The following is a 72,089-nucleotide window of genomic DNA, read 5'->3' on the forward strand; positions in this document are numbered from 1 at the left end:
GTTGAAGTAGTGTGATTAGTTTCCTTTATGCAATTTAATTTCCTGCAATTTAGATATCATATTGCTTAACTTGTTCATGATTGCTTCCCATAAGGTAGATTGAGCTGAAGGGTAAAGGATCAGAAGAGTTGAAGTAGTGTGAATTAGTTGCTTTGCTTTCAGTCTTTGAGTTGCTTTAAGTTCAGTTTTTACTTTCTTTTTCATACAACAGTAAGGATACTGGGCCATTTTCATTAGTTCATTGTTTGATACATTTACTTCCTCTTAAGAATTGATTTCATTACAGTTATTTTAGAGCTTTATTTTTGAACAATTTTAAGTTTTGAAAATCACTGTAGAAATCACCATTACCATCCATACTTAACTTTCATTTTCGCCATCACACACTAGGGAATCCATAAAAGATAAATCCAAAAACAAACTAAAAAAAACTCAAACACGACAAAAGACTAAGAAAATGGTTATCTTGTACATATAGTACACTTCACTTCGTCAGTTTACGAATCCCGGATTGACATTTTAATCAGCAATTTAGAACACACTAAATTGACCAAACATTTTGGCGCCGTTGCCGGGGAAGTGAAATTAGGTAGCCAATTTCTTTAAAAAAAAAAACAAGAAAATTTCAAGGAAGGTAAAAATTGATAATTTCTCAAAGTATGCTCTCCTCTTGCACCTAGTGTGATCTGGAGGATCAGAAAAGAGAAAGTTATTGGTTTAATAGTTTCTTGAGTATGCTCTCTTCTTGCACCTAGAGTGACCTGGAAGATCAGAAAGAGAATTATTAGCCCGACTTGAAAAAAATAAAAAAAAAATGACATGCATAGAGCAAGAGATTCTAGGGGAAGGTTTTTAGCTAGAGCCAAGAGTTTAATTTTTACAACTCCTTCTACCTCAAGGAATAGACAAGAGACACCTCCATCATCTCCAACCTACACTCCTAGCCCTAGGATTCCTGGTATTCAAGAGACAGTAGTTAAGTTAGGATACTCTTCCTCACCATCCATCGAATCTGAATTAGGAAAAGATCCTTTCTTTTCTTCTACAGGGAGACACATTGTAATTGAAGAAGTAGAATCATCTGAGGAAGAAGAGGGAGAAATTCTTCCTCGTTCGCCATTAGTAGAGGAACTAGAGGACTCTGAAATCTCTGAGAAAACTACCATGATAGAAGAGGGAGGTAACGGATTTGGTAGAGGTAGAGGAGGGGGAGGAGGAAATAATGGAGGAGGTAGAGGTAACAATGGGGGAAATAGGGATGGAGATAACTCATTTGGATTTCCTATAGTCGATGAGGATTCTCGAGCAACAATGAAAAATATTTCACCATCTGTCCTCCCAAACTTTCATGGGTTAAGAAATGAAGATCCTGAAACATTTCTATTTGAGTTTGAGGTCATGTGTCGAACCTATGATTATCTGTAAGACTCTCAAAAACTCAAATTGTTTCCTTCAACACTGAAAGGAGTTGCTTTGAAATGGTTCATGGGATTACTCACTCAATCCATTAGGACTTGGAATGATATGAAACAAACATTTCTGGATAGATACATGGATTATTGTATGCCAACCAACCAAAAGGATGAAGTATTTTAAATGGTACAAAGAGAAGATGAAAACTTGGAGGATTTACTTGAAAGATTCCAATACAAACTGAAAAGAGCAAAAATGAGTAACTTAGATGAGGAGACCTTGAAAGCCCTTCTATTAAAGGCCATTAGAGATGAATGGATAGATATTTTGAACATGATGGGAAAAGGAGACATATATCAACTTCCACTTCATGATATAGCAGAACTGTGTGTCCATCTCTCAAGAGGAAAATCTAAAACTGGAAAAGGGCCTAGAGATCCTTCTCTCATCAGAGCAAACAAATCTGCAACTGGATTAGTAAGTAGGGCTGAGATTGGCAATATGCTTGATGAATTCAAAATTGATATCTTAGGGAGTCTTAGTGAGCAACTAGACACTCTTAAGATCCACAATAAGCAGAAAGCAGAAGCTGAATCTTTAGCCATCTTTTGCCCAAAATGTAGAAAAAAACATGCTCTCAGGGAATGTCCCTTGGATGCAAAAGTTGTAGAAACATGTGCGATTTTTTCAGAGAACCATGAGACCAAGGATTGTCCTTCAATTCCTGGGCTCAAAGCTGTCTTTCAAGAAGATCCAAATACAATTGAGTCTCTCTGTTTTGTTGCAAGGAGACCTTGGCAGGGGCAACAAAATCAAGGGTTTAACAACTCTATGAACTTTCAAGCCCCACCAAATTGGAATCCTTGGAAACAACCTTGGTCCCAACCTCAAAATCATTTTCAATCATGGGTCCAAGGTATGCAAAATCCTTATGGGAGATTTGTTCAATTTTATCAATATCCTCCATCTTTTCAAAACCAACAAGCTCCACAACTTCGAAATCAAAACCCACAACTATCATTGCCATGTCAACAAAACCCAAATTCTCAACTCTTTCTTCCATTCCAATAGAAGTCAAATCAACTTCCTTCTTAGCCATTGCCAAACCCCAATAATAGAAACCCTCAAAATGCTTACATGGTAGAAGGTCAACAATTTCCTGCCTATATGATTGTTCCTCTCAATGGTGTACAACTCAGATCTGGTAGAGTTCTAGATAAACCTTCTATAGATGCCCAAAATCAAAGCATTTCTGAGGAAGAATCTCTTGAAGCCAATAAGGGTTCTGAAGCATCTCTTCAAAACCCAAACACTCAGAAAGAAAAAGAAAAAGAGCTAACCCCCACAACTCCTATAGTTGAGCAACCTGCATCTTCATCCACACCTCCTTTTTGTGAAAGATTACAAATTGACAAAGGGGTGGAAAAACAAATCTTGTTGCCTGAATATGATTTTCTAGATGAATTGAAGAATGTCTGTATCAAGATTCCCTTGTTACAAGCCATTAGAGAGATTCCTATTCTAGCAAAAACAATAAATGAGTTGAGTCTTAAAAGGCCAGGAAGGAAACCTAGAGACACAAGAAGAATCCACCTGGTAGGGAAAATTGCAGACATCATGATGGGAAAAATTACTATACAGAAATATGTAGATCCCGCTAGTCCAATTGTCAAAACACATATCAATGGGATTGAAAATCCAAATACTTTGATAGATTTAGGGGCTGCTATCAACATTATGAGTAGACAGACTATGGAACAACTGAAACTTCCTAATCTTCTCTTTACACCTACATTACTGCAACTTGCAGATCGATCAATTATTAAACCAGATGGTGTATTAGAAGACATTTCAGTCTCCTTAGACTCTTGGGAATATCCAGTAGATTTTATGATTTTAACCCCCAAGAGTAATTTATGAGGACACCCTCTCATCTTAGGAAGACCTTGGCTAGCCACAGCCGATGCTTTCATCAGTTGTATGTCTGGGGATATGTATATTTATGATGGTCATTCGACAAAGAAATTCAATCTGTATCCTCCAGCAAAAGCAATTACAGAAATAGGATATAATGAGTGGATTGATTATGAAGATACTATACAACCTATCTTTACCATTTCTGAAGTTAGTGAAGATAGTCAAATTCTGAACACATTAGAAAACTTTGAAATATCTTTAGAATATGACCACACACAATTTCGGTTAGATTCTGACATTGAGTATCTATCATCTAGACAAATGTCTCTTTTCTCTATGGAAGAATTTGGTAGTTCCGCCATTGAGATATTTCCAGGAAAAACATTGAATATCAACAAAAATTTGGAAAGATCTCAACAGGAAGAACTAATCAAAATCTTGCAAAAACATTCTACTGCATTTTCATGGGAGTGTACCGATATGAAAGGTATTGACCCTAAGACTTGCATTCATCACATCTACATTGAGGAAAACAGTAGACCAATCAGACAACCTCAGATAAGGATGAATCCAAACCTTAGGGAGATAGTGAAATAAGAGCTCCAAAAGTTACTTAATGTAAACTTCATTTATCCAATTTCAGATAGCCGATGGGTTTCTCCTTTGGTTATAGTACCTAAAAAGAATGGTAAATGGAGGGTATGCATTGATTACAGGGAATTGAACAAAGCAAATTTGAAGGATCACTTTGCTTTACCCTTTATCGATCAGGTATTAGATACTTTGGCAGGCAAAAAATATTTTTCATTTTTGGATGGTTTTAGTGGTCACAATCAGATTCAGGTAGCACCTGAAGATCAGGACAAGACCACATTTACCTGTCCATGGGGAACTTTTGCTTACCGAGTACTTCCTTTTGGATTATGTAATGCACCCGCAACATTTCAAAGGGCAGTACTAGGAATCTTTTCCGATCTAATCCTCGATTGTGTAGAGGTTTATATGGATGATTTTACAGTTTATGGTAATTCATTTGAAGACGCATTAGAGAATTTGGAAAAAGTCCTTATAAGATGTAAAGAAACAAACCTATCATTAAGTCATGAAAAATGCTTTGTGATGTTTACTGAAGGGATTGTTTTAGGACATCATATTTCAGGGGATGGGATTAAAGTTGATAGATCAAAAGTTGAAGTCATCTCCAAGTTGCCTATTCCAAATTGTTAAAAAGATGTTAGAAGTTTTCTTGGATTTACTGGATACTATAGAAGATTTATTGAAAACTTCACCAAAATAGCATCTCCACTCTTCAAATTACTTACAAAAGACTGTGAATTCAAATGGGATCCTGATTGTCAATCTTCATTTGAAACTTTGAAAACAAGAATATCTGAAGCACCCATTTTGAGAGGGCCGAATTGGAAACTTCCTTTCCATATTTCCACAGATGCTTCAGATACAGCTCTAGGAGCTGTGTTGGGACAAAAGGATTTAGTTCCTTATGCCATTTACTATACCAGTAAAATTTCACTCCCACTGAGTTAAACTATACTGTGACTGAGAAAGAGTTCTTAGCTGTTGTTCATGCAATCAATAAGTTTAGACACTATATAAATGGCTATGAAACTTTTGTCCATACTGATGATTCTGCAATTAGATATCTCATGAATAAACCTGTTACTAGCGGCAGAGTTACAAGATGGCTGTTACTTTTACAAGAATTCAATATTACTGTGTTGGATAGACCAGGGAAACAAAATACAGTAGCTGATTTCTTGTCTAGAATCCAAAATACTAACGAAGATTCTCCTGTAGAGGATAAGTTTCCAGATGAATATTTGTTTGCAGTAACTACTAATACTCCTTGGTATGCAGATATTGCTAACTATTTGGTTACAGGGAAGCTACCTCCACATTTATTTCCTAATGAAAAGAAAAGAATTATTCAGGAGAGTTCGAATTATTCATGGATTTCTAATGAATTGTTTAAAACAGGGCTAGATTGTGTGATCAGAAGATGTGTTCGGGAAGATGAAATGCCTGACATCCTCAAGGCATGTCATGATGAACCTGTGTTGGACACTTTGCTGACAAAAGGACGGCCTATAAAATCCTTTCTTTAGGATATTATCGGCCTTCCCTTTTCAAAGATGCAAAACAATATGTCAAAAGGTGTGACAGCTGCCAAAGAGTTGGGAGACCAACTCTTTCAAATGAAATGCCATTACAACCACAGGTACTCATCGAACCCTTTGAAAAATGGGCTTTAGATTTCATTGGACCCATTAATCCACCATCTAGACAAAAGAAGTATATATTGGTATGCACTGATTATGTCACTAAATGGGTAGAAGCCAAAGCGTTGCCTTCTGCCACTGAAAATTCAGTTGTTCAATTTCTTTTTGAGGATATTTTTACTCGTTTTGGTGTCCTAAGAGAAATTGTGACAGATCAGGGAAGTCAATTTACATCTAACTTGATGGAGAAGTTGATGGAAGAATACAAAATCAAGCACAGAAAATCTACTCCTTACCATCTGCAAGCAAATGGCCAAGTGAAATCTACAAACAAAGATCTTGAGAACATCATCACCAAAACTGTTCATCTACACATAAGAGATTGGGCAGAAAGGCTTTCTGAAGCCTTATGGGCCTACAGAACTACATGGAGGAACACAACAAGACATTCTCCCTATGAACTTGTTTATGGGAAAGAGGTCCTGCTCCCCATTGAGTTTCAAGTCAATACTTTCAAGATGGCAGTCTAATTGGGGATGAATCTATCAGAAGCCCAAAAGCACAGAATGGAGCAGCTGAATGAGCTAGATGAGATCAGACAAGAAGCAATTTTAAGGACTGATCTAGTTCAACATCAAAGAGCTAAGTGGCATGACAGATACATCAAAGAGAATAAGTTTCAAGAGAGAGATTGGGCGTTACTGTTTGATTCCAAGTTTAAATACTTCAAAGGAAAATTTCAGACTCATTGGCTTGGGCCATATGAGATTGACAAAGTCTTTAACAATGAAGCGGTAAGAATCAAGACCATTGATGAATTTCGAACTCTTCTCATTGTGAATGGCCACCGATTGAAAATTTATCATAAGCCACTCTCAAAAGAGGAATTTGTCAAAATGTTCCAAGAGAATTCTGCAATAAGGCTGGTGGAGAAGGATCCTTCTCCCCCACCAGCCTAGCCTTTTATTCTTTCAGTTAAAAAAAAAAATAAAAAATGTATAAGCCTGAAAACCAATCATAGATTGGCAGTCTTATACAGAAAATATGGAGTGAAAATCAAGGACACTTGACACTCTATATTTTCTATAAAAAAAAATCCCCTCTCCTTCTCTTTCCATCTTCACTCCATCTCATTTGCCATTTCACTTCACCTCCATCTCATTCTCATTTCCATTTCACTTCACTCCACTTCATTTTCATTTCATTCCACTCATTCCATTTCATTTCATCAATAAAAGTCCCTTTCAGGACTATTTTCATTCAGTTAGTTCTTCTCTGTCTATCTTTGTTCAGTTAAGTGGGTGCTGTCTCAGCTTCCACAGCTAGAAGCCGTTTCCGCAGCTAGAAGCAATTTCCACAACCAGAAACGATTTCCACAGCCAGCATCACTCTGTTTTCAAATTTACAGTCAACTGTTAGTGCAATAATCTTGAAATGTAGGTGTAATTGAGCTGAAGACATGGGGCATCTCCAAGACATCAAGGAAGAGCAATTGGTTAGAAACCTTGAGCAAGAAATGACAAAGTTTCCAAAGGTATGAGCAAAATTTTTTATCAAATAAAAATTCAAGTCATAATTACGCATAGTTATCAAACCATAAAAAGTTCTACTATATGCAATGGTTTGATACGATAGCTCCATTACCACTCCTATTCCACGATATCACTCCACACAACTTGCATTCATTTCTCCAACGGTCTCATGATTATTTCGAGTTTAAACTCAAGATTGACTGCACTTTCATTTATTACCCGTACTCTTGAGACGTGACCTATTTTGTTACGGTTCTTCTTAGCCATATTTTCCGCAGCCGTCCATTGAGACGTGTAACATTTCATACACAGTCATCCGATTCAAAAGAATCCCGACGTTACTCCATTCGTTTACCACTCCATTAATACCATACTCCTCGCATGCATCCGCATTTTATTTTATGAACTTGTTTACTGCTGCTCACCCTCTGTTCCTCCTGTAATTCAGATATTCCCATTCCCTGTTCTCCATTTTCGATTGCAGCCACTACAGTTATCCTAAACCCCGATTGCAGCCACTACAGTTTATTCTAAACCCCGATTGCAGCCACTACAGTCTATCCTAAACCCTGTAACCGAGCCATATTTTTCTCTGAACCCTCACACGCAGAAGAGCTCTCAGTTGAAATTCAAAGCAGAGGATAGCAAAATTACTGAGAGCAGAGCCAGAAGGACCGAAATACTTGGAAGGTTATCCTCAAACTAAAGAATTGCTGAAGAAAGCCAGATGGTTACGATTTATCCAAAAGTTTAAAGGCCATAACATGGAGCTGACCAAAGCTTTTGCACGGTCTTTTGATGGACAAACAGTGGAGATTGGAGACTTGAAGCTCACAGTGACTGAAGCCATAGTAGCAGCTGCCACAGGCCTACCTCAAGAAGGTGAGAGGTGGTTTAAAAATAGAAGTGTGGATGATCAGATATGGAGAATTATGCTACAAAACCAAGGTATGGATACCACCGTGTTTACAAGAGGCATCCATGTTCATGCACTAAAAGAGGAATGGTCTAGTCTGCTATTAGTTATCCAAAAATTTATCACGTGTGAAGGACATTTTGGTTCTATGTATATGTATCATGCTAGACTGATGATGAATTTCTTAGAGGGTCACACTCTTAATTTGCCTCATTTTTTGCTGTTAAGTTTGAAAAAGATGAGTATTACAGTTTAAAAACACATAGGCAACATTGAGCCTCATCTATATCATCATGGACTCATAAAAATTCTTATTGAGGTCCAGCTAAAGAAAACTAAAGATACTTGGGAGCAATTCTTGATAAGAAACTACTTCCAAGAGCCATCTGAGGCCTCTGGAAGTAGTCCACCAAAGATTCCAAGAAAAAGTAGGAGGAAATAAAAGAACACTACAGTCCAAGACTCCCCTACTATAGAAACTCAAGAAACTAACCAAAAATAAGAAGAAGATAGAGCTAAAGACAAGAAACAGAAGAAAGAAAAAGGAAAGATAACCATCCAAGAAGTCTATCCATCCCCTGAGCAATCCATAGAGGAGGATTATCAACCACTGTCAAAAACATTAGTACATCTTCAGGCTGCTGCTATAGCAAAGAAAAATCAAAAAGGAAAACGGAGTACACAAGAAAAGAGTACTAGTCCATACTTAAGGAGGAGCACTAGGCTAAGAGGAAAAGGGAGTAAAACCCAAGAAAAATAGCCTCACTTTATCGATTTAGGTGAAGAGACACTTGAGAAATCTCCAGCTCAGCCAAGCATTAAACCAAGTCCTCCACATGATGAAAGCCCTTTTCGGCCAGAAATAGAGAGCAATCCTCCTCCTCCACCAGATTTTGAGCTTAGTCCGAGAAAGACACCTGAGGTAGATCCCAATCAGTAAGAGGTATATAACTACCTGGAATTCTTAGAACAATCAGCTGCAGGTCCGAGTACCACTCTGCCACTAGATTCACAAGTTCAGTCCTTGAAACAGGAGGTATTTGAATTAGAAGTCCTAAATAGGCATATCAAGCAGGAAAATGAAGCACTTAAAGAGCAGATCAAGGTAGATAAGATTATCCATGATAACACTATGCTCCATTTAGGACTGTGGCAAAAGAAGAATAAGAAACTGAAGAAAAAGTGCAAAAAGTTAAGCAGAGCATTGATTAATCTCAGGTTCAAATGTCTAGTGAGGAAACCCAGGATGATGTTAGCACCAGAGAAGAAGAAAAGAGGGCTAGATGTCCTAGCAGAAGCCTTAGAACATATGGATTAGAGGGAAATGACTAAATTTTAGTTGCATGAGGACATGCAACACCTTCACAGTGGGGGTATGTTGAGCCTCAAACCTGCACCTTCCTATACACCCTCTCAGCCTTTTTTTTCCACTTACTTCATCCACCAAGCTGTTAAATCATTGCATTATAGTCTAAAAAGAGCTTCTGACATGGTTTTCTAACTATGCTTATGACTGTTGTTTGGTTTAGATTTTTGTTCAGGCAGCTGCGGAAACTTGTCAGTTTCTGCAGCCAGCACAGGTTTCCGCAGCCAACACAGGTTTCCGCAGCCATTTTGTTAAAGGCTATGCTACAGGTGTCCTATGAAGAAGCGAGCCACATGGGCAAGCTACAGGTGACGTGTACATGGAACGTGTCCCTTCAGATCAGCCAAATCATCCATGAAAGGTCACAGTCAACAAGGGTCAAAGGCAAAGCCAACCAAGGAATTTAGCGGTGGCACATCTCTGTTTTGAGCACATGAAGGTTTACGTGGCACAGTCCTCAGCTCACGGACATATCGACACACCTGGAGATCAACCCCGTAACCTGAATCCAGCAGCTACCACTCCGAGGATTTAATGGACATGATGACCATTACGCTAGATCTCGGGCTGAGGAGATCTACGTGTCTCTAGCAACGCAGTTAACAGCATAGGATTTAGGAGTTAGTTACAGCACTTTTTCATTATAAATAACCCATTGATAAATGCTGTGTAGAAGCTTTGGAGATGTAATTTTTGAACTGTTGTTATTATCACCCCACTGCACTCTGTTTTACGTGTTTTGTTGTTGCTTTAATACATGAGAAGACTACTTTCCTGAGCTCGTTTTTGTGACTGTTCGTTGACTGGCTGAGGTGGCAGAGGGCCCCTGCGCACTAAAGCTTTGTATAGTTATCATTTGATTTTATTATGTTTTTGCTTTCATAATTATTAGCTTGTATATAACATGATGTTTTGATGTTTTTAATTCACTGTTGTTTACATTTTCATTTATGTTTTCTTATAGCTGTCAGCTGATCAGTGCTTTTCTACAGGTTTTCTTAGGCAGCCCGGGCAAATTTTCATCTTTTTGACAACTACTGACATATGAGATCATCTTGTCCTTCCTACTAATTTTCATTTTCTGAAGTTTAATTCCAGCACTGTCATTTTTCAAATTGTGTTTTGATTATTTATTTTTCTGCTACTTAGACATCATACTACTCATTTGTTTATGGTTTCTTTCTATAGTCAAGTGACTCTATTAGTAAGGAATCAGAATATTACTTATTGTAGTGTGATTTAGTTTGCTTTCTTGCAATTTAGATATCATATTGCTTAACTTGTTCATGATTGCTTCCCATAAGGTAGATTGAGCTGAAGGGTAAAGGATCAGAAGAGTTGAAGTAGTGTGAATTAGTTGCTTTGCTTTCAGTCTTTGAGTTGCTTTAAGTTCAGTTTTTACTTTCTTTTTCATACAACAGTAAGAATACTGGGCCATTGTCATTAGTTCACTGTTTGATACATTTACTTCCTCTTAAGAATTGATTTAGTTACAGTTATTTTAGAGCTTTCTTTTTGAACACTTTTAAGTTTGGAAAATCACTGTAGAAATCACCATTACCATCCATACTTAACTTTCATTTTCGCCATCACACACTAGGGAATCCATAAAAGATAAATCCAAAAACAAACTAAAAAAAACTTAAAGACGACAAAAGACTAAGAAAATGGTTATCTTGTACATATAGTACACTTCACTTCGTCAGTTTACGAATCCCGGATTGACATTTTAATCAGCAATTTAGAACACACTAAATTGACCAAACACTTCTGTGAAAGAGCTAGAGTATGAATATTTATGCAACAAGAAAAAAATTTACAAAATTCTGGAAAAAAATTCGAGTATGGTATAAATAGTGAAAACTTGCTAATTTTTAGAAGGAGAAGTATGTTCTTAATCAATTATAAATTAATAAAAAAAAAAATTGAGGAATTCCGTCGAATCCCTTACAGCACTCACCTTGAATACCAAAAACTATTTTATGCAATCAAGAAGAATTATTTCTAGCCCACAATGAGGAGAGACATTGCTAAATATTTAGCAATATGCCTATAGTGTGAGCAAGTCAAAGTTTAACATGAGAATACTACTGGTCTGCTCCAAGAACTACCCATTCATGAATGGAAGTTGGATACTATTACACTAGATTTTATAACCATTTTACCCAGATCCAAGAAGTAGAATGATTCCATCATGGCAGTGGTGGATAAGTTGAGAAAAATAGTTGGTTTAATCCTTGCCAAGTGCATTTACCAAACCATTCAATTTGCGATAAATTTATGAGGGATATATTTTGGCTACATGGCATGCCGAGGGTGATAATTTCAGATCAGGATGTGAGGTTTACCTCTGCATTTGCAAAATATCTCTTTAACGGGTTAGGTACTCAAATCCAATTTAACACTTCATACCATACAAAAATAGATGGGCAGACTGAATGGGTGAATCAAGTGTTAAAGGATATGTTGAGAATGTACGTAATCAAACATCCAAGTAAATGGGAAGCATACCTTCATGTAGTGGATTTTTCTTATAACAAGAGTTACCATGTATCACTAAAAATGAGCGATTTCGAGGTACTCTATGGTAACATATGTAAGACACCTCATAATCAGAATAGTCCTAAGAATAGGTTGATTATAGGACCTGATATGCTAGAGGAAATGTAAAGTACAATGAAAAAGGTTTGACAAATATTGAACGTTTCCCAGGGTAGATAGAAGGCATACACTAATAAGAGAAGAACTTACCGAGAATTCCAGGTGGTTAACCATGTTTATGTTCAAGTTAAACCCAAAAGAAGCACCCTTATATGGGGAAGCTGTGCAAAATTAGCACCTGAAGACTATGGACACTTTCCCAATTATGGAAAGGGCAGGACCGGTAACATACCAACATTCACTATGTAGTGATATATGACCTCATAATGTGTTTCATGTTTCTCTTTTAAAGAAATATATATATGATTACAAACACATGATAAATTGGAAAGATGTGCAGGTAATGTATACGTTGTGAATTTATGAATACAAGTTTTAATGCAATGGATAAATATAACTAATGAATAATTCATGATTGTTTGGCAGTTCGAACTAGATGGATGTTTTATGGTATAACCTCTACACATACTCGACTAGAGAGAAACAACATTACAAAGGCAAGATATCACCTAGGTTAAAGTGTAGTGAAGACACTTTAGCCCAAAGAAAGCCACCTGGGAAAATAAATATTTTATGTACAGGCATATCCCAAAGTGTTCTAAGAAGGCGAAAAGGAAATGAACACCGAGCATGGTGTTTCGTTCAAGTGGGGAGAGATGTGACACCCTAAAGTGTTGTAAATATTTACTATTTACTTTTACTATGTTGAACCTGGTAATTTATAAACTAGAGTAAGGTCTTAAGTGTTAAAAAACTTGTAATGCCCCTATTGGTTTTGGCAATATAAATGCATGTACCTTTTCTATTAGGCTAGTGAGTCGAAAGTACTTTATTGGTCTCGATTCCCATCTAGTTGCAAAGATATTGATATGCCTATTTATTCCAAGTGGATAGAGGAGACATGATGTAAATACTATAAATATTGTAAACGTACATATCCTTAAATATTAATAAAATAAGGCTAGCTATGGAGCCCGATCCATAGAAAGAGTATGGAGGACACAACTCCAAATAAAAATGAAACGATTAAATCTTTTAGGGAAAAGTGCACCTTGAACCCATGAGGGTTCTATAGGGTTCCACATATAAAGTTAATCCATGCATATATACAAGAATTTTAGTTTGGATTATGGGGAATTTCTTTGGTGAGTGAGTCCTAGCGAAGGACTCTAAGACTCACTGATTGTCAGTGAGTTGTGGGGAAGGAAACTGATACTGACTTATGGCTAGTGAGTACTGGGGTTGGTCTCTCGACTGGCTGGGGTGAAATTATTAAGTTAATTATGTTGTATAAATGCATCTTGTTTAGGCTGTGAGCCCCAATATTGGCTTCGGGAGCTTCGTGTTTCAAGGGTTTGTTCACAATGTTTATGGCTTGAAAAGCATGGAGGTATGGTGGGAAATTAGTGTGGGTATATGGACAGGATGGTGCCTAGAGCCCTGGAGTAGCACAATTTTTGGGTTGGAACCTTGGAAATTATCCTGGAAGGTGCCTGGAGCGCTAGAGTAGCATGATTGTTGGGTTTTCCCCTTGGTCATGGAGGTACAGAGATTTTCCATTATTGTTTCCTCTGGAGTTGTTGTCACAGCTCAAGGGTGACCCGGTGGTTGAGTTTATGAACCACTATGTCTACGGCTTGGAGGAACATGGAGAGCCTACAACTAGTCAGATAGTTAATGCAGATAAGTACCATGTTCCCTCATGTCATCGTGTGTATTACTTTTACGTATATTTACGTATTTCAGTGAAAAACCCTGATTTGGGTAATTTTTGTGTTATATATTGTGCATTTGTGTTGTACCCTTTAATTTGTGTATTAATGGGTTGAATTAATCTGAGTTGGAGTTCCATATAATTACATGAATGCTTCCACTATGGTGTTTAACTGTTGTAATTTCCGATGTGGAGAAATATGGTAAATTGTGCTACATAATTAATCATAATTGCATGGGAGAGGCTAATTATGTTGTAAATGTTTTCTACATTTTCATGTATTTATTGCATGATATTGTTGGCTAGTGTTTCCGAGTCAGAATCGGGGATGCTACAAAAGTAGATTATTTATAAAGATCATTTTTTTAAAATAAATTCAATGAAGTCTCAAAATTTATGGATGAGACCCTAGTAAATTCGTAATTACCACACAATTAATAGTTAAGTGTAATTATCATTTTCTCCTTTCCCTAGATGTGAAAAACATGTCAGTGGGAGAGAGGATTCCAAGGAAAGGATTTGAAAATACTAGAAACATTTAATAGAAAAAGAGGAAAATACTGAAGAGGAAACTGCGAATGTCGGCAGGATGTTGCCTGCGGAGTAATTCTTGAGCTTGGCTAGGACCACTGGAACCTAGGAATGTCGGCAGGATGTTGCCTGTGGAGTAATTCTTGAGCTTGGCTAGGACTAGTAGAACCTCCAAATTCCAGACTGAGTCTGAGAAAAGTTATAGGCTGGACTGAGTAGTCACGTTGTCAGTGAATTAAATCTGAAAGATATTATCTACCATGACTCTTCTGGAACTGAGGATCATAGGGGGATAAATTGGGCGTAATAGCGAATTCTCATTGGTAGGGTGGAGTGTTATCGCCTATAAATTCTTGAATTACAGGACAACATATAAGTATTTGTATGATTTATCTCTCTTTTTAAAAGAGAAAAAGATATCAATGATGTAGACATTTCTTATATAATTACTACTTCATATTTTTAAAAAATATTACTATGTATATAAATTTATTATAAATAAAAAAATAATTCATTCTTATTCTAAGAAAAGCTCAATGGAAAGAATGTACTGTTAGTCATATTGTAAAAGAGACACAAAGGAAATGGTAGCATATTTGTGTAAATGAGTTCGACTATGGTTTGAAAGAACTCGGTAGAAAAACCTAGTATTAGAATGTTTTAAGCTAATGAAACATGATAAGGAATTCTCATTCCCAACAAAGGAAAAGGACCATGAAATATTTTTAGTGTAACCCTCAAGGATTAGTGTTTAATTTAAATGGAAATATACTTGTTGTGAGGAATGTTGAAAACAATAAAAAACAGTCTGTATCCTTCAATAAAGGGTAAGAGATTTTGTGAGAAACACCAAATAAACATTGAATCCTTACATAAAGGACTGACTGAGGAAATGATGATACAATTAGGGGATAAGAGCCTATTTGTAGGAAATTCCTTCGGATTTATTCCCTAGCATAGTCAGAACTCCGACAACTAGGGAAATGGTTATGGAAGATTGTTGTTCTATAACTATGGTAGGGTAAGCAGTGTAGTCACGGGCTAACACTTTACCGACTTACGAAAAATCCTCGGAGTGGTGACCATTGAATGGGCGCATTATGTTTCAAAATAAAATATCACTATTAATCTTAGTTCTTTGTAAACTAATCATGAATTATATAAACACCTAATTTAATTACTAACAAAATATGAGAATATGTGAAATTCTTATGGAAAATACAATCAAAGCGACTAAATAAACATTATTACACCAAGAAATATACATATTATATAACTCCAATGACTTCCATCTCTAGTAGTAGATAATACATCAAAACATGCGAAATTTTTCCAATATTTTGAGCATAATCCTGCTGAAAGAAGAAAAGAACTTATCAACTCGGCAACAAGGTTGACAACCCTGAGATAGATAATACAATCCAATGAAACCTCTTTATGAGATATAAATCCCATTAAGTAGAAAAATTGTCCATAGCGAGGATGGTAACCAGTACAATAAGCATAATAGAACAAGCCCTCAGACTAAATCGTAAAGGAGCAAAGGGAGTATTAAAAACCTCTAACAGATCAATATCCAATGTGAAAATACAAATGAAAGAGGGTAGACTTTGATTAAGTGCTACAACCAGGTGGAGGATTTCAAGCTTCAACTTGGGAATACATACATCTAAAGAGGAGAACTCAAGTTAGGTAGTCCACCTAGAAATTTCAGAGTAAGAAAAAGGAAAACTACTAGAGGGGACTCCTATTAGTATCTTGAGATGTTATGACTCTAAGAAAACAAATAACTTGAGATGAAACCACGATAAACTCGAGTGTGAGTCGCGAAGAATGTAGGAAAAAGAAAGAAAAAATTGGTATGACAAAGAAAATAAAACATACTTGTGCCTCTACATGCATTTCTTAGATTTGATTTAGGTGCGAAGCTCCAGAAGTTTACTTGCTCACTTTCTTCAACATGGGTCAGGGTCAGGGTCAGTGTTGATACAAAAATAAGAAAATAAAATTAGCTACAACAAACAGAGGGTACAAATCATGAACAAGCCTTCCAAGAGATGATTAAACTCATAATCCTTCCCAGTTGCGGCTATAGAAAAAATCTAGTTGAATGAGGGTTTGGTAGTTAGAGCATTCTTGTTGGGGAGAGAGAATGATCGATTTCGAGAGACATAAATCTGGGTAGTTACCCAAAACCAACTAGAAGCCATGATCCCAGTGATCAACGGTGGAAAGAAGGTCTAGGTGATCCTCGACATTGGTTTCGAAAGAGTCAGGAACCTCGTAGGCCAACATGGTATTAGAGGCCAGCTGACACCATTTCACATTGGAAAATAAAAAACCTTTCTTTTACCGTGTGGGCTAAATAACCTAAGTCAAGTGATCGTTCCAAGTACAATGCTTAGGAGATCGACACTTTAACATAAGGGGGATCCAATAAACATCATCAGAAGATTAAATCTTGAATGACTACAACATACCAAAAAAATGGGTATATATATATATATATTACCATTAATTCGAAAGATGATAATAATGCAAAGGAAAGCATGATTTCACTGGTATAATTTTTTGTTTTTTTTGAAGTTGCTTCTTATGTACATATAACATAATCTCTACATCCAACTTTTGATATGTTAAATTACTCAACTCTAGAGAATTTAAATTAGTTTCTATATATATATATATATATATATATATATATATATATATATAAATGTGAGTTAAAACTATTTTATTTAGTATGGATATTGAAAATATTTATTTATGGTTAATTATAAAATATTTTTTTACTATTAATATTTTTTTATTTTAAATTAAATAAACATTACATTAATTACATATAAATTAATATCAATTTAATATTCTTAATTCCATATTAAGTAATGAAGGCATTACATATCCTTTTCAAATTACCTTCCCAAAAATTGAATACAAATTTAAGAAATTGTTTATACATATGTATATATAATTCAATGTTAAAAATATGGGTTGCTATATATCATGCAATTCAATGTTAATAATATGGGTTGATAAAAATAATGAGATATTGTGCCACATAAAGTTTTTTAAGATTTTTATTTTTTTTCCAATAATTTATGTATTGTACACAATACCATTTAGACACTTTTGAAGAAATGGGATAGTACTTTTAAGCCCACAAAATTGACACCAATTTAATAAGAAATTGTTTTTTTTGTTAATAATGATTTAGATGAATATAACCATTTTATTATAAGTGAAACTATAAGCCATAAATACAACTTAACATAGAACACATTCAAAATCAATTTATCCCTCACATATTGACTACAATAATTCAATATTAAGTAGACACAATTCCTACATACATTAAGCAATACTTTTCTACAAAACTATAGAAGGAATCTAGAGGAAAAATTTCTGTTGAAATCTTGATTTGTGTTATTTAAACTAGTTTTTGGGCTATATCTTGAAAAACCCTAAGACATTTTTATTGTGCCGGGGTTACCCATCAAACTTGTGATTTCAATGAATTCCTGCCATATTTTAGAGAAATTAGACTCGAAAAAACCATGAAAAAAGCTTCCAAAAAATAACACTAAAAACAACTCTATTATGAAATTCTATTAAAAATAAAAATAAATCGAAATATCATTTACTTCAAAAATGACACAAACCTAGCCAATTATTACAAAAATATTGTACGGTAAAGATGCATAATGACAATCCTTATCCTATAAGGTAATAATTCCAATTGGTTGATTCATTGAGCTATTATTACCATAGGATCTCAGCTAAGGATCTACACCATTCATCTTTCATCCCGTCACATGGAGAGGTCGAGAGTACAGTGTGCATGCTTGACACGAGCACGGAGGACTCCACCCCATATAACTCAAGTGTTAATTGTGAGGGGGGCATGAACGGCCTAGTAAATTGAAAGAAAATTAACATTAAAAGTAGCTGACCTATTAGACCAAGCCAAGGCAACTCTCATATCATATGATAAGAGGATCTGGTGGTGGATATAAACTATAAGTGTGATGGTTAGTGATGTCGTTTTCTAAGTAGCTACGAGGTGGATAGGAATTAGAAACTTCATAAGACAACTATATTTTAACCTTATGGAAAAAGTCGATACTACATCAGTAAAGGCATACAGGGTTCACAAAGTTGTTTAAGGAACTCAAGAATATATATATAATCATTTCAGCTATACAAAACAATTTTTGTGTATAAATGGCAGGTACATTACATATAATAAAATATTTTAATATTATATTATATTTTAAAATAATCGTTTAATTTTATAATTAAAATTATTATAGATATAATTAAATTACAATTAATTATTATAATATTTTATATATTTTTATTTTAATATTATTTTTTTTAATAATTTAATTTACTTTGATATAATATTATTTATAATATAATTATATTATATTATGTTTTAAAGAATATTCCAAAATAAATATTTATTACGCTGTAAGGCGTTTCTCTTTGAAATGAACTCACCTAACTGCCACCGTGTACAGTTTTGCAGTGTTTGATGAGATGTTAGACGATTAAAACAATATTGGGCGTTAGATCACCACCGACTCCTCCTACTTAATCGTAAAGCAACTCAGTATTCCTTTGCTTTTCAACTTCTTCTTCAACCGTCCGCGTTCTTTTTCTTCAACAATAAATTCAACCAATCTAGCTCCTTCGTTAGATCACCACCGACTTCAACAGGCGATTCAGCCGTGCTTGCAACCAGCTCCTCTGGCTTTTTAATTTCTTCGAGGTTTCTACTATTTCTTCAACTGAAGGGGCCTTTTAATTTCTTCGAGGTTTCTACTGTTTCTTCAATTGAAGGGGCTTTTTAATTTCTTCGAGGTTTCCACTGTTTTTTGAAGAGGAGGTTCAAGTATGCTTGGACCTTGGTTAACTGTGTGAAGTGGATTCTAGGGCGAACAGATTCTACGAGATACCCTAGCCTTTGCAGGGTATCCTTCTCTTTTTTAAAATATTCAACAGGTGATCAATTCCTCATCAAGGTTTGTTTTGGTTTCCCTTAATTCTCTGTTTCTCTTTCTTACAGAAGAATTTATAAGAATCTAAGACATACTCATTAGGGTCTGTTTTCGTTTGTATCTATTACGGTTTATTTCAGAAGGCTTGTGTAGAACATTGCCCTCAAAATTCAATATGTTTTAACTATTTTGCTACAGAAATAACAACAGGGACTACAGTAAGTGGTTTCTTGAGCAACATTGTGGGGTTTATCCTGCTATAATATTTGCTTCTTGTGTTTGAGATTTATAAGGTCAGTTCATGGTATAATATTTGCTACTGTTGTCTGAAGATTTGAGGGCGAACTAATCTTTGCAATAACCATATTATTGTTTTTTTCATACGCAGCATAGCTTATAGCATGAACAGTTAGAGATCCAGCAGCATAACCACTAGAATCAATGCAAGCATAACTTCTGTTAGATCGATAGCAATTTCACGAAATAGTTTTGGTTTCTAATGTCACACAGACACTTCTTTTTGGTTCAACTATTATGTAATGGTCCCCTGCATAAGGTGGTTGGGTTTTTATGTCAGGTCACTGTATCATAGGGCTTGTTCTGCGACTGCCATACTTGTCATTAATGTTGTGTAATGGGTTTCTACATGTTCTATTTCGAATCGATACTTCTGTAACATTGGGCTGGTTCTACTGTTTGAGTACTAAATGCGTTCACATAAGGCACATGTCAAAGCATGTCAATGCTCTCGTACACGCAATTGGCCAATTAGTTGCCTAACGGTACATAGGTCGGTGTTGTTTTGTGTTCTAATTTAGGCTAAACGAGTGGTTTTTTGATAGTTGAGAGTAGGTTTAAATGTACAAAGATTGGAATTGAAAATAAAATTACGTTCAATAGTTAAAACTATGTAATCATCTTTTATTCATCCAGAGGGCAACGAGGTTATTGGATGGTCCAGTGATAGTGATAATGTTGATAATGGCTCCCTTAAATCAAATTCAACAACAAATTTCATTCACTGTTGTTCTCTGCAAATTCGATTTTGAAATGGTCCAACATTGTCTTATTCTTTAATTCCTGGCTCCAGAAAATTCTCATGAATTCTCCAAACTTATATCCTTTGTACCAATCTGGATGTTGTTCATCAACCAGGGACGCTGCAAGGGCAATGATGGCATCCTCCGAGGGGCCATAAAACATAGGAATTTATATACATGCAGCAGATGCATTCGTTACTGCTCGATGTTCCACACTTCTGAATCTAACATTGCTCACAATCTGACAAATTATTAGCTTTAATAATAACAGTATCAAATTCACATTTCTCACAACCTGATAAATTATTAGCATGAGCATTAGCATTAACAATAACATTGTCAAATTTTCAGGAGGAAATAATGTATTGGATCTGCTCTTGCTCTTGTTAAATACCTGCAGTTGATCTCCCATATTAACAACGAAAGCTTTGGGTATGGGTTCTACAGCAACCGACTTTCCATTTCTGAGTACTTGCAGACCACTAACCTCACCTTGCATTAAAAGTACTTGTAGACCACTGACCTCGCCTTGCATTAAAACAGTGATGCAACGTGCATTTGAATGGCGTGGTGTGCCAAGAGTAATATCCGGTTTCAGGCATGGAGGATAGTACATTATATCCATGAGTTGGGTGTGTTTTCTGAAGATTCTATCCAAGTAACGGGAATTGAGCCCTACAGCTTCAAAAACGGCAGCCAGTAGCCTTAAAATCAGAGCTCTCACCTTCATAGCGTAGTTGCCTGCGATCTCTCTATATAAAAGCATATGCAAGATAAGTACTTGTTGTTGTTGCAATATCGTTCCTCCAGAGTTTGGACTTCTTTTATTTACCCTCTATTGGATCTGGCATGCTCAGTCTTCCATGGGAATTTCGAAGAATTCTTTGGCAATTTCCATCATGATTTTCATGGTTCCTTCTGGTATGCCATGGTTCACTATCTGCACTCACTTAGATCAACCAGAAGATATGTGGCCATAAAAAAGAATAGTACATACCCACATATATGAAACTTGAACCAGTCACTAGATCTTATTAACACATCATACTGACATTAAAAATATAGATTAAATAATCCTACAACTCTGAAAGTAATAGCCTCAAAAACTTTAGGAACAGAAAACTGATAATAAATATTCTAGAATATCCATGGCAAGATTAATTTGTAACGTAGGGCCTTTTTGGTGTGCGTAGAGGATAATCCAGAGATATTAAAAGAAAAGAACTGGCAAGAGAAGGGGGATTAAGGTATGATGTACTTGGAGAAAGCCATCTTCCTCGCACGCATGGTGGATTTCTTCAACTACCCTTGTTCTGTTGGGGCCATCCAGGTCCTGGAGATCAACCACTAGAATGTTCTCAGAGTAAGACACCTTAGACAGGTGGGGGCAATCACTAGGAGATAGGATATATTTATATTGAACTTGAAGATGATTTATTCCATTGGACAACAGCTTTTCGACAACATTCACATCCTGGGTCAGGACATCTTCCATTGTAGACGGCATATTTCTTTCTCGAGTACTGTAAAAATGGCAGCGGCACCTACCTGTTGCTGTGAAAAACTAAGCTTCGATTCACACACCAGAAATAGGATATCGTACGATGGGCAAAATAAGAGTGAACATTTAAGTGCATGCGTGTAGATCTATGCAAATCAATTGAAAAGACATTCCCATGTTAAAGTTTTCAATACACACTATACAGTTTTACTACTATTTTTTACTCTCTTTCTTTTAATTTTCAGAATCGAAAGAGAGGATGAATTGCGTTTAATAAATAGCAAAAGAATTTAAAAGAAGAATTATAAATTCTGATTATGTCTTTCAAATTCATGGGAAGAGCCAATTGGCATCGTTTTCAATTTTCTGAATGTGCTACGCATGGCTGTAGCGGTGCACAAGTTAGCCCAAGCAGTGAAGATTTCACAAGAGTTGCAGGGTTTGGAAGACAAGTCAGAATGGAAAATGAGAATCCTTACAACGTCTAGGCCATCCCCATAATTTACAAAGTTCGGAATTTTAGGCTATATCACTGGGTTTGTTAGGATTTTTGAGGGGTTTTAGTGGATTTTATTTTTGTTTATTTACTTCTTTGGATTTCTTCAAAGACCATGTAATAATCTTGTTGATGGTAGAGCTATATGCTGGTAACTATCCCTGGGCTTGGTATTTGATGTTCTGTAAACTTGTCTGCTTTTTGATCTGGATCTCTGTTGCTCTCGATGAGCTCTCTGTTGATCTCTATAATTGCAATCTGAATATGCACTATACGGTTTTACTATCTCATCGTTATGGTTTCTTCCGCAAGTGTTTTTAAAAATGACACGTTTCACGAAATAGTTTTGGTTTCTGATGTCACATAGACACTTTTTTTTGGTTCAACTATTCTATAATGGTTCCCTGCATAAGGGGGTTGGGTTTTTATGTCAGGTATCTGTATCGTAGGGTTTTTTCTGCGACTGCCATACTTGTCATTAATGTTGTGTAATGGGTTTCTGCATGTTCTGTTTCGAATCGATACTTTTGTAACATTGAGCTGGTTCTACTGTTTGAGCACTAAATGCCTTCACATAAGGCACATGTCAAAGCATGTCAATGCTCTCGTACACGCAATTGACCAATTAGTTGCCTAGCGGTAGATAGGTCGGTGCTGTTTTGTGTTGTAATTTAGGCTAGACCAGTGGTTTTTTGATGGTTGAGAGTAGGTTTAAGTTTGGAAAGATTGGAATTGAAAATAAAATATGTTCAATAATTAAAACTATTTAATCATCTTTTATTCATCCAGAGGGCAACGGGGTTATTGGATGGTCCAGTGATAGTGATAATGTTGATAATGGCTCCCTTAAATCAAATTCAACAACAAATTCATTCATCGCTATTCTCTGTATATTCGATTTTGAAATGGTCCAACACTGTCTTATTCTTTAATTCCTGGCTCCAAAAAATTCTCATGAATTCTCCAAACTTATATCCTTTGTACCAAGCTGGAAGCTGTTCATCAACCAGGGATGCTGCATGGGCAATGAAGGCATCCTCCGAGGGGCCATAAAACGTAAGAATTGATATACGTGCAGCAGATGCATTCGTTACTGCTCGATGTTCCACACTTCTGAATCTACCATTGCTCACAACCTGACAAATTATTAGCATTAATAATAACATTGTCAAATTCCCATTGCTCACAACCTGATAAATTATTAGCATTAGAATTAGCATTAAGAATAACATTGTTAAATTTTCAAGAGGAAATAAAGTATTGGATCTGCTCTTGCTCTTCTTAAATGCTTGCAGTTGATCTCCCATATTAACAATGAAAGCGTTGGGTATGGGTTGTACAACAACTCACTTTCCATTTCTGAGTACTTGCAGACCACTGACCTCGCCTTGCATTAAAACAGTGATGCCACGCGCATCTGAATGGTGGGTGTGCCAAGAGTAATATCCAGTTTCGGACATGGAGGATAGTACATTATATCCATGAGTTGGGTGTGTTTTCTGAAGATTCTATCCAAGTAACTAGAATCGAGCCCTAGAGCTTCAGAAATGGCAGCCAACAGCCTTAAAATCAGAGCTTTCACCTTCATAGCGTAGTTGCCTGCGATCTCTCTATATAAAAGCATATGCAAGATAAGTACTTCTTGCTGTTGCAATATCATTCCTCCAGAGTTTGGAATTCTTTTATTTACCCTCTATTGAATTTGGCATGCTCGGTCTTCCACGGGCATTTCGAAGAATTCTTTGGCAATTTCCATCATGCTTTTCTTGGTTCCTTCTGGTAAGCCATGTTTCACTATCTGCACTCACTTAGATCAACTAGAAGATATGTGGCAATAAAAAAGAATAGTACATACCCTCAGATATGAAACTTGAACCAGTCACTATATCTTATTAAAACATCAGATTGACATTAAAAATATAGATTAAATAATCCTACAACGATGAAAGTAATAGCCTCAAAAACTTCAGGAATAGAAAACTCATAAGAAATATTCTAGAATATCCATGGCAAGCTTAATTTTTAACATAGGGCCTTTTTGGTGTGTGTAGAGGATAATGCAGAGATATTAAAAGAAAAGCATTGGCAAGAGAAGGGGGATCGAAGTATGATGTACCTGGAGAAAGCCATCTTCCTCGCACGCATGGCGGATTTCTTCATCTACCCTTGTTCTGTTAGGGCCATCCAGGTCCTGGAGATCCACCACCGGAATGCTCTCAGAGTAAGACACCTAAGACAGGTGGGGGCGTTCACTGGGAGGCAGGATATATTTATCTTGAACTTGAAGATGATTTATTCCATTAGACAGCAACTTTTCGACAGCATTCACATCCTGGGTTAGGACATCTTCCATTGTAGACGACATATTTCTTTCTCGAGTGCTGTAAAATTGGCAGTGGCACCTACCTATTGTTGTGCAAAACTAAGCTTCGATTCGCACACCAGAAATAGGATATTGGATGATGGGCAAAAGAAGAGTGAACATTTAAGTGCGTGCGTGTAGATCTCTGCAAATGAATTGAAAAGACATCCCCATGTTAAAGTTTTCAATATACACTATACAGTTTTACTACTAGTTTTTACTCTCTTTCTTTTAATTTTTAGAATCGAAAGAGAGGATGAATTACATTTAATAAATAGCAAAAGAATTTAAAAGAAGAATTATAAATTCTGGTTATGTTGTTCAAATTCACGGCAAGAGCCAATTGGCATCATTTTCGATTTTCTGAATGTGCTATGCATGGCTGTAGCGGTGCACAAGTTAGCCCAAGCAGTGAAGAGTTCACAAGAGTTGCAAGCTTTGGAAGACAAGTGAGAGTGGAAAATGAGAATCCTTACAACGTCTGGGCCATCCCCATAATGTACAAAGTTCAGAATTTTAGGCTATATCAGTGGTTTTGTTAGGGTTTTTGAGGGGTTTTGGTGGATTTTATTTTTCTTTATTTGCTTCTTTGGATTTCCTCAAAGACCATGTAATAATCCTATTGATGGTAGAGCTATATGTTGGTAACTGTCCCTGGGCTTGGTATTTGATGTTCTGTAAACTAGTGTACTTTTTGATCTGGATCTCTGTTGCTCTCGATGAGCTCTCTGTTGATCTTTGTAATTGAAATCTGAATATGCACTATACGGTTTTACTATCTCATCATTATGGTTTCTTCCGTAAGTGTTTTAAAAAATGACATGTTTCACGAAATAGTTTTGGTTTCTGATGTCACATAGACACTTTTTTTGGTTGAACTATTCTGTAATGGTCCCCTGCATAAGGGGGTTGGGTTTTTATGTCAGGTCTGTGTATAATAGTGTTTGTTCTGCGACTGCCATACTTGTCATTAATGTTGTGTAATGGGTTTCTGCATGTTCTGTTTCGAATCGATACTTCTATAACATTGGGCTGGTTCTGCTATTTGAGCACTAAATACGTTCAAAAAGGCACATGTCAAAGCATGTCAATGCTCTCGTACACACAATTGGCCAATTAATTGCCTAACGGTAGATAGGTCAGTGCCATTTTGTATTGTAATTTAGGCTAGACCAATGGTTTTTTGATGGTTGAGAGTAGGTTTAAATGTGAAAAGATTGGAATTGAAAATAAAATTATGTTCAATAGTTAAAACTATGTAATCATCTTTTATTCATCCAGAGGGCAACGGGGTTATTGGATGGTCCAGTGAGAGTGATAATGTTGATAATGACTCCCTTAAATCAAATTCAACAACAAATTTCATTCAGCGTTGTTCTCTGCATATTCGATTTTGAAATGGTCCAACATTGTCTTATTCTTTAATTCCTCGCTCCAGAAAATTCTCATGAATTCTCCAAACTTATATCCTTTGTACTGAGCCGGATGCTGTTCATCAACCAAGGATGCTGCAGGGGCAATGAAGGCATCCTCCGAGGGGCCATAAAACGTAGGAATTGATATACGTGTAGCAGATGCATTCGTTACTGCTCGATGTTCCACACTTCTGAATCTACCATTGCTCACAACCTGACAAATTATTAGCATTAATAATAACATTGTCAAATTCCCATTGTTCACAACCTGATAAATTATTAGCATTAGCATTAGCATTAACAATAACATTGTCAAATTTTCAGGAGGAAATAAAGTATTGGATCCGCTCTTGCTCTTGTTAAATACCTGCAATTGATCTCCCATATTAACAACAAAAGCGTTGGGTATGGGTTCTACAACAACCCACTTTCCATTTCTGAGTACTTGTAGACCACAGTCCTCGCCTTGCATTAAAACAATGATGCCACTCGCATCTGAATGGCGTGGTGTGCCAAGAGTAATATCTAATTTTGAGCATGGAGGATAGTACATTATATCCATGAGTTGGGTGAGTTTTCCGAATATTCTGTCCAAGTAACTGTAATTGAGCCCTAGAGCTTCAGAAACGGCAGCCAGCAGCCTTAAAATCAGAGCTCTCACCTTCATAGCGTAGTTGCCTGCGATCTCTTTGTATCAAAGCATATGCAAGATAAGTACTTGTTGTTGTTGCAATATCATTCCTCCAGAGTTTGGACTTCTTTTATTTACCCTCTATTGAATCTGGCATGCTCGGTCTTCCACGGGAATTTCGAAGAATTCTTTGGCAATTTCCATCATGATTTTCATGGTTCCTTCTAGCACGCCATGTTTCACTATCTGCACTCACTTAGATTAACCAGAAGATATGTGGCCATAAAAAAGAATAGTACATACCATCAGATATGAAACTTGAACCAGTCACTAGATCTTATTAACACATCAGACTGACATTAAAAATATAGATTAAATAATCCTACAACTCTGAAAGTAATAGCCTCAAAAACTTCAGGAATAGAAAAATGATAAGAAATATTCTAGAATATCCATGGCAAGCTTAATTTGTAACGCAGGGCCTTTTTGGTGTGCATAGAGGATAATCCAGAGATATTAAAAGAGAAGCACTGGCAAGAGAAGGGGGATCGAAGTATGATGTACCTGGAAAAAGCCATCTTCCTCACACGCATGGCGGATTTCTTCAACTACCCTTGTTCTGTTAGGGCCATCCAAGTCCTGGAGATCCACCACTGGAATGCTCTCAGAGTAAGACACCTCAGACAGGTGGGGGCGTTCACTGGGAGGGAGGATATATTTATCCTGAACTTGAAGATGATTTATTCCATTGGACAGTAGCTTTTCGACAACATTCACATCCTGGGTCAGGACATCCTCCATTGTAGACGACATATTTCTTTCTCAAGTGCTGTAAAATTGGCAGTGGTACCTACCTATTGCTGTGCAAAACTAAGCTTTGATTCGCACACTAGAAATAGGATATCGAATGATGGACAAAAGAAGAGTGAACATTTAAGTGCGTGCGTGTAGATCTCTGCAAATGAATTGAAAAGACATCCCCATGTTAAAGTTTTCAATATACACTATACAGTTTTACTACTATTTTTTACTCTCTTTCTTTTAATTTTGAGAATCGAAAGAGAGGATGAATTACGTTTAATAAATAGCAAAAGAATTTAAAAGAAGAATTATAAATTTTGGTTATGTTGTTCAAATTCACGGCAAGAGCCAATTGGCATCATTTTCGATTTTCTGAATGTGCTATGCATGGCTATAGCGGTGCACAAGTTAGCCCAAGCAGTGAAGATTTCACAAGAGTTGCAAGCTTTGGAAGACAAGTCAGAGTGGAAAATGACAATCCTTACAAGGTCTGGGCCATCCCCATAATGTACAAAGTTCGGAATTTTAGGCTATATAAGTGGTTTTGTTAGGGTTTTTGAGGGGTTTCGATGGATTTTATTTTTTTTTATTTGCTTGTTTGGATTTCTTCAAAGACCATGTAATAATCCTGTTGATGGTAGAGCTATATGCTGGTAACTGTCCCTGGGCTTGGTATTTGATGTTCTCTAAACTAGTTTGCTTTTTGATCTGGATCCTTGTTTCTCTCGATGAGCTCTCTGTTGATCTCTGGAATTGCAATCTGAATATGCACTATACGGTTTTACTATCTCATCGTTATGGTTTCTTCTGTAAAGTGTTTTTAAAAATGATACGTTTCACGAAATAGTTTTGGTTTCTGATGTCACATAGACACTTTTTTTGGGTTCAACTATTCGGTAATGGTCCCCTGCATAAGGGGGTTGGGTTTTTATGTCAGGTCTGTGTATCATAGTGTTTCTTCTGCGACTGCCATACTTGTCATTAATGTTGTGTAATGGGTTTCTGCATGTTCTGTTTTGAATCGATACTTCTGTAACATTGGGCTGGTTCTGCGATTTGAGCACTAAATACGTTCACATAAGGCACATGTCAAAGCATGTCAATGCTCTCGTACACACAATTGGCCAATTAGTTGCCTAGCGGTAGATACGTTGGTGTTGTTTTATGTTGTAATTTAGGCTAGACCAGTGGTTTTTTGATGGTTGAGAGTAGGTTTAAATGTGCAAAGATTGGAATTGAAAATAAAATTCTGTTCAATAGTTAAAACTATGTAATCATCTTTTATTCATCCAGAGGGCAACGGGGTTATTGGATGGTCCAGTGATAGTGATAATGTTGATAATGGCTCCCTTAAATCAAATTCAACAACAAATTTCTTTCACCGTTGTTCTCTGTATATTCGATTTTGAAATGGTCCAACACTATCTTATTCTTTAATTCCTGGCTCCAGAAAATTCTCATGAATTCTCCAAACTTATATCCTTTGTACCAAGCGGATGTTGTTCACCAACTAAGGACGTTTCAGGGGCAACGAAGGCATCCTCCGAGGGGACATAAAACGTAGGAATTGATATACGTGCCGCATATGCATTCATTATTGCTCGATGTTCAACACTTCTGAATCTACCATTGCTCATAACCTAACAAATTATTAGCATTAATAATAACATTGTCAAATTCCCATTGCTCACAACCTGATAAATTATTAGCATTAGCATTAGCATTAACAATAACATTGTCAAATTTCAGGAGGAAATAAAGTGTTGGATCTGCTCTTGCTCTTGTTAAATACCTGCAGTTGATCTCCCATATTAACAACAAAAACGTTGGGTATGGGTTCTACAGTAACCCACTTTCCATTTCTAAGTACTTGCAGACCAATGACCTCGCCTTGCATTAAAACAGTGATGCCACGCGCATCTGAATGGCGTGGTGTGCCAAGAGTAATATCCGGTTTTGAGCATGGAGGATAGTACATTATATCCATGAGTTGGGTGTGTTTTCCAAAGATTCTGTCCAAGTAATTGGAATTGAGCCCTAGAGCTTCAGAAACGACAGCCAACAACGTTAAAATCAGAGCTCTCAACTTCATAGCGTAGTTGCCTGCGATCTCTATGTATAAAAGCATATGCAAGATAAGTACTTGTTGTTGTTGCAATATCATTCCTCCAGAGTTTGGACTTCTTTGATTTACCCTCTATTGAATCTAGAATGCTCGGTCTTCCACAAGCATTTCGAAGTATTCTTTGGCAATTTCCATCATGCTTTTCATGGTTCCTTCTGGCACGCCATGGTTCACTATCTGCACTCACTTAGATCAACCAGAAGATATGTGGCCATAAAAAAGAATAGTACATACCCTCAGATATTAAACTTGAACCAGTCACTAGATCTTATTAACACATCAGACTGACATTAAAAATATAGGTTAAATAATCCTGCAACTCTGAAAGTAATACCCTCAAAAACTTCAGGAATAGAAAAATGATAAGAAATATTCTAGAATATCCATGGAAAGCTTAATTTGTAACATAGGGCCTTTTTTGTGTGTGTGGAGGATAATCTAGAGATATTAAATGTAAATCACTGGAAAGAGAAGGGGGATCGATGTATGATGTACCTGGAAAAAGCCATCTTCCTCACACGCATGGTGGATTTCTTTAACTACCCTTGTTCTGTTAGGGCCATCCAGGTCCTGGAGATCCACCACCGGAATGCTCTCAGAGTAAGACACCTCAGACAGGTGGGGGCGTTCGCTGGGAGGCAGGATATATTTATCTTGAACTTGAAGATGATTTATTCCATTAGACAGTAGCTTTTCGACAACATTCACATCCTAGGTCAGGAGATCTTCCATTGTAGGCAGCATATTTCTTGTTGAAATGATAATTTCAACTGTAGCATGCCTTACCTCAGAAAAGCCATGCAGTTTTCCTTCTACGATGCGATCATATCGCAAATCGCGTTCTTATACCCTGGACTCATTCTGTTTATCTTTTTTTTCTGCGATTGCGATCTTGCGATGCGATGCAATCGCAGATCGCAACTTTTGCCATTGCGCGTTAAGCCCTCCACGTTTTGTATCCGTCGATTGCAATACTGCGATACGATATCATCACACATCCCACATCGTTGTTTCTCACCTCGCCTCATCCTCCCGTTAATGTTTTTGTGATGCGATCCCGCCGTTCATCTGTAGATCTGACGACTGAGATTTGTTCTGCCTTTTGTTCACCACCACCATGACTTATTTATGTTTTAACCTATTTTTGTGTTCCCGAAGAAAAAAGAAGGTTTTGTGCCATAATTGTTCACCAACAGTATTAAAGAAGAGAATGGCCGAGAACAAGAAGGACGCACCTCGAGCAGTTAAAAGCATTGAAAGGTTATGGGTTTCATTTACTTTTTACTGCGTCTAATCCAGAAGGACAACAGAGCACCAGAAAGGGTCGATTTGTATCAGAGGCCCATGCTATATTGTAAATGTGGTTGGTGGTCCATTATGACACCTCCACGCATAACCTAGCAGAGATATTTTTTTAATAGATCATATATATACCCAGAACAACAATGTAATTAGTTAGTGAGTTAGTGGTGAGTTGATGAGAGTTAGAGCACAACAGTGCAGAATGCAGCAGCGTAAAGAAAAGTATTACACAGTAGTGTTATTGTAATCCCTCTAATAGAGGAAGACAAATCGTTTGTAACAACGGTCTTTTAATGAATACAAGTTTTTATGTGTGTTGTTGAAAACTCTGTTCTCCAACAAAACAATTTTTTTTGTTTCTGCTGTGTTAAGATCCTGTGTTTAAAATAGAGCGTCGTTCTCTATTCCGTCTTTTATTTTTTGGAATTTTACCAGAAAAATTCCCAACAGTGGTATCAGAACGTTGTTCTCTGGTCTTTTGTGTTTGAAATCACCTGAAATTCCCAACAGTGGTATCAGAGCTAGTCCAGGCTCTTTGAAGGCGTCAAAGACGCTGAATGAAGGTTTCTTGTTGCAGCAGCTTCTCCAGCAGAGTGAAGACTCAGCAAAAGAATCCAAGGTATTTTCTCAAGTTCATTTTTTTTGTGTAGCTGTTGAAGACAGTCAGTTATTTCTAAATACAGTCAAGTATTTGAAGCATAGTTGAGAGTGCAAGAATGGCTGGCACCAGCACCAGCAATAGCATGGGTATGCAGCTCCCACTATTTGATGGCAAAAATTATGACTATTGGGCAATAACAATGAAAGCCTTGTTTGCTTCCCAAGACTTATGGGAAATAGTTGAATATGGTTTTAAAGAACCAGCAGATGAAAATGAGTTTAATAATCTAACTCAGGTAGAGAAAGATCTATTGAAGAGATACAAGAAGAAGGATTCAAAAGCCCTCTTCTTCTTGTATCAAGCAGTGCATGGAAGCATGTTTCCAAGGCTAGCAGCAGCTAAGACATCCAAAGAAGCATGGAAAACCCTTAAAACAACTTATCAAGGCATGGAGAAACTGAAGACAACAAAACAACAGTTGCTGAGGAGAGATTTTGAGAACCTGTGCATGAAGGAGTCAGATAATATTGACTCATTCTTCACACATGTGATTGGTCTGGTCACACAGATGAGATCTCATGGAGAGATTCTTGAAGAAAGGAGGATTGTGGATAAACTATTGAGGGTCCTACCCTAAAAATTCGATGTGATTGTCACCACCATAGAAGAGACAAAGGATCTCATAAACTTTTCATTTGACGAACTACATTCATCACTGATAACACATGAGCAGAGGTTGAGTAGAAATGAAAACGCATCTCTAGAGCAAGCCTTCAAGACCCAGATGTCCTTTGGAAGAGGAAGAGGTCAAGGCAGAGGTAGCAAGAGAGGAAGAGGCAGAAGCCAAAACAGAAGTGGAAGAAACAGTCCAGCAAACACTCAAGGAAGAGGCAGCAATCCAAATCAGAACCAAGGCCAAGGCAGCAGCCAACAAAGTGGAAAACAACATGCTCAAGGATAAAGGTATGAAAAATCCAATGTCCAAAGTTATTATTGTAAAAAATATGGGCATTATGCCAATGAATGTAAGAAAAAATAGCATGATATGAGTAGTAGATCTAGTGCAGATTCCACTAGAGAAAATATCAGTCAAAATAATTTGTTGTTTGCATGTAATATGGCTGAAACAAAGAATGAAGAAGTATGGTTTCTAGACTCCAGTTGCAGTAACCATATGACAGGAAACATAGCTTTGTTTTCTACTTTAGATCAAAGTGTGAAATCACAAGTCACACTTGGGACTGATAGTAAAATTTCTGTAATGGGAAAAGGAGAAGTAAAAATATTTACAAAGAAAGGTGAAAAGAAAACCATAGCAGATGTCTATTATGTTACTGGAATGAAGTGTAACCTCTTAAGTATTGGATAGCTTGTTCAAAAGGGTTACAATGTTTTCTTTGAGAATGATATATGCACTATCATGGATAGAGCACCCATCAAATGATGTATTGCTGAAGTGAAGATGACAAGGAACAGGATGTTCCCTCTTAGAATAAAGGCAAATTTGAAAAACAAAGAAGTAATTGCAGCAGTTACCCAAGAGGCTTTCCAAAGCATACCAAAGGATGAAAATTGGTTGTGGTACTTGAGATTTGGATATCTCAACTTTGGAGGTCTTAACTTGTTGAGTAGAAAAGGAATGGTAAGAGGATTACCATTGATAGAGAAACCAGACAGCCTTTGTGAAGTTTGTATCTTGGGGAAACAACACAGAGAAAGTTTTCCATCAGGGAAAAGCATTAGGGCAAAAGCATCCTTAGAGATTGTCCACTCAGACTTATGTGGACCAATGCAAGCTCCATCACTAGCTGGCAGCCAATATCTTCTAACATTCATTGATGATTTCACTAGAAAGACTTGGGTTTATTTCCTGAAGAACAAAAGTGAAGTGTTCGGAAAATTTCAAAATTTCAAAGCACTTGTGGAAAACCAAAGCGGGCTGCATATCAAAGTTTTAAGAACTGACAGAGTAGGTGAATATATCTCCAAGGAATTCCTACGGTATTGTAGAGAAAATGGAATACACAAGCAATTTAGACCAAGGTACACTCCACAACAAATGGATTTGCTGAAAGGAAGAATAGGACCATCATGGATATGGCAAGGAGTATGTTAAAGGAAAAGCATTTGCCAAATGATTATTGGACTGAAGTTGTACATTGTGTAGTATATATTTTGAATAGGTGTCCTACAAAAGCAGTGATGAACAAAGTGCTGGAAGAAGCATGGAGTGGGAGAAAGCAAGAAGTCACCCACATGAAAGTTTTTGGATGTGTAGCTTATTCAGACATTCCAGATCAGCTAAGGAGGAAGTTGGACAGCAAAGGGGAGAAATGTATTTTCATTGGATACAGTAAGGAATCCAAAGCTTACAAGTTGTATATCCCATCCACCAAGAAGTTCTTTGTGAGTAGAGATGTTCAGTTCATTGAGGAGGAAGCTTGGGATGGAAGCATAGAGAAAACAGTGAATGTTAAAAATTGTTTGTCTCATGATGAAGATGATGAGGAGATGGCTGAAATACATCCCCAAACAGTAGCGCCAACACAAGGGCAGCAAGTGACACCCTTGAGGAGAAATGAAAGTGCTTCTCCAAGCACACCATAAGGAGGAAATTCAAGTGCTTCTTCAAGAACTTGTACACCAAGTGAAAGAGGTAAGAAGTTCAGAAATTTAAGTCACATTTATGATGAAGGTATGAATTCCTTGTTTGTTTTATATTGTCATTTTGATGACCCTGTTCATTTCGAAGATGCAATTAAGGATAGGAAATGGATAGAAGCTATGGATGATGAGATCAATGCCATAGAAAGAAACAAGACATGGGATTTGGTTGAGCTACCAAAAGGTAAAGAAGTCATTGGAGTTAAATGGGTCTATAAGACCAAGAGAAATGTTGAAGGCAAGATAGAAAGGCATAAGGCAAGACTTGTTGTCAAGGGATACAAGCAGCAGTATGGGAGAGACTATGAGGAAACTTTCGCACCAGTTGCAAGAATGGAAATCGTGAGATTAGTGCTATCCATAGTAGCACAAAACAAGTGGAAAGTTTACCAAATGGACGTGAAGTCAACATTCCTAAATGGAGTGTTAAAGGAAGAGGTTTACATTGAGCAACCTCTAGGCTATGAAAAGAAAGGCCAAGAGCACAAAGTGTGCAGGTTGAGAAAATCTATTTATGGGATGAAGCAAGCACCAAGAGCATGGTACAGTAGGATAGATTCCTACCTACTGGAAAATGGTTTTGAAAAATGTGAGGGAGAACCCACCCTCTACATCGGCTGAGATTTGTTCTAGCTTGTGTTCACCACCGCCATGCCTTATTTATGTTTTAACCTATTTTTGTGTTCCCGAAGAAGGTTGAAGGTTTTGTGCCATAATTGTTCACCAACAACATTAAAGAAGAGAATGGCCGAGAACAAGAGGGACGAGCCTCGAGCAGTCAAAAGCATTGAAAGGTTATGGGTTTCATTTACTTTTTACTGCGTCTACCCCACAAGGACAGCAGAGCACTAGAAAGGGCCGATTTCTATCAGAGGCCCATGTTATATTGTAAATGTGGTTGGTGGTCCATTATGACACCTCCACGCATAACCTAGCAGAGATATTTTTTTTAAAGATCATATATATACCCAGAACAACAATGTAACTAGTTAGTGAGTTAGTGGTGAGTTGATGAGAGTTACAGCACAGTAGTGCAGAATGCAACAACATAAAGAAAAGTATTACATAGTAGTGTTGTTGTAATCCCTCTGATAGAGGAAGACAAAACTTTTGTAACAGCGGTCTTTTAATGAATACAAGTTTTTATGTGTGTTGTTGAAAACTCTGTTCTCCAACCAAACAATTTTTTTTGTTTCCACTGTGTTAAGATCCTTTGTTTAAAACAGAGCGTCGTTCTCTGTTCCATCTTTTGTTTTTTGGAATTTTACCAGAAAAATTCCCAACAGTGGTATTAGAGCATTGTTCTCTGGTCTTTTGTTTTTGAAATCACCTGACATTCCCAACAGTGGTATCAGAGCTAGTCCAGGTTCTTTGAAGGCATCAAAGAAGCTGAAGGAAGGTTTCTTGCTGCAGCAGCTTCTCCAGCAGAGTGAAGACTCAGCAAAAGAATCCAAGGTATTTTCTCAAGTTCGTTTTTTTTGTGTAGCTATTGAAGACAGTCAGTTATTTTTAAATACAGTCAAGTATTTGAAGCATAGTTGAGAGTGCAAGAATGGCTGGCACCAGCACCAGAAATAGCATGGGTATGCAGCTCCCACCATTTGATGGAAAAAATTATGACTATTGGGCAATAACAATGAAAGCCTTATTTGCTCCCCAAGACTTATGGGAAATAGTTGAAGATGGTTTTAAAGAACCAGCAGATGAAAATGAGTTTAATAATCTAACTCGGGCAGAGAAAGATCTGTTGAAGAGCTACAAGAAGAAGGATTCAAAAGCCCTCTTCTTCTTGTATCAAGCAGTGCATGGAAGCATGTTTTCAAGGCTAGCAGCAGCTAAGACATCCAAAGAAGCATGGCAAACCCTTAAAACAACTTATCAAGGCATGGAGAAAGTGAAGACAGCAAAACTACAGTTGCTGAGGAGAGATTTTGAGAACCTGTGCGTGAAGGAGTCAGATAATATTGACTCGTTCTTCACACATGTGATTGGTCTGGTCACATAGATGAGATCTCATGGAGAGATTCTTGAAGAAAGGAGGATTGTGGAGAAACTATTGAAGGTCCTACCCTCAAAATTCGATGTGATTGTCACCACCATAGAAGAGACAAAGGATCTCACAAACTTTTCAGTTGATGAACTACATGCATCACTGATAACACATGAGAAGAGGTTGAGTAGAAATGAAAACTCATCTCTAGAGCAAGCCTTCAAGACCCAGATGTCCTTTGGAAGAGGAAGAGGTCAAGGCGGAGGTAGCAAGAGAGGAAGAGGCAGAAGCCAAAACAGAAGTGGAAGACACAATGCAGCAAACACTCAAGGAAGAGGCAGAAATCCAAATCAGAACCAAGGCCAAGGCAGCAGCCAACAAAGTGGACAACAACATGCTCAAGGACAAAGGTATGAAAAATCAAATGTCCAATGTTATTATTGTAAAAAATATGGGCATTATTCCAATGAATGTAAGAAAAAACAGCATGATATGACTAGTAGATCTAGTGCAGATTCCACTAGAGAAAATATCAGTCAAAATAATTTGTTGTTTGCATGTATTATGGCTGAAACAAAGAATGAAGAAGTATGGTTTCTAGACTCCAGTTGGAGTAACCATATGACAGGAAACATAGCTTTGTTTTCTGCTTTATATCAAAGTGTGAAATCATAAGTCACACTTGGGACTGATAGTAAAATTTCTGTTATGGGAAAAGGAGAAGTAAAAATATTTACAAAGAAAGGTGAAAAGAAAACCATAGCATATGTCTATTATGTTCCTAGAATGAAGTGTAACCTCTTAAGTATTGGACAACTTGTTCAAAAGAGTTACAATGTTTTCTTTGAGAATGATGTATGCACCATCATGGATAGAGCACCCAGCAAATGATGTATTGCTGAAGTGAAGATGACAAGGAACAGGATGTTCCCTCTCAGAATAAAGGGAGATTTGAAAAACAAAGAAGTAATTGCAGCAGTTACCCAAGAGGATTTCCAAAGCGTACCAAAGGATGAAAATTGGTTGTGGCACTTGATATTTGGGCATCTCAACTTTGGAGGTCTTAACTTATTGAGTAGAAAAGGAATGGTAAGAGGATTACCATTGATAGAGAAACCGGAAAGCCTTTGTGAAGGTTGTATCTTGGGGAAACAACACAGAGAAATTTTTCCATCAGGGAAAAGCATCAGGGCAAAAGCACCCTTAGAGATTGTCCACTCAGACTTATGTGGACCAACGCAAACTCCATCACTAGCTGGCAGCCAATATTTTCTAACATTCATTGATGATTTCACCAGAAAGACTTGGGTTTATTTCCTGAAGAACAAAAGTGAAGTGTTTGGAAAATTTTGAAATTTCAAAGCACTTGTGGAAAACCAAAGCGGGCTGCATATCAAAGTTTTAAGAACTGACAGAGGAGGTGAATATATCTCCAAGGAATTCCTATGGTTTTGTAGAGAAAATGGAATACACAAGCAATTTACAGCAAGGTACACTCCACAGCAAAATGGAGTTGCTGAAAGGAAGAATAGGACCACCATGGATATGGCGAGGAGTATGTTAAAGGCAAAGCATTTGCCAAATGATTATTGGGCTGAAGCTATACATTGTGCAGTATATATCTTGAATAGGTGTCCTACAAAAGCAGTGATGAACAAAGTGTCGGAAGAAGCATAGAGTGGGAGAAAGCAAGGAGTCACCCACATGAAAGTTTTTGGATGTGTAGCTTATGAACACATTCCAGATCAGCTAAGGAGGAATTTGGACAGCAAAGGGGAGAAATGTATTTTCATTGGATACAGTGAGGAATCCAAAGCTTACAGGTTGTATATCCCATCCACCAAGAAGTTCTTTGTGAGCAGAGATGTTCAGTTCATTGAGGAGGAAGCTTGGGATGGAAGCATAGATAAAATAGTGAATGTTAAAAACTGTTTGTCTCATGATGAAGATGATGAGGAGATGGCTGAAATACATCCCCAAATAGCACCGCCAACACAAGGGTAGCAAGTGACACCCTTGAGGAGAAATGAAAGTGCTTCTCCAACCACACCACAAGGAGGAAATTCAAGTGCTTCTTCAAGCACTTGTACACCAAGTGAAAGAGGTAAGAAGTTTAGAAATTTAAGTGGAATTTATGATGAAGGTATGAATTCCTTGTTTTCTTTATATTGTCATGTTGATGACCTTGTTCATGTCGAAGATGCAATTAAGGATAGGAAATGGATAGAAGCTATGGATGATGAGATCAATGCCATAGAAAGAAACAAGACATGGGATTTAGTTGATCTACCAAAAGGTAAAGAAGTCATTGGAGTTAAATAGGTCTATAACACCAAGAGCAATGCTAAAGGCAAGATAGAAAGGCACAAGGCAAGACTTGTTGTCAAGGGATACAAGCAGCAGTATGGGAGAGACTATGAGGAAACTTTCGCACCGGTTGCAAGAATGGAAATCGTGAGAGCAGTGTTATCCATAGCAGCACAAAACAAGTAGAAAGTTTACCAAATGGACATGAAGTCAACATTCCTAAATGGAGTGTTAAAGGAAGAGGTTTACATTGAGCAACCTCTAGGCTATGAAAAGAAAGGCCAAGAGCACAAAGTGTGCAGATTGAAGAAAGCTCTTTATGGGCTGAAGCAAGCACCAAGAGCATGGTACAGTAGGATAGATTCCTACCTACTGGAAAATGGTTTTGAAAAATGTGAGGGAGAACCCACCCTCTACATCGAAGAAAAGGATGGTAAAATACTAATTGTTGTGTTATATGTTGATGATGTTATTTTTACAGGTAATGATGACTACCTCATTGAAAATTTCAAATCAGTCATGAAAGAAGAATTTGAAATGACTGACATGGGTTTGCTGAAATACTTCTTAGGAATAGAAGTAGATCAAAATGAAAATGGGATTTTTATCTCAGAGGCAAAATATGTTAATGAAGTGTTGAAAAGATTTAATATGCAGGACAGCAAGGCAGCAATCACTCCCATAGTGATTGGATTAAAACTCAGCAAAGAGGACAACAACAAGGATTTTGATCCTAGCGTGTACAAGAGCATAGTTGGAAACCTTATGTATTTAACTGCAACTAGGCCGGACATAATGTTTGTTGTTAGTTTAATTTCCAGATTCATGGAGAGGCCAAAAGAAGCACATTGGCAGGCAGCAAAAATAATACTAAGGTATGTCAAAGGTACAAAAAGATTTGGCATTTTATATACGTTTTCAGAAAGTTCAGATTTAGTTGGCTACACCAATAGCGATTGGGCTAGAAGTGTCGATGATCGGAAAAGCACATCCAGTTATCTCTTTCACATGGGTTCATGAGAAATTTCATGGGCTTCTAAGAAACAGCCCATTATGGCGTTGTCTACAGTAGAGGAAAAATGCGTGGCAGCTACAACAACAACCTGTCAAGCGGTTTGGATGAGAATAATGCTAAGGAGCCTATGCCAAGAGCAAACAAAAGCAACGGTTATTTTTTGTGACAATAGCTCTGCTATTGCCTTGTCCAACAATTCTGTGTTTCATAAGAGAACAAAACACATCGACACAAAGTTTCACTACTTCAGGGAATTGGTAAACAGTGGTGAAATTGTTTTACAACATTGCAGGACTCAGGAGCAGGTTGCAAACATTCTGACCAAACCATTGGGGTAGATAAGTTTTGATTATTTGAGGAAATGTCTGGGTATGACTGATAACCCAGCAGTTGAAATTAAAGGGGAGTGTTGAAATGATAATTTCAACTGCAGCACGCCTTACTTCAGAAAAACCATGTAGTTTTCCTTCTGCGATGCGATCATATCGCAAATCGCATCCTTATACCCCTTGTCTCATTCTGTTTATATTTGTTTTCTGCGATTGCGATCGCAGATCGCAACTTTCACCATTGCATGTTAAGCCCTCTGCCTTTTGTATCTGCCGATTGCGATACTGCGATACGATATCATCGCACATCGCACATCACTGTTTCTCACCTCGCCTCATCCTCCCGTTAATGTTTTTGCTATGTGATCCTGCTGTTCATCTGTAGATCCGACGACTGAGATTTGTTCTGGCTTGTGTTCACCACCGCCATGCCTTATTTATGTTTTAACCTATTTTTGTGTTCCCGAAGAAGAAAGAAGGTTTTGCGCCATAATTGTTCACCAACAACATTAAAGGAGAGAATGGCCGAGAACAAGAGGGACGAGCCTCGAGCAATTAAAAGCATTGAAAGGTTATGGGTTTCATTTACTTTTTACTGCGTCTACCCCAGAAGGACAACAGAGCACCAGAAAATGTCGATTTGTATCAGAGGACCATGTTAGATTGTAAATGTGGTTGGTGGTCCATTATGACACCTCCACGCATAACCTAGCAGAGATATTTTTTTAATAGATCATATATATACCTAGAACAACAATGTAACTAGTTAGTGGGTTAGTGGTGAGTTGATAAGAGTTAGAGCATAGCAGTGCAGAACGCAACAGCGTAAAGAAAAGTATTACACAGTAGTGTTGTTGTAATCCCTCTGATAAAGGAAGACAAATCTTTTGTAACAACAGTCTTTTAATGAATACAAGTTTTTATGTGTGTTATTGAAAACTCTATTCTCCAGCAAAACAATTTTTTTTGTTTCCGCTGTGTTATGATCCTGTGTTTAAAACATAGCATCGTTCTCTGTTCCGTCTTTTGTTTTTTGGAATTTTACCAGAAAAATTCCCAACAGTGGTATCAGAGTGTTGTTCTCTGGTCTTTTGTGTTTGAAATCACCTGAAATTCCCAACATTTCTTTCTCGAGTGCTGTAAAATTGGCAGTGGCACCTACCTATTGCTGTGCAAAACTAAGCTTCGATTCGCACACCATAAATAGGATATCAGATGATGGGAAAAAGAAGAGTGAACATTTAAGTGCGTGCATGTAGATCTCTACAAATGAATTGAAAAGACATCCCCATGTTAAAGTTTTCAATATACACTATATAGTTTTACTACTATTTTTTACTCTCTTCCTTTTAATTTTCAGAATCGAAAGAGAGGATGAATTATGTTTAATAAATAGCTAAAGAATTTAAAAGAAGAATTATAAATTCTGATTATGTCGTTCAAATTCACGGCAAGAGCCAATTGGCATCATTTTCAATTTTCTGAATGTGCTACGCATGGCTGTAGCAGTGCACAAGTTAGCCCAAGCAGTGAAGATTTCACAAGAGTTGGAGGCTTTGGAAGACAAGTCAGAGTGGAAAATGAGAATCCTTACAAGGTCTGGGCCATCCACATAATGTACAAAGTTCGGAATTTTAGGCTATATCAATGGTTTTGTTAGGGTTTTTGAGGGGTTTCGGTGGATTTTATTTTTGTTATTTGATTCTTTGGATTTCTTCAAAGACCATGTAATAATCCTATTGATGGTAGAGCTATATGCTAGTAGAACTATAATCCTATTTGATGTTTTGTAAACTTGTCTGGTTTTTGATTTGGATCTCTATTGCTCTTGATGAGCTCTTTGTTGATCTCTATAATTGCAATCTGAATATGCACTATACGGTTTTAGTATCTCATCGTTATGGTTTCTTTCGTAAGTGTTTTTAAAAATGACACGTTTCACGAAATAGTTTTGGTTTCTGATGTCACATAGACACTTTTTTTTGGTTGAACTATTCTGTAATGGTCCCCTGCATAAGGGGGTTGAGTTTTTATGTTAGGTATTTGTATCTTAGGGTTTGTTCTGCAACTGCCATACTTGTCATTAATGTTGTGTAATGGGTTTTTGCATGTTCTGTTTCGAATCGATACTTCTGTAACATTGGGCTGGTTCTGTTGTTTGAGCACTAAATGCGTTCACATAAGGCACATGTCAAAGCATGTCAATGCTCTCATACACGCAATTGTCCAATTAGTTGCCTAACAGTAGATAGGTCGATGTTGTTTTGTGTTGTAATTTAGGCTAGACTAGTGGTTTTTTTATGGTTGAGAGTAGGTTGAAATGTGCAAAGATTAGAATTTGAGGCTATCTAAGCGGTTTTGTGATTAGACCCATCTCCAGTATCTCATGGCAACTCAAGTTCAAGCCTCAGCAAGTAACCATCAAGAGCATTCTGAGTCTTTCTCCACCCCCAGTTAAAATGCCACTCAGTTCCTGCTACGTTAGCTCTTTTAAGTCATTCTCTTTCCTCTCCATTTTCAATTACAAGCCCACCTTCAATCGCATAAAACACTCATACTCTGTCAGTCAATGTACACCCGATTCAATAACCCACAACTTCAACCCCTTTTAGATCACCTTCAAAAACCTGGGTATTTCTCAGTTGATATATACACAGCATAAAAACAACATTCTCAAGGATGTGGGTAAGCAAACTCTGTCAATGGCATCCATGCTCTTGTTCACCTCTCTGATTCAGCAAGTCCAGTTGACACCATCTTTAGCAATTACCCAAATCTTGAACTCAGACTTTCAATCCAACATGGCCTCAAAAGAGCCAGAAGCATACAAACATTAAGACCTTACATTATTTACAAAATGTAGGCCACCATTATACCATTTAATGGGAGAATAATGAGTACCCATCAACATCATTACCATAGGTTTCTCCCATAAAATGGTTTTGGGGTCAATGTCAATAGTGAAAATATCATCTACATAATAATCAACATTTTTTATATCCGCTTCTCGTGGGATTGAATTTGTAGAGCCACACTTGATTCTTCTCTACCTTCACTATGTTAAGAAAATTTAAGTACATATAGGTTATAGTTTTAATGTTATAGTTAATGTGTTAGGTATTAAAGTTTATGTCTTGTAACATTTTAGGAGTTACAATGTGTTTATGATGAGAGTGTACTAGGGGTCATAATTTTTAGAATTCATTGTGTTAAAAATCATATTGCACTATGGTTTACTTAAATAATAGAGTTATTCCCTTAAGTATTATAAGGTAATAAATGCCATTTTTTCTTAATGGTGATAGTGGTTAGAAGTTGCATTTTGGAAGGGTATGCAATTCTCCAAGAGTGATCAAAGTATATTATGGTTTATATGGGATATGGGACATATAAGTATTTTGACTTTCATAATCGTTTTTGGTTAAGACACATATTTTATTTGATATTATAGTGACCATAGTGGTGAAAGGTTACATTAATAAAGGGAAAAAATTAGTGGGGCTAATATATAGTGCAATATATATGAATATCTAATAATAAATTCATTATAAGTATTTTTATTCTTCATGAAAGTATTTTTTTGTTGTATTTGCGTTCTTCAATTTATGCCTTACGGCGTTTCCTTTGCAACATCTGGTGCAAATGCTAGTATATAATCATTTTATATTTACTTTAATTTCTGATATCTTAAATTACTCAATATATTTATTTAGAATATTCCATTACTTTGTTTTTATATAAAATAGATATAAAACTTCGTAACCATCTACATTGATTTCTTACTTTTTAAATTGGATATAATAAGTATTGTTATTAAATTATAATTAAATGTAAGTTACCTCTCGATGCAACAAAAATTCAATATTTTAAAATTATGTGGTGTTTCAAGTTTTAAGGTCCACTATTTCATGTGCTGCGCCATCTATGACGTTTATGTCGTGCTTTCCTGGTGTTCTGCTTACGGCGCGGTAGATATGGAAAAATACCACCAAATCACTGGTGATTTTTCTGTTCTTCTAACCAGTGCAATTTGAAAAAAAAAAAAACAAGGTCTGAATTTGAAAATAAAAAATAAAAATATAAAACCGTCCCAACAAAATCCAAGTTGTTGCTGATTAATCTAATTGTTTGTTACTAATTGTGATACAAAAAAAATTGTAATAGTTTGTTAGAGTTAGTTGTAAAATTGTTTGATGCGTCTCCAGTATTACAATTTGTTGTAAAATTGTATACGTATCTATTATTATTATCTGTTAACGGTAGGAATTTGAACAATTAATTAGGAAACACAAACTTGATAATATTGTCTGGTAGAAGTATTAAAATGATTTACAATTATTAATGCGTACTTTTATATTATTGGCCTGTGGTAGGAAGTGAATGGATTGGGAAAATTAATATTTAAATTGAAAACTGTTATTTTGTTCCAATTACCCAGTTATAACTAAAGTGGGTAACTAGTCTCAATTCATGAATGAAAAGTTATTATAGTCCAACAGATATTTTCAAAGGTTGTAGGATGAAACAACATCTGTAATTGTTTAAAACTATATGACCAAATGAAATACGAAGTAACTCCTGCTATAGAAAAACAAGAATTTTTATATAAGTAAAGATGTATATGAGACAGTTTGGTTGCGCGACCATTCCTTGCAAGGAATGTAAAAATAGGCATACATATAGGTGGGTAGTGGGTGTAATCTAATTCGGTGTAGTCAATCAAAACCCTCACATCAAGATTACTCTACTTGAAAGTAATATGTCCAATTACATTTCTGTGAAAAGGAGGAGTGGAATCATATACACTGAGAAAAAAAGCAGTATCGTGAATAAGAGACCATTAGGAGCTATGTATGCATAAATTGATTTTAGAGAATCAACATATACAAATGCAGATAGCCGCAGAGGTTTCCATCAACAGACAGAGTAATTAAAAAAAGAACCTCACATAATAATCTTTTCATACCATTGAAATAAAAGCCAAGTCTGTAATTTGCACTGGAATAATTTTCAGAAGATAAACAAGAAATTTATATCCAAAAAAAAGGGAACAAGGGTACGACTGAGTTAAGGTCATCTTCTAGATTGAATTTCGTCGGCCAGTCCAGGGTGGACACCGAGGAACGATGTTCTGGTGGGATGGGTTAACTTGGGTAAAGAACTGTAAACAATCCCAAACATATGCCAAGAAGAATCATAAGATAACTAAAGGAAAACAGTTCTAACAAATGTAATAAAGGACAGAGGTATTATATCATTGCATACATTAACAGTCACAAAATAAATAAATTGTCAATACAACTGCGAGGATGTGAAAACCCTCAAACAGTGGAACTGTCCTTAAATGATAATGAAGCGAGTGCCCTTATGAGACGTCAACATAATACAATAAAGTGTTTGTAACCTGGAATTGAATCTAAAAGTAAACCCTAATGCACATAGCTCAAAAGCTTAAATGAAAAGCAGACCAAGACAACCAACCAAAAGGAAGGTGCTCATACCCGTTCAAAAACACTGTAGAGAGGTGTGGACCCTTTGGTAACTGATGCTTAGAGCCTAGTCACTTGCACCCAACTCCTTGTTGGCAGAAGCTACCCTGCATCGAAGTGCCAAAGTGGTTAAATAGTGTGGTAGAACAAGTAAATTGTTAACATCTGAAGGGAAAACAAATGCATTTAAAAACCTTACCATCTAGTAGGCTGGGATAATTTTTGTCCTCGGCATCATAGGTATCGGAGCTGGCTGTAGCCGCGGTGCCTGCAAAACAAGGTACCCCTTTTAGTTAATTTACATAGTAAAGAAAACGAAACAAAAAACAAACAACAATAAGACTAGAAGTCTTGAGCGAAAATGACTAAATCCTCCAAGAGCCAGTCTCACTTGTATGGGGTAGAGAACTATGAAGCAACAATGTAAATCTCACCGACAAAATGACTAGAAACGTTGAAATTCCGAGCGAGTCCTCCACGACGTATAGTTGGGAATGCAAGGGCTGCCTGAGGGAGAATAACACTTACGAAACCAGGGTTTCACAAAGTTGACCTTCCAGAACTCGACCAAGCCAAATGATCAAAGAGTAGGGACAACATACTGGTTCGTTAGCATAACACCATAGATTCTGGTGGACCGTCGGATCTAGCTCTTCAATCGGATGGTTCTGCACACCACAGATGGCATATGGAGGAAGAGGAGCCTGGCAGCTAGCTACCATCCAACCAGAGTCCAGCCGGGAAAGTTTTAAAAGAATTAATGTGAGCATTGTGCATACCGTAGGACTTCATTCCAAGAATTAATAAGCATGTACATATACGTCAGCCCTTAAATATATATATATGTGTGTGTAATAGGAACGAGGTTGGTAAAATGTAAACCGTGGATTTAATATAACGATTTGTATGTAATGAAATCATTCACCATTATGTTGATTTTTAATATATGTGTAATTATTAGAATCTCCAAATTACAGGAACGATAAATTTATCATCGGTCATGGTAAATTGATTTTTTTTTTCTATGCATATGGTTAATGAGTAGGTGTTATAGTTGGTATCAGAGCCCTCAGGGTACTAAACAGAGGCCTGGGTAAATGAGCGTAGAAATAACAAAACAGTTATGATGCATAATGGAGCAGCAAACGCAACAGGAGACAAGGAGTAGGATCCACTCCCTCCGATGGAACTGCAGGACGTAACCTAGAAGTATGGGTACAGCTCGGAGAAGAAAATCCAAGTACCAATGCTACTTTGTTAGAAACAATCTAGCATATTATGAGCAGAGATGTAGAGTTTGCAAGTTGATAACAAAAGATTACGTTTGGAGCATGAAAATATTATGAAAAGTCTATCAAACAGGAAGAATCAGACAAATCCATCCCTCGGTCAAGGAGAAGAGAGAAGGACTGAATCACGCAAATAACAAGAGGAACATCAGGAGTCTTAAGGGGGACAAACTGGTAATGAAGAAGAATATGAAAAAGTCTTAGTTAAAAAGGGATTAAAAAGGAAAAGGATGCAACTCCAAGGGGAGTTCAGAAGGATAAAACCACTGATATATAATAGTGAGGCCGAAGAAGAAGCGGAGGCTTAGTTAATTAATATGAATAAATATTTTCAAATATATGATGACAATTTAGGTGCAAGGTTAGCAATTTATCAGTTGCAAGGCAAGGCCACCCTCTGGTGGGAAGAAATAAAAAAAATCAAAGAAATCAATGAGCACGAGGTCACTTGAGAACAATTTCATAAGAATTTCAAGTATAGATATTTGACTGAGAGGTTTTATGATGATAAAGCGAAGGATTTTCATGATTTGAAACTAGGACAATAGCCTATGGATGAATTTATAGCCAAGTTCACCTCACTATTAAGATACATTCCCTACATCCATGAGGAAAAGGCGGAATTCTAGCGCTTTACCAGCAACTTCCATGCCTTCATGAAGGAGAAATTGGAGTTTGATAATATGCAAATGATAGATGAATCAGTCAGAAAGGCTCAATCTGTTACCATCCAATGAAGCAGAAGGTCGAGGTTAATAAAAATTGGCTAAGTAAGAAATGGCAGATTTTTTTTACAAATAATATGAACATGAAGGTTACAGGTACTAGATATCCTGGACGAAAAGAACCAAATGGATCTGCTAACAGAAATCAGCACAGGTACAAACCTCATAATGAAATAAAACAAAACGAAACATCAAGTAAGCTAGAAACTAGTCAAATTCCTAAACCTCCCTTGCAGTGTTGGGGTTGTGGGGAACACCATTACTACAAGAATTTCCCTCATAGAGGGAGATCGCAGCCTGTTGCAAATGTTAAAGAACCTTATCCTGTCAGTGATTTGGTGCAGAACATACCCCAGATTAAAGCATCATTGGAAGATTGCCAAGCAGATTATCAACCCTTAATCGTGGAACTCGAAGGTAAAATATCCAACCACCTTGTTTCCATTTTAATAGATCTGGGTGTAAGCTTAAGCTATATCAATCATAGAATTTTTTATTTATGTCATCTAAAAAGTTTAAAATTTAAGAACCCTTGGCTGGTTCAACTAGCCACAGGTGCTAAAAGAAGAGTTAGAGCAAAAATAGAGGACTCGGAAATAAAACTGGTGGGACAATAGATTAATATAGATTTAAATATACTACCATTAGGTTACTATGATGTCATAATAGGCATGGACTGGTTGGAGTTACAATGGACCTTAGTAAACTCTAATGATAAGACCATTGATTTTCTGTCAAATGATGGTACCAGAATAGAAATTCATGGTGTTAAAAGAGAAGTCAAATTATGACCCGTTACAACCCACTAGTTAGTAAGATGCATGCATAAAGGCTATCAAATATATGTGGCTTACGTAGGGTAAACAAACTCCAAAGATAAATTTTCATTCTTGGAGAAAATATTGGTGGTCCAAGAGTTTAAAGACGTGTTTCCAAAAGATATTCCTTGACTACCACCCAAGAGGAAACTTGACTTTACCATAGAATTGGTCCCTAGAGTTGCCCCAGTCTCCAAATCCACCTACATAATGAATATTCCTAAGTTAACCAAGCTAAAAGTACAACTCTAGTAGCTGTTAGATAAATGTTATATTCGACCCAATACATCCGCCTGGGGAGCCCCGATTTTGTTCGTAAGGAATAAGGATGGTACTTTGAATTTATAGATAGATTTCAGACAAGTGAACAAGTTAACCATCATAAATAAGTATCCATTACCTTGAATTGATGACCTCTTTGATAAAGTTAATGGAGCGGTGGCATTTTCAAAAATTGATTTAAGATTAGGATATCATTAGATTCAAATTAAAGATGAATACATATACAAGTCTACATTTAAAACATGTTATGGCCATTATGAGTTTGTGCCCCTACCATTCAGAGTCACTAAAGCTCCAGCAACATTCATGAGTGTGATGAATGGAATTTTCCATCCTTACCTCTATGTTCTTATATTTATTGATGACATTTTGGTGTACGTTAGAATTATTGAGGAACATAAAGAAAACATTCAGATAGTGTTACAAACTTTAAGAGAAACCAACTCTTCGCCAAATTTAGCAAGTGTGATTTCTTTAAGGATTAGATTCAGTATCTATGACATGCCATATCCTTTGATGGTATAGATTTTGATCCAGTGAAAATTAAGACCATCATGAACTAGCCTATCGAAACCAATGTGGCAGACATACGCTCATTTATGGGTCTTGCTTGTTACTATAGGAGATTTATAAGGGGGTTTTCTAAAGTCGCTTATCCAATCACCTCCTTGCAGCAAAAGGAAACATGTTTCAAATGGTCCAAACACTATCAAGAATTTTTTAAAAAGTTAAAGCATTTACTCACCACTATGTCGGTATTAAAGATTGCAAATCCTGAAGAAGATTTTATAGTCTGCAGAGATGTGTGAAAATAAGTTTTAGGTGGAGTTTTAATACAGAATGATATGGTAATTGATTATGAATCGTGTAAGTTAAAAGAGCATGAACATAAATATTCTACTTCCGATTTAGCTCTAACTGTTGTAGATTACACTTTAAAGGTATGGAGACACTACCTACTAGGGAAAAGATTTTTTCTCAAGACAGACCATAGAAGCTTAACTAGCTTCTTTAACCAACCCACCTTGAATGTGTGCCAAGATCGGTGGACTGCATTCTTAAGTGAATTTGGTTTTGAAATCAAACATTTAAAGGGGAAAGAAAACAAAGTGGCAAATGCATTAAGTAGGAAACTGCACCATATCTATGAGATTTAATTTAGTCAAGTTGAATTCAACTTGCTGATAAATTAAAGGAAGTAGCCCGGAAGGACCTTGAATATGACTATCTCTGGAAACAAGTAAAATTTGCACAAAATTTGGCAGAGCAAAGGGATTATAGTATTAAATTTGAGGATTTATTGATGTTTAGAAATTGAATTTATGTTCCTAATCGATTGTCATTAAAGTAAACCATGCTAGATAAATTTCATAGAAGTCCTTATGCTGCTCACCCACGCTACCAAAAGCTTTTCTCTGCTATAAAAAAATAACTACTATTGGATTGGTATGAGAAAGGACATTGCTAATATCTAGCCAAATGCCTGGAATGTCAGCAAGTCAAAGTTAAGCATCAACATCTTGCTTGGTTACTACATCCCTTACCCATCCCTGAATGGAAATGAGATACAATCAATTTGAATTTTAGAACTGGATTACCTCGATCTAAAAGACAAAATGACTCAATTATGGTTGTGGTAGACAAACTGAGAAAGACTTCTCATTTTATACTTGTCAAATCGATGCACCAAACAACCTAAATAGCAAATATATTTACAAAGTATATTTTCTAGCTCCATGACATGCCTCGAGCCATAATATCTGATCGGGATGTTAAGTTTACCTATGCTTTTTGGAAAGCATTGTTCACCGGGCTAGGTACACAAATTAACTTTAGCATGCTTATCATCCCTAGACCGATGGACAAACTGAATGAGTGAATCAAGTGGTAGAGGACATGTTATGCATGTATGTGATGCAGCAACCCGGAAGATGGGAAGAGTATCTACATTTGGTAGAATTTGCTTACAACATTGTTTATCATGAATCGCTTAAAATGAGTCCTTTTTAAGTACTCTATGGAAGTAAATGTACCATCCCTGCAAATTGGAACAATCCCGAGAACAAAATGATATTAGGACCAAATATTTAGGAGGAAATGGAAAGAACCATGAAAAATGTTCAGCAAAATTTGAAGGCCGTTCAAGATAGGCAGAAATTGTACGGTAATAAGAATAGAATCTACCAGGAGTTCTAAGTAGGAGATTATGTTATGTAGGAATTAAACCTAAGAGAAGCACATTTAGATGGGGAAATTGTGCCAAATTGGCCCTCTGGTTCTATGACCCTTTCCAAATTCTAGACAAAATGGGACCAGTGCCCTATCAATTATCCCTACACAGCCACATTCAAGTTCATAATGTATTCCATGTTTCCCTTTTAAAGAAATATGTGTATGGCCCCAGACACATCATGAATTAACAAGAGCTTCAGGTAAAAAAAATTATGTATATAACTCAGGAAAATCTATTTGTTATATGTATATGATGCTTATATGTGTATCAGTTATATAACAATTGTGTTTGTCATAGGTTGAACCAGAAGGAGAATTCCTAGTCGAGCCCATGCACATACTCGATTAAAGAGAAGTAATGTTGCAGAGGCGAGCTATCATCCAAGTTAAAGTGCAATGGAACCAATTCAGCTCAAAAGAAGCCACTTGGGAGGATAAAGACTTTATGTAGGAGGCATATCCTGAATTATTTTAGGAACAGATGGAAGAATGAATACCAGGGACGATGTTTCGGTAAGGGGGGAAGATGTGACATCCCCAAACTTTTTAGTTATTTTTGGACATTTCTTTTTTTACTATTACGATTGAGTAAAACTGATAAACAATTTGGTTATTATGGTGTTATTAATTATGAATAATAATTAGGTTAAGTTATAGAAATATTACCAATGTCTCTAAGAAACATCTAAGGTATTTTCAATCCCACTTCTTTAGCCCTATGAGTATCACCCGCTACAATGAGTGCTAAGTGGACTATTAAAAAATCATGCGAAATTAGTTAGTTACGACTACCTCCCATGGAAATGGTCATAGATGAATGACTTACTTAATGTAGTTGAATCCAAAAAAATTATATTTAATGTAATGCAATGTGAAAAGCACCAATACTTAAATATAAGGTATTACTGATGAACCTCATAAACTCTCTTTTCACCAGACAATTTTTAATTAGGAGCAATTATTCCTTACCTACCTTCTTATTACAAGAGGGAAGGGAGAAGGAGAGGAAGGGGTTGGGAAAAAATGAAAGAAAAGAAAGATTCCTTGAGCTGAACAAGGCTTCAGTGGGAAAACCCTTACGAGTGACTTCCCTGAAGGAAGAAACATTTTTGCAGGCTAGACTTGGTGTCCTAAGGCCAAAACAATAGAACTGTTTCCTTGAAAACTAATCTCAGGGCCAAAGAGGAGCTCAGGGGGATATTATTGGACATAATTTCCAAGATTCTCATTATAAGAGTGGAGAGGTTCATCTAATAGTAAAGTATTCTTTCGATGGAAGATAAGTGTTATATATGTATCTATGATTATTATCTGTTAACTATAGGAATTTAAATAGTTAATTAGGAAACATAAACTTGCTAATATTGTCTGGTAGAAGTATTAAATTGATTGACAATTATTAATGCATACTTTTATATTATTTTCCTATAGTAGGAATTGAATGGATTGAGAAAATTAACATCTAAATTGAAAACTATTATTTTGCTGCAATTACCCAGTTATAGCTAATGTGGGTAACTAGTCTCAATTCATGACTGCAAAGCTATTATAGTCCAACAGAGATTTTCGAAGGTTGTAGGATGAAACAACATATGTTGTCTGCACAGAGTAACTATGCTTATATAACTAAGAATTATGTACTTATTTAAAACTATATGACCAAATGAAATACGAAGTAACTCCTGCTATAGAAAAACAAGAAATTTTATATAAGTAAAGATGTATATGAGACAGTTTGGATGTGTGGCCATTCCTAGCAAGGAATGTAAACATAGGCATACCTACAGGTGGATGTGTGTAATCTAGTTTTGTGTAGTCAATCAAAACCCTCACATCAAGATTACTCTACTTGGAAGCAATATGTCGAATTACATTTCTGTGAAAGCCATGACTCAAATCATATATGCTGAGAAAACAAGCATTGTCATGAATAAGAGACCATTAGTAGCTATGCATGCATAAAATAATTTTCAAGAAGCGACATATACAAATGCGGATAACCACGGAGTTTTCCATCAACAAACATCGTAATTAAAAAAGGAACGTTAGATAATAATCTTTTGAGACCATCGAAATAGAAGCCAAGTCTGTAATTTGCAGTGGAATAATTTGCAGAAGATAAACAAGAAATTTATATCCAAGAAAAAAGGGAACAAGTGTTCAACCAAGTTTAGGTCATCTTCTAGATTGAATTTCGTCAGCCAGTCTGGGGTGGACACCGAGGAACGATGTTCTAGTAGGATGGGTTAACTTGGGTAAACAACCGTAAATAATCGAAAACATATTCCATGTAGAATCATAAGATAACTAAAGGAAAATAGATTCATTGTTTGTTAACAAATGTAATAAAAGATAGAGGTATTATATCACTTCATACATTAATAGTCATAAAATAAATAAATTTTCAATACGACCATGAGGATGTGCAAAGCCTTGAATAGCAGAACCATGCTTAAACATAATGAAGTCTATGTCCTTATGAGACCTCCACATAACACAAGAAATGGTTTGTAACCCATAATTGAATCTAAAAGGAATCCCTCATGCACATAGCTGAAAATATTAAATGAAAAACATACCAAGACAACCAAACTCAAGGAAGGTGCTCATACCCATTCAAAAACACTCTAGAGAAGTGTGGACCCTTTCGTAACCGGTGCTTGGAGCTTCGGCACTTGGACCCAACTCCTTGTGGGCAAAAGCTACCCTGCATCGAAGTTCCAAAGTGGTTAAACAATACGGTAGAAATGGTAAATTGTCAACATCTGAAGTGAAAACAAATGCATTTAAACACCTTACCATCTTGTAGGATGAGAGCATTTTTTTCCTCGGCATCATAGGTATCGGAGGTGGTTGTAGTTGTGGTGCTTGCAGAACAAGCTACCCCTTTTAGTTAAGTTATGTAGTAAAAAAAGAAAAAGAAAAAGAAAACAATAAGACTAGAAATCTACAGTGAAAACAACTAAATCCTCTGAGTCCTAGTCTCACCTGTACGGCGTAGAAAGCCATGAAGTATCAGGGTAAATCTCAGGGCAAAAACGACTGGAAATGTTGAAATTTTGGGCTAATCCTCCACGACATATAGCTGGGAATGCAAGGGCTACCTGAGGGAGAATAACGCTGACGAAGCTAGGGTTTCATAGAGTAGACCTTCTAGAACCGGACCAAGCCAAATGACCGAATAGCAGGGAAAGGATACCGGTTCGTTAGCATAGCACCCCAAATTTTGATTTTCCATCGAATCGAACTCTTCGATCGGATGAAGCTGCACGCCACAGAGGGCATTAAAGGAAGAGAAACCTAGTAGCTAATGACCATCCAACTGCAGGCCAACCGGGCAAGTTTTAAAAGAATTAATGTGAGCATTGTGCATACCGTAGGACATCATTCCAAGAATTAAGAAACATGTACATATATGTCAACCCTTAAATATAGATTTGTGTGTGTGATAGGAACGAGGTTGATATGATGTAAATTGTGAATTTAATATAACGATATGTATGCAATGAAAGCATTCACCATTATGTTGATTTTTAATATATGTGTAATTATCAGAATCTCCAAATTACAAGAATGATAACTTTATCGTTGGTCATGGTAAATTAAATTTTATTTTTCTATGCCTATAGTAAATTAATAAATTTGATTCAATTTGTTATATTGTAAATTTATTTTTTATTAATAAAAATTATAAATATTGTATTAAATTATTTTCCTAATACATATATAGTTTAAACATATAATAATTAATTATGATTAACATTCATAACTATAATATTTTAAAACTTTATATTTAAATTTAATCAATAGACATAATTAGAATAAAAATATTCGTAGAAGTGAAACATTTATAAAATATAAATAATATTTATAAATCAAGATTCATTCTATAAGTAATTGTGATTAACATTTATAGCCATAAATTTTTAAAAGTTTATCTTTGAATTCAGTTAATAAATACAGACATAAATATATATATCACAATAAAAAAATATAAAATATATCAAAGAAAAATGTGAAGTTTATGTGTATGTAATTTTTGTGTTATTATTATTTTAGAATAACTAACATATACTCATCTCAATTCTAAATCTACCAAATAGAAATTGGTTTTTGAGTGCAAAACGTTATTATGATTTTAATAAATGTAGCCCATATGCATCTTAATTCTAAATCTACCAAATGAAAATTGATTTTGCATGTAAAGCTTTATTATGATTTTAATATGTCACATACCCCTTGACCCAATATTTACAACCACCTACTATGCCCCCACTCACTAAATTTAACTTCGAATAACTTTATATTCAGTAGTTGTCACATAGATAAGTATTCATCATCTTAAAAATAAAGATAGCACATGCAATTATACCCATAAGTTTAAAGATGCGACAAAAATAAAGAGTAAGGAGTCACATATATAACTTGGAAAATCGAGCATCCCCACCCAACCTAGAACTGACTTCCTCCAGTTTACACCCAAGCCGAGAGTTCTTGCCATAGATCACCTACCTCCTGTTGATCTCTTAATGGATATTTATTACCCTCTTTCATGATATGGTTTCCTTTAGCGACATCCCACGTTTGGCTGGATATTTTTTTCAAATTGCCTAGGCTTTTCCCATAAAAGCTTAGCTTTCTCTCTCACGAGAATTTTCCCATAAAAGCTTTCCTTTGTCTCTTGCAAAGATTTTATGTTTATCTTCCTCGCCTTTCTCTCCCCCGAGGCTTTTCCCATAAAAACTTTTCTTTCTCTCCTGCAAGTCTTTTATGTTAAACTTAACATATTTCTCCAGCTAATAAACTTAATGGATATTTCTCTGCCATTCGATTAATCTTGTCTAAAATTTCATCTAGAAGTCTAATCATGAAAGAATTATCATTCCCATTCACTAATGGGATTTTATTTGGCAATAATCTCATCTCTTGGTGTCTTGTCTTCCCAAGCGATTAATTTATCTTTATTTATTTAATAATAAAGTATTCAATTTCATTGTTACACCTCAGACCTAGGTTTTCTATTACAGCTCAGTCTTAGCTTAGGTCTGATATGATAGAAAAATAGTGTTACATACATCTGAGGGGTGATACATACTCCCCCCCTTATATTTACAACGTCCTCGGTGTATTACTACACCTTACAATTTATTTCCTCGTTCACCTCGTTTACAATTTATCATTTGCTGAAATTTTCTTGCAACGAGAAGATAGATGAAAAGGATTAGCTAAATAAAAGCACTTGAATACTTGACAAAAAAAATCAGTTAGGTTCTGGTTGAGGAAGTTGAACATGTCCATCAATTCCTTATTCTCCAATCAACCAGGGTGTGAACCTAGGTCAATAGCATGTTGACACCTCACTGTAACACTAGATCATGACCTCATAGAATATAATTCATCAACAGTTAAAATCCTTAAAATAAATTGTTTATGAAATAATTCTTATGTTGTCATATTCAAAACTAGACAACACTATCAATGCAATCTGACAGATAGACTTCTCCGTTATTTCTTGATAGGAAATAGTGGTACAAAACATGCATTTACGATTGTACAATTGTCAATTTATTTGAATAGATTACTATATTTCATTTTTTCGAAACCAATTATCTTTGTACACAACAATTTGGATTACCATTACCACTTTGCCATAAATATGGTTGAAGCATCCTATTGATTTAACAATGAAATGCTGCATGGTTTGTTATCCTCTCTCTTTATCACCTAGAACTAGAACATTTTATATGTCACTTTACTTGATGCATGTACACAACAATATAGATTACCATTACCACTTTGCCATCAATAAGGTTGAAGCATCCTACTGATTTAACAATGATATGTTGGATGGTTTATTATCCTCTCTCTTTATCACCTAGAACATTTTATATGTCACCTTACTTGATGAATGTATTATTTTATTACTTGCATAATATCCTTAGATGACTATAAAATACATTAATGCGAAACCTTTAGGTTTACAAAATTTTGTAAATTAATTTGGATTAGTCATGCTTTAAATCTAGTATATACTTCTTGTTAGTCATTAGGCTGCTTTGAATTTCTCTATTTCTACTTCAAGTGCATCGAGCACCATCATATAAAATATGTTTGTCATTTCGCAAAGCATGTATACATTTTTTATATATAGTAGAAGCATAAAGATCATTTTCATCTTATCACTTCCCACAAGGAGCACATTTGTAAGATCTACAATCATTCTACTGGAAGTATCTTTTTATGGCTGCAGATTTGAAAGGTTCCTATTTGTGAGATATTAATAGAACCCCATCTATATCTGGATGGATATGCACATCAAGGTTGTGAAGTTTGAGGTTGCATACTTTGAGTTGCAATAATTTACACATTGGAATTTGAGTGAACTTGAGAATGTGCCCTTCAGATTGTATTTAATACTGTCTTACTTCTATTAATCAAGAAGCACTAGGAGCTGCTTTTACACTCCTATTATGTATTTACACTAGATGTACTTTTGGGTGCCAGTCCCATTGACCTACTTATGAAGGTCATAAAATTATTAATGTATAATGTCTTCTTCAACATGTATACAATGATTTGTATTACATGTGTGCATACACTTCACAAATATGACCCTAGTTTAGTCTAGATGCCTCTTACATATCTTAGTTATAATTTTTTAGATATTACTCAAAAGAAACCTATAGCTTCCAAACTATGCATGTCCAATTAAATATGCATGTTTCTATTGAATATTTGAATAACCACCTGATAAGGTCTAGTTCCTTTTAGTAGTTTATATTTGAAGCGCCTTCCCCATAAGTGTGAGTTAACGGTTCAACTAGTGGCCAAAACACATCGAAAATGAAATGCATCATTACATGTAGATGCACAAATTAACACAAAATATTAAATTGAAAGACAATTTTAAAAAAATCCATAGTCTTATACCACACACAGAGACTTGTCTTTCATGAGATTAACGATATTTCATGGGAACTTCATGAATACATAAAATTAAAGAAAACCTTATGAATTTGTTCTAGAATGGAACCTAATTAATTAACCATCAATTTATGCTAATATTGATAGAATGTTATGAAATTCTTTCCTAAGATTTATATAGATTCCATCTATATACTTTATTTTTATTTACTTTTCTCATGTTGGCCATGATCCATGGAAATATCACTTGTCATTGTATCTATTTTTGTTTGCGAGTTACCTCTTACAAGTTCACCATTTATTTCCTTATATTTCATGCTTTCTTAAGATCTCTACGAGTATAAAATTTATTCCATTAAGTTATGTCCTTGACTGGACTATCTTTACCAACATTAGTTTGTATTTTATTAAAGCTATGTCTTTGCATAGCAATCATACAACTTATAATTTCATTTTTAATATGTTGGGTTGTGTTATATTCTTTCCTCGACTAGATATGGGCAGACCTACCTATGGTTTTATGCATGGTTTTCACACATGGTTTTGGGCGCGACGAATTTCGGTCGATGGTATTGGATGCTTCGGCATGTATATATATGTATTGTAACATTGAAAGGAACATAATGAAAAATCATTCAGGTAGACCTGATTTTGGGATCTAGGGGAAAATTTTTGTGTATATTGGTTTTATGTGTTATGCTCTTGCTATTGTTTATTTTTTGTGTTTTAGAATTCGTATGCAAGTAATTTTTGTACAGGGTTAAAACCTACATTTGGTATCAGAGATGTTTTGGCATCAAGGGGACGACTTTGATGCTAAGAGGTTTTGCTTGGGCCTATGGTAGACCCTGCTTAGTGGGATATCTGCAGGATCGATTTTGGTGGTGAAAGAATATGGCGAGCAATGGAAAGATAGAGATTGAGAAATTTAATGGTCAGAGTTTTGAGTTATGGAAACTCAAGATGCAGGATCTGTTGGTAGATAAAGATCAGTGGATTGTGGTAGATTCGGGTACTAAACCAACGAGAATGTTTGATGAATAATGGAAGAAGTTGGATCGAAAGGAAAAGAGAAGAATACGATTGTGTGTCTCAGATTTAGTATTTCTGAATGTATCAGGGGAACCCGTGAGTAGGGATTTGTGGGACAAGTTAGGGACTTTGTACAATTCTAAGTCTTTGGTGAATAAACTGTTCGTACAGAAAAAGGTGTATAACCTAAGGGTGAAAGATGGAGACTCGGTGATATAGCATCTGAACGCATTTAATACCGTGGTAAGTCAGTTATTATCTGTTGATATTAAAATTTTAGATGAAGATAAGTGCATCCATTTGTTGTGTTCTCTACCATATTTGTGGGATAATCTGGTTATTGCAATAGGTACCAATGCAACTGCCTTGCAGTTTGATTAAATAGTCTCATCCTTACTGACGGAGGAGATGAGATGGAAAAATATGGAGAGCTAGAATGGTGATGCCTTGTACGTACGAAGAAGGTCCCAGAACAAAACCAAAAATAAGTCATCAAGTGGGAGATATAAATCAAGAGGATGGAAGACTATGGAAAGAGGCCATGGTTGATGAAATAACATTTTTGCATAAAATGAGGCTTGGGATCTGGTGGATTTTCCAGCTGGAAGGAAACCCATTGGCATGAAATGGGTGTTTAAGAAGAAGACAAATGCAGAAGGAAATGTAGAGAAATAGAAAGATCGGTTGGCAGCAAAAGGTTATTCCCATGTTCTGGGAATTGATTTTGGTTATATTTTTTCTCCTGTTGCCAAGGTAGCTTCTATTATATTACTTTTATCTGTTTCTGTCACTTTTGATTTTGAGGTAGAACAGATGGATGTGAAGACAACATTTCTTCATGGGGATCTGGAAGAGGAGATCTACATCAAGCAATCTTAAGGCTCTATGGTGAAAGGTAAGAAATAACTAGTATGCAAGTTAAAAAAGACTTTGTATGGGTTAAAACAGTCACCAAGGATGTGGTATCAGAAAATTGATACATTTATATGGGGACTTGACTTCACCAAAAGAAAAGAATATCACTGTGTGTATTTAAATTAATTGGTGACCGTGTTATTTATCTGGTCTTGTATGTCGATTATATGTTGCTAGTTGCAAATGACAAAGAAATTATCCAGGATTTGAAGACCCAATTGTCCTCTAAATTCAACATGAAAGATCTTGGTGATGTAAATGATATTTTGGGCATGGAAATTGAAAGAAATCAACAAAGAGGAAGCTCTTTTTAAACCATAGGAAGTATGTCGAGACAATACTATAGAGGTTTAATATGCAGGATAGTAAACTGGTGAAGGTTCCTATTCATGTGGTTGTGAAGTTATCTACTGAATAGTGTCCCAAGACACAAGAAGAGGATGAGGACATGTCCAGTGTTCCATATGCAAGTGCAATTGGTAGCTTGACGTATGCGATGGTCAGTACTAGACTAGACATTGCACATGTAGTGGGAGTGTTGAGAAGGTTTATGTCAAAACCATGGAAGGAGTACTAGACATCAGTGAAGCGGGTTTTCATGTTTTTGCGTGGCACCAGTGATTATGGTTTGTACTACAAACGAAGAGTAAGATTGGATAGAGTGTTGGATATTCATGGCTTTGTTGATGCAGACTGGGCTGGAGATATGGAATAGAGAAGATCTACAAGTGGGTATGTGTTTAACCTATTTAGAGGTGCAATCAGTTAGATGAGTAAAAAAAAATCTGTAGTGGCACTATCAACTACAAAGGCAGAATACATGGCAGCCACTCATGCAAGAAAGGAAGTAGTTTGGTTACAGAGATTGTGTTCAAGTATGGGGTTAGTAGAAGGAGATATAAGGATAGAATGTGACAGCCAAAGTGAAATTTTGTTAGCTAAGAACCCTGCTGCTTATTATTCAAAGACAAAGCACATTGATGTTCAGTATCACTTCATGAGGGATATGATAGAAGACAAAAAGGTGTTGCTGGTAAAGGTAAACACTTTGAAGAATACTCCAGATGCATTGACAAAATCTTTGAGTTCTGAGATGTTCTCTTCATGTAGAGAAACAATGGGCATTATAGGGCTTGATAAATGACTAAGCTCTCTTGTGGCCCTTATGAAAAGAAAACAACAAGTGGGAGAATGTTGGGTTGTGTTATATTATTTCCATGACTAACTTCCCTAGTTAACAAGAGGGCTAGACAGGGGGCGGAGCCCCCACCTCGTTGTGCCGACTACACAGCGGAGAGGTCACAGGGGGTGGTTAGCCCCCCTCTACGGGGTCCGGGTTAGTGCCTTGGGGAAATTGTTTTTGGACCCTATATTAGGTGGACAGATCTACCTATGGTTTTGTGCATGTTTTTCGCACATGGTTTTGGGGGCGATGGTTTTCGGTCCATGGTAGTGGATGCTTTGGCATGTATATATATGTATTCTAACATTGAAAGGAACATAATGAAGAATCAATCTGGTAGTGTCGATTTTGGGATCCAGGGAAAATCTCTGTCTATATTGGTTTTATGTGTTATTCTCTTTCTATTGTTTATTTTCTGTGTTTTAGAATTCGTATGCAGGTAATTTCTGTACGGGGTTGAAACTTATGTATTGAGTAAAATAGTATGATGACCATATCACCAAAATCCATCAAAATTTTAATACAATAACAATACTTTAAAAATCACTTACTCACCACCATTATTTCTTCATAAATTTGATTTCATAATATATCAATACCCTTCCTAAAACTGGTTATACGTTTTATTACTCTTATGTCGAGGCATTTAGTATTTGGCCCTTTTCAATGATATATATTCTTCTTACATATGTACTACGTGTTGAACATCCCACTTAATTTCATGTAATTCCAAATACTGAATAAGTAGCCCAATAAAACCATAAATTTATGGTTGACTATTTCCACTTATTGAAATAATCAATGTGTTAATTCTTGTTTTTCTTTGCATTACCCACTGCAAGGTTCTAGTTTATATAATACATGGAAAAATTATTTGTTCCCATATAACCTTTCACGGTTTTTTTCTTTGGACAATGCTACTATAGCTATTCACAATACTTAGACTTGAGAAATTCGATATAAGCGCAGGGATTAAATCAAGCTCCACTATACCCAATGAAAACTATCTTAAATCAATTTTTAAATCATGGTAATTAGTGAGAATTTTAAGTCATCTATACATGTAAGCATACAAATTCAACTCATTGTAACCACACTATTAAGCCATACATATATGTAAGCATATGCATGTAATTACATCACGAGTTTGGGGCAATATCCACTCATAGTAGGAAATGAGAAAGTTAAACATATATCCTTCCAGTATAACATAAATTAGAAACTATGAGGAGAAAGTATTCATATTATTGAAAAATAGCTCACATGAAATTATACACACTCTTTTGTGTAGATTGTTTATACACAAAGTGCCCACATGTCATTTAATCTTTGTTTTTACATAATCAACGCTTAATATAATCCTGCAAAATAATCTGGAAACATTATCGTTGCCATGAAGGAAATTGCAAATAAGTATTATAGCAACCAGTGACATATATGTCAACCAGGTTCTACATGTTTTGGCGTGTTTCACACATTAATGTGTACGAAATAAAATATGTGCAGCGCAGTCTGCATCAATAAATACAATATCTAAAATTACCAATTGGTATTTTCCATTAATGGTGCCATATATATAGTTATCCCTGTTTGACTTGTCCACATAAGAGTATTTATAATAAAAAATGCACTAAATAACCATGAACCTGGTCATGAATAACCTTTGGGAGAGTCTTAGCATTAAAAAAATACCAAGGTTGTCAGAGTTGAACTAATTCACTCTTATGAGATTCTAACTTGCTGGCGCAACAACTTACAGTAAAATTGAAATTCGTAATATTCTTACCTTTGCAAGCAAAAAAATTTTGAAGGTCAACTCTCTCGGCAATAAAAAAGCATGTGACACATATCCTAGGAACCCACCAGGTGCAAGCGTTGGGTCCCTTCAGGGAGGAAGGTTTGAAAACGCTGGGATTCAAAATGGCATGCACATATATAGTTAAGAATTTCCTCCTAACAACTCGATTATAGAACTCTATTAAAACTAAAAATAAAAATAAATCCAACTAGATTATAGAACTCTATTAAAAATAAAAATAAAAATAAATCCAACTATCATTTACCGCAAAAGAAAATGACACAACCCTAGCCAATTATTACAAAAATATTGTACGTTAAAAGAAAAATAATGCATAATGACAATCCTTATCTTATAAGGTAATCATGCAATTGGTTGCTTCATTGAGCTATTATTACCATAGGATCTCAGCTGAGGATCTACACTATTCATCTTTCATCCCGCACATGGAGAGGTCGAGAGTACAGTGTGCATGCTTGACACGAGCACGGAGGACCCCACCCCATATAACTCAAGTGTTAATTGTGAGGGGGCCATGAATGGCCTAGTAAATTGAAAGAAAATTAACATTAAAAGTAGCTGACGTATTAGACCAAGCCAAGGGAACTCTCATATCATTTGATAAGAGGATCTGATGGTGGATATAAACTGTAAGTGTGATGTTTAGTGATGTCGTTTTTTAAGTAGTTACGAGGTGGACAAGAATTAGAAACTTCATAATACAATTATATTTTAACCTTATGGAAAAAGTCGATACCACATCACTAAAGGTATATAGATTTACAAAGTTGTTTAAGGAACTCAAGTATATATATATATATATATATATATATATATCATTTCAAGTATAGAAAACAAATTTGGTGTATAAATGGCAGGTACATTACATATAATAAAGTATTTTAATATTATATTATATTTTAAAATAATGATTTATTTTTATAATTAAAATTATTATAGATATAATTAAATATTATAATATTTTATATATTTTTATTTTAATATTAATTTTTTTTTTATAATTTAATTTACTTTAATATAATATTATTTATAATATAATATAATTATATTTTAAAGAATATTCCAAAACAAATATTTATATATAATCATTTTATATTTACTTTAATTTCTGATATCTTAAAGTACTCAATATATTTATTTAGAATACTCCATTACTTTGTTTTTATATAAAATAGATATAAAACTTCTTAACGATCTACATTGATTTCTTACTTTTAAATTGGATATTATAAGTATTGTTATTAAATTATAATTAAATTTAAGTTACGTCTCGATGCAACAAAAATTCAATATTTTAAAATTATGTGGTGTTTCAAGTTTTAAGCTACGTCTATGACGTTTATGTCACTTGCTTTCCTAATACAACGGCACTAGTACAATATTTAATTCCTTTCATCTCCGCCCCTACCTCTATTAATACTCACCTCCGCTCGTTGTCTTCACAGTCTCATCTTTCATTTCTTTGTTTTTCTTCTTTTAATTTTTGTGTTTATTTTGGAGTGGATATCAATGGCTTCTTCGAATCTCGTATTAGTGTTCGGCATTTGCATTTTGGCGCTTTTTCTTCTGTCTCCTGTAACAGCCATAGACGATGATCCTGCTTCTGGAAAGCGGCAGGCAATAGAGGATGATCCTGCCTCTCAAAACACGGAGGCAATGGCAACGTCATCACTGGGTAAAATAACACCAAATCACTGGTGATTTTTCTGTTCTTCTAACCAGTGCAATTTGAAAAAAAAAAAAAAAAGCGTCCCAACAAAATCCACGTTGTTGCTGATTAAGCTAATTGTTTGTTACTAATTGTGATTAAAAAAATATTGTAATAGTTTGTTACAGTTAGTTGTTATAAAATTGTTTGATTCCTGTCCAGTATTACAATTTGTTATAAAATTGTTTGATGTGTGCCTGTGTTTAGGGTCGGATTATGTGCCACCAGGCTGTGAATGCTGTATCATGTGCGGCCACGGTTATAAACGATATTGCTGCCATTACTGCTGCTATGACGCCGCCGGGAAAAGGGTGGTGGGGCCACCACTGAATAACTGAAACATTGGATGGTGCTGCACCCGCCGGCATCGGATGTTAGGTCGTAGCCGCTAGATGGAAAAATAATAATGTTTTGGTGCCTAGGATGCTGCTACATAACAGGCACGACGCTAGTTAAATGTTATATGTCAGGTTGTAGCCATTGCTGTTTATGTTATATGTCATTACTGTTTATGTTGGCTTGTTTATATTTCCTTGGGAGCTAATAAGACGTGAGATAACGCAGCAGGGCTTCATTGATGACATGCCTTGGCCATATTGAACGCTAAATTTGTTCTCAATTCGCAGAATGTTATAAAAATTATCATTTTAAAGGGATTTTCTGTGAGTCCTGCAAGGATGGGATAAGTTTATTATTTTGTATCAGTATTCCAAGGATGGGATACGTTTATTATTTTGTATAGTATTCCTTTAGCTCAAATGATACCGAGATAACACTATTGATGAGGGAATAGGTTTATTATTTTGTATCAGTAATTTTTTTTAGCTGAATGATGTTGAGAGAGCTAGGTTGTTGAAGGAGGTAACTCGATTCCTTATTATTGAAGGAAGAGGTTTTATATAATGAATGGTGACTGAATAATTATTAGATGAATGACATAAATTTAATATTTCTAAAATAGATATTAGTTTTTGGTCCATCTTTCAAACCAATTAATATGGTTAATCTTCATGACAAGGTGAGAAATCAATTGATCTGAACGAATAAATAGAATAGATGCATCATTGCTCACAGTTAGTGATTCGTTAATTTGTTACTTAGGAAAAATTGTTTAATATCAAGTTAAAAACTAGTTGCTATGTGATAATTAAATATTTTATTTGGATATTATAAATAGATTATTTAATAATATCAAGTATTATAATAATAATTTTATGTAAAAATAATTAATTTTTATAATATAATTTGTTAGGGTTTGACTTATTCAAGATAAATTTGATAATATTTCAAATTAAAATATTATTAATTTCTATAATAAGAATGTTATCTAGTAAACTGTTAAACCTAGATTTAAACCTGCCCAAGTTGGTCCTATCTCTAGGGTTCATCTCGTGTATATCCAAGGAAGTTGGTCCTATCTCTATGGTTCATGTCCCGTATATCCAAGGAACCACGGATAGGGGCTCATATTCTTAAGAAGATGTATGTCTCTTCTTCGTTCAAATCTTTCAAAACCATTACAAATTCTCTTAGATCCGTAAGGACCCTATTGACCCTAAAGACACGAAAGGAGTCTACCTTGTTCCCTATTCCTGTGGTATCCCCCACATTGGGGAAACATGAAGGTTTGTTATGCACATCGAACATACTGCTAATAGGTTTGTTAAGGACATCGAACATGTTGTTGATATTAGACACAATTGATCCCGCACATGAGCCCTTGCCAAACATGTAGAGAAATCAAAACACCATGTCTGCATTGAAGAATCAAAGTCATTGCTAGAAATTGAGAGGCATATCAAAAACCTTAATGGGGATGATGGCTGTAAATTGAGTAAAAGATGGACTCTTTCTCTCTCCTATTGACTCTTGCTTCCCTTCCTCTCCTTTCTACTATTCTGATTCTCCGTTTTCGTCTTCGGGCTTTATCCCTCAGTTTCTCTATTAATTTTCTTTAAATCATAAGTAAATTTCTAATCTAAATGGTTGACCTAACTTATAATGAATTTTTAATATTCATCTTGTAAACCTTTAAAATTATGGTAGTCATCCTCATGTATAAACAAGATAAGTTTTTCTCTAACAAATTAGTGTCATATTAATTATAGTCTTGATTGTGAATAATTTCGGAAAAATCACATAGAGAATCATTTGTCAACGCGTTTCCAACCAACTAATGTGGTTCATCGTTAGGACAAGTTGAGGAACAAATCCAAGCGATCACTTAAATAGTGCATGTAGGTCCTCCCAGTCAAATATAGCCGTTGAAGGACCTGCATGCACTATTTAACTGAGTGATAGTGCATGTAGGTCCTCCCAGTCAAATATAGCCGTTGAAGGACATGCCTCTATGTGATTTTGTCGAAATTATTCACAATCAAAGTATGGATCACAGAAGTCTAAACTCTTTAATAATAGTCTTATTAAGAGAAATTAATAATATTAACTTAGAATGAAATCTAAATAATTTAATCTGAGTTAGTCCTAAACCTAATTTATCTTGCATTAGTCAAACCCTAAACAATTATATTATATAAATTAATTATTTATAAATAACATGATTATAAAAATTAATATTATTAAATAATCAATTTATAATATCAAAATAAAATATTTATTCATTATTAGATAACAACTAGTTCCTAACTAAATATTATCAATTTAACAGATAATATTCTTATTATAGAAATTAATAATATTTAAATTTGAAATATTATCAAATTTATCTTGAATAAATCAAACCCTAACCAATTATATTATAAAAATTAAGTATTTTTAGATAAAATTATTATTATAAAACTTGATATTATTAAATAATCTATTTATAATATCGAAATAAAATATTTAATTATCACATAACTGTTGGTTTTTAGGTTCATATTAAACAATTTTTCAACAAATTTCCCAACGGTTAACTCTCGACAATGATGCTTAGTCGCTTCGAAATGTTGACCAAATCCTAATGATGTAATTAATTAGAAAGATGACTAATATCTACATTATGGATCAGAAAAGTCTTAGATCTGACATCCATAAAATATTATAAAATATTTTTAGTTTTACATACAAATTAAAAATTGAGAGTGGTTTCAAATTTAATTTAAATTTTATTTTCATGTCACTCTAAATTGATTAATTAAAAAAATGTTATATGAATATTGATTATGATATTTTTGAGCATGTAATATTAAGAAATAATGGTATTGATCTAATTTGTTGTAATAATTTTTCCATGATGAATTCCCATTTTTAAAATTATTATCATTCTTTTAAATCTATATACCATTAATTTATATATCAATTTTTTTATTTAATGATAATAATGAATTTAAAATAAAGTTACAATTTAGTTAAATTTTATCAAATTTTAAAATTTTAACAAATTTATCATGAACTAAGTGTTTTTATGACTATCATCTATAGAAATCATTGAATTTATATGACCACAACTAAGTTAAATGTTATTTTTATCTACAAAATTGTGACACCCCCAAACCTTTTAGTTATTTTTTGATATTTCTTTTTTTACTATTAGGGTTGAGTAAAACTTATAAACAATTTGGTTATTGTGGTGTTATTAATTATGAATAGTAATTAAGTTAAGTTATATAAATATTACCACTGTCGCTAAGAAAGATCTAAGGAATTGTTGATGAATCTCATTAACTCAAGCAATTAGTCCTTACCTGCCTTCTTCTTACAAGAGGGAAGGGAGAAGGAAAGCAAGTGATTGGGAAAAGTTGAAGAAAAAGAAAGATTCCGAGTGAACAAGGGTTTAGTGGCAAAACCCTTAAGGGTGACTTCCCTGGAGGAAGAAAGATTTTTTCATGCTGGACATGGGGTCCTGAGGCTGAAGTAATAGAACTGCTGCCTTGAAAACTAATTTGAGGGACAAAGAGGAGCTCGAGGGGAGAATATTGGACATAATTGCCAAGGCTCTCATTGGAAGCGTGCACCAATTCATCTAACAGTAAATTAGTCTTTCGATGGTAGATAAGTGTTATAAATGTATCTGTCATTATTATCTGTTATAAATCTAACTGTGATTATTATCTGTTAACTGTAGGAACTTAAAATTGGGAAACATAAAATTGATAATATTGTCTGGTAGAACTATTAAACTGATTGAAAATGATTAATACATACTTGTATATTATTCGCTTGTAGTAGGAAGTGAATGGATTGAGAAAATTAACATTTAAATTGAAAACTGTTATTTTGTTGCAATTACCCAGTTATAGCTAACATGGGTAACTAGTCTCCATTCATGAATGCAAAGTTATTATAGTCCAACAGATATTTTCAAAGGCTGTAGGATGAAACATGATCTGACTTGTTTAAAAATATATGACCAAATGAAATACGAAGTAACTCCTACTATAGAAAAACAAGAACTTTTATATAAGTAAAGATGTATATGAGACAGTTTGGTTGCATGACCATTCCTTGCCAGGAATGTAAAAGTAGGCATACCTACAGGTGGGTAGTGGATGTAATCTAATTCTATGTAGTCAATCAAAACCCTCACATCAAGATTACTCTACTTGAAAATAATATGCCGAATTACATTTCTGTGAAAACTAGGACTCGAATCATATATGCTAAGAAAATAAGCAGCGTCGTGAATAAGCGATCATTAGGAGCTATGCATGCACAAATTAATTTTCAAAAAGAGACATATACAAATGAAGATATCTGCGGAGGTTTCCATCAACAGATGGAGTAATTAAAAAAGGAACCTCAGATAATAATATTTTCATACCATTGAAATATAAGCCAAGTCTATAATTTATAGTGGAATAATTTTCAGAAGATAAAAAGGAAATTTATATCCAAAAAGAAGGGGACAAGGGTTTGACTGAGTTAAGGTCATCCTCTAGATTAAATTCTGTCGGCCAGTCCAGGGTGGACAACGAGGAACGATGTTCTGGTAGGATTGCTTAACTTGGGTAAAGAACAATAAATAATCCAAAACATATGCCAAGCCGAATCATAAGCTAACTAGAGGAAAATAGATTCATTTCTTCCTAACAAATGTAATAAAAGACAGAGGTATTATATCAATGCATACATTAACAGTCAAAATAAATAAATTGTCAATAAAACCGCGAGGATGTGCAAACCCTCGAACAGTAGGAAACCCTCATGCACATAGTTCAAAAGCTTAAATGAAAAACAGACCAAGACAACCAACCTCAAGGAAGGCGATTATACCCGTTCAAAAACACTGTAAATAAGTGTGGACCCTTTGGTGACCGATTCTTGGAGCCTAGGCACTCATACCCAACTCCTTGTCGGCTACCCTACATCGAAGTGCCGAAGTGGTTAAACAGTGTGGCAGAATAGGTAAATTGTGAACATCTGAAGGGAAAAAAATTCATTTAAACACCTTATCATCTAGTAGGCTAGGAGAATTTTTTTCCTCAGCATCATAGGTATCGGAGGTGGTTGTAGCCGTGGTGCCTGCAAAACGAGGTACCCCTTTTAGTTAATTTACATAATAAAGAAAACAAAACAAAAAACAAACAATGATAAGACTAGAAGTCTCGAGCGAAAACGGCTAAATCCTCCAAGAGCCAGTCTCACCTGTATGGTGTAGACAACTATGAAGTAGCAGTGTAAATCTCACGGCCAAAATGACTAGAAACGTTCAAATTCTAAGTAAGTCCTCCACGATGTATAGTTGGGAATGCAAGGGCTGCCTGAGGGAGAATAACACTGACAAGACCAGGTTTTCACAAGGCTAACCTTCAAGAACTGGACCAAGCCAAATGATCGAAGAGTAGGGACAACATACTGGTTCATTAGCATAACACCCCAGATTCTGGTGGATCGTCGGATTGAGGTCTTCGATCGGATGGTGCTGTACACAACAAATGCCATCTGGAGGAAGAGGAGATTGGCAGCTGGCGGCAATCCAACTGTAGTCCAGCCAGGAAAGTTTTAAAAGAATTAATGTGAGCACTTTTCATACCGTATGACTTCATTCCAAGAATTAATAAACATGGGAAGGGAGATGGAAAGGAAGGGGTTGGGAAAAGATGAAAGAAAAGAAACATTACTTGAGCTAAATAAGTATTTAGTGGGAAAACCCTTAAGAGTGACTTCCCTAGAGGAAGAAAGATTTTTGCATGCTGGACATGGGGTCCTCGAGCCGAAGCAATAGAATTGTTTCCTTGAAAACTAATCCGAGGGACAAAGAGGAGCTCAGTCGGGGGGGGGGGGGGGGGGCTGGAGAATATTGGATGTAATTTCCAAGCTTCTCATTGGAAGGGTGCACAGGTTCATCTAACAGTAAATTAGTCTTTCGATGGCATATAAGTGTTATATATGTATCTATGATTATTATCTGTTAACTGTAGGAATTTAAACAGTTAGTTAGGAAACACAAACTTGATAATATTGTCTGGTAGAAGTATTAAACTGATTTACAATTATTAATGCGTACTTTTATATTATTCGCTTCTAGTAGGAAGTGAATGGATTGAGAAAATTAACATTTAAATTTAAAACTGTTATTTTGTTCCAATTACCCAGTTATAGCTAACTTGGGTAACTAGTCTCAATTCGTGAATGCAAAGTTATTACAGTCCAACAAATATTTTCAGAGGTTGTAGGATGAAACAACATCTGTAATTGTTTAAAACTATATGACCAAATGAAATACGAAGTAACTCTTGCTATAGAAAAACAAGAACTTTTATATAAGTAAATATGTCTAAGAGACAGTTTGGTTGCGCGACCATTCCTTGGAAGGTGGGTAGTGGGTGTAATCTAATTCCGTGTAGTCAATCAAAATCCTCACATCAAGATTACTCTACTTGAAAGTAATATGTCCAATTACATTTATGTGAAAAGTAGGATTGGAATCATATATGTTGAGAAAAAAAGCAGTGTTGTGAATAAGATACCATTAGGAGCTATGCATGCATAAATTAATTTTTGAGAAGCGACATATACAAATGCAGATAGCCGCGGAGGTTTCCATCAACAGATGGAGTAATTAGAAAAGGAACCTCACATAATAATCTTTTCATATCATTGACATAGAAGCCAAGCCTGTAATTTTCAGTGGAATAATTTTCAGAAGATAAACAAGAAATTTATATCCAAAGAAAAGGGAGCAAGGGTACAACTGAGTTAAGGTCATCTTCTAGATTGAATTTCATCGGCCAGTCCAAGGTGGACACTGAGGAATGATGTTCTAGTAGGATGGGTTAACTTGGGTAGAGAACTGTAAACCATCCAAAACATATGCCAAGCAAAATCATAAGCTAACTAAAGGAAAACATATTCATTGCTTTCTAACAAATGTAATAAAGGGCAGAGGTGTTATATCATTGCATACATTAACAGTCACAAAATAAATAAATTGTCAATACAACTGCGAGGATGTGAAAACCCTTGAATCGTAGAACTGTCCTTAAATGATAATGAAGCGAGTGCCTTTATGAGACCTCAACATAATACAATAAAGTGTTTGTAACCCAGAATTGAATCTAGAAGGGAACCCTTATGCACATAGCTAAAAATCTTAAATGCAAAATAGACCAAGACAACCAACCACAAGGAAGGTGCTCATACCCGTTCAAAAACAATGTAGAGATGTGTGGACCCTTTGGTAACCGATGCTTAGAGCCTAGTCACTCACACACACCTCCTTTTCGGCAGAAGCTACCCTGCATCGAAGTGCCAAAGTGGCTAAACAGCGTGATAGAACAGGTAAATTGTTAACATCTGAAGGGAAAACAAATGCATTGAAAAACCTTACCATCTAGTAGGCTGGGAAAATTTTTGTCCTTGGCAT

At 35.6% G+C, this 72,089-nt stretch overlaps 1 protein-coding gene and 4 pseudogenes across 1 annotated transcript; all 5 read right to left on the reverse strand.

The window, feature by feature from the left end:
* Positions 1–20,301: 20,301 nt before the first annotated feature.
* LOC149226839 (protein DMR6-LIKE OXYGENASE 1 pseudogene) lies at positions 20,302–21,057 on the reverse strand (annotated as a pseudogene).
* Positions 21,058–21,180: 123 nt separating this feature from the next.
* On the reverse strand, positions 21,181–21,834 carry LOC149226840 (protein DMR6-LIKE OXYGENASE 2-like). The gene is made up of 2 exons (XM_089380314.1): positions 21,586–21,834; positions 21,181–21,267 (listed from the first exon to the last, which is right to left on the reverse strand). Exons 1-2 carry the CDS (start codon positions 21,832–21,834, stop codon positions 21,181–21,183), a joined length of 336 nt encoding a protein of 111 aa, XP_089236440.1.
* A 4,214-nt stretch (positions 21,835–26,048) lies between these two features.
* Positions 26,049–26,768, reverse strand: LOC149226841 (protein DMR6-LIKE OXYGENASE 1 pseudogene; annotated as a pseudogene).
* A 105-nt stretch (positions 26,769–26,873) lies between these two features.
* On the reverse strand, positions 26,874–27,533 carry LOC149226842 (protein DMR6-LIKE OXYGENASE 1 pseudogene; annotated as a pseudogene).
* A 1,457-nt stretch (positions 27,534–28,990) lies between these two features.
* On the reverse strand, positions 28,991–29,625 carry LOC149226843 (protein DMR6-LIKE OXYGENASE 2 pseudogene; annotated as a pseudogene).
* Positions 29,626–72,089: the final 42,464 nt, after the last annotated feature.

Source organism: Pinus tabuliformis, chromosome J, assembly GCF_031772625.1.
Source record: "Pinus tabuliformis cultivar Carrire ecotype Pingquan chromosome J, CPIR1, whole genome shotgun sequence".
Classification (NCBI taxonomy): domain Eukaryota; kingdom Viridiplantae; phylum Streptophyta; class Pinopsida; order Pinales; family Pinaceae; genus Pinus; species Pinus tabuliformis.

Excerpts from the sequence above, each read along its gene's own strand:
- LOC149226840 (XM_089380314.1), bottom strand. The coding sequence starts at position 21,834 with ATGCCGTCTACAATGGAAGATGTCCTGACCCAGGATGTGAATGTTGTC. Across the intron at positions 21,268-21,585 it reads AGGAAGATGGCTTTCTCCAA|ATAGTGAACCATGGCATACC; the intron begins GTACATCATACC and ends AAGTGAGTGCAG.